General features: G+C 50.2%; 6 protein-coding genes across 6 annotated transcripts; all 6 read right to left on the bottom strand.

The window, feature by feature from the left end:
* Nucleotides 1-18,195: 18,195 nt before the first annotated feature.
* LOC126321789 (nuclear pore complex protein Nup98-Nup96-like) lies at nt 18,196-19,026 on the bottom strand. The gene has a single exon (XM_049994222.1). The coding sequence runs from the start codon at nt 19,024-19,026 to the stop codon at nt 18,196-18,198; it is 831 nt and encodes a 276-aa protein (XP_049850179.1).
* Nucleotides 19,027-19,191: 165 nt separating this feature from the next.
* LOC126321788 (uncharacterized) lies at nt 19,192-22,229 on the bottom strand. The gene is made up of 2 exons (XM_049994221.1): nt 21,945-22,229; nt 19,192-19,971 (listed from the first exon to the last, which is right to left on the bottom strand). The coding sequence occupies exons 1-2, from the start codon at nt 22,227-22,229 to the stop codon at nt 19,192-19,194; spliced, it is 1,065 nt and encodes a 354-aa protein (XP_049850178.1).
* Nucleotides 22,230-29,759: 7,530 nt separating this feature from the next.
* LOC126321787 (synapsin-1-like) lies at nt 29,760-30,764 on the bottom strand. Its single transcript, XM_049994220.1, has one exon. The coding sequence runs from the start codon at nt 30,762-30,764 to the stop codon at nt 29,760-29,762; it is 1,005 nt and encodes a 334-aa protein (XP_049850177.1).
* A 3,613-nt stretch (nt 30,765-34,377) lies between these two features.
* Nucleotides 34,378-34,992, bottom strand: LOC126321786 (uncharacterized). The gene has a single exon (XM_049994219.1). It carries the CDS (start codon nt 34,990-34,992, stop codon nt 34,378-34,380), a length of 615 nt encoding a protein of 204 aa, XP_049850176.1.
* A 1,261-nt stretch (nt 34,993-36,253) lies between these two features.
* Nucleotides 36,254-37,699, bottom strand: LOC126321785 (polysialoglycoprotein-like). Its single transcript, XM_049994218.1, has one exon. It carries the CDS (start codon nt 37,697-37,699, stop codon nt 36,254-36,256), a length of 1,446 nt encoding a protein of 481 aa, XP_049850175.1.
* An 8,039-nt stretch (nt 37,700-45,738) lies between these two features.
* On the bottom strand, nt 45,739-61,369 carry LOC126321784 (fibrous sheath CABYR-binding protein-like). The gene is made up of 2 exons (XM_049994217.1): nt 61,261-61,369; nt 45,739-46,424 (listed from the first exon to the last, which is right to left on the bottom strand). Exons 1-2 carry the CDS (start codon nt 61,367-61,369, stop codon nt 45,739-45,741), a joined length of 795 nt encoding a protein of 264 aa, XP_049850174.1.
* Between the last annotated feature and the right edge of the window lie 10,272 nt (nt 61,370-71,641).

Here is a 71,641-nt window from a genome sequence, read left to right as displayed (position 1 = left end):
TTACCAAACACTGCAACACAATTAACTGCTGAAAAATAGAATTCAGTCACTTAACACACAGTACAAACACAAATTTTCATAATTTAAGAGCCACAAAAATTTAGCCTGCAGGTTAGCATATCAGATATGTGCCAATGCATCAAAAGAACACACCAGAAGGGGACTTCACAAACTGGATTTAACTGATGTAGTCAAAAATGAGCTTGAAAGATTACCAGCCTGGCTCCTGCCTCATGCGTTTATTCTTCTTGGTAAGGCATAAGTCCATAGTCTCTCCACTGAAATCTCTACAATTCTGAATCTTATACAATAATGGGCGCAACACAATTGTCTTATAGTTTCAGTTGGCCACACTTTCATAACCCCCCCCCAGGCAAGGGACCTTGAGCTAATGTGGCTCTCCTTCCTTTCCGGGCTGCAGACCTTCCTTTTCCGCATCCTTCCTAATCCTCCATCTTGTCCCCCCCCCTTCACCATTGCCTCTTTCTTTCACTTTCTCTCCCTCTGGGAGTATGTTTTTGTGCCTACATCTGGAGAGGGATGCTCGAAAATGTAAAACAGTCTCTCTTCTTTGCTTTCTCTGCTGGCAAGTCTTTGTCCTTACCTTGTCGTTCTCTTTTCCTTACCTCTTCTCTTTACCCTTTTCTCCACTGCAGTGTTTGGGACCTCTCTTCTTTCCCTTCCCTTTCTTTGTATTTCCTTTCCTCTTTTCTCCTCCCTGTGTGTGTCTGAAGGCTGACCCACACATTCCCATGCATAACCAGTGACGGGGTAACACATAATTTCCTGACCCGGATAGACAGGTAGGGCACGAACATACCCTCTGTAACGGCCATGCCCAGGGAGGGGTGATTACCCAAGCTGATACCTTCCAAGTGTGCCGATAGGTCTCTGAATCCATTTCTCAGCAGGTGTGACCTCAGCTGTGAACAATCACCTAAGGCGGGAGTGCCCTCAGCAAGGGCCCCCACAAGGAAGTAGCACACCATCAGAGATGCTGATAATCATGGGGGATATTTCCGCAATGCTTTCCTCATCATCTACTATGTCTGCTCACAAGCATAAGTTCAATGAGTCTCAGCCACTGACTATTCTGCCATCGTTGCTGCAGTTTCTTGTTGTTTCTCGGTCTGACCAAGGTCATGACTTCTCCACGGTCAACCCTTTCATTAATCAGAAAGGTGTCGATGCAATCGTAGGTCCTGTAAATTCTTGTTCCAGATTACGAAATGGCACCTTGTTGTTAAAAACAGTCAATGCCCTCCAGGCACAAATATTGCTGCACACTTCACTGCTACAAACATTCCCTGTCTAGGTGGAACTGCACCGCACTTCAACAATTCCTCACATGGGGTCGTTTATACACCCTCCCTCGGTTGATTGTAAGACAAGGAAATTCTACACTTCCTGTCTGAATAGGGTGTCATCGCTGTTCATCGAGTCACAAAAAGGGTTTACAAGTACATCGTTCCAACCCAAACTGTCTTGTTGACATCTGACAGAGTTCAACTCCCATCCAACATAAAAGTGAGCTATGAGATAATTTCCATTCGCCCTTACCTCCTGAGCCCTACATATTGCTATCGGAGTCAGTGGTTCAATCATACCAGCCACTCCTGCTCCAATCTGGCCTAATGCGTTGTGTGGCAATGATGTCCACGAGGGTGCTTCAAAACCTCCATCCCCTCATTGCATCAACTGTATGGGTGACCATGCTGCTTCCTCTAGAGATTGCCCTATTTTGTTAGATGAACGGCTCATTCAGGAAATCAGAGTGAAGGAAAAAGTGTCGACCTTTCCTGCTCGAAAGTTATTCACCAATCAAAAGCCCACTGTGCCTCACACAGGTAAATACAGCACTGTCCTTGCCTCTCCGTGGCCAACAAAGGAGGCAGCCACTCAGACTTGTGATCTCACCTTTAGTGCCATGGTCATCAGATCCCACAGCACAAAGATCACCCATTCAACCTCCCCACTCTCACCTGCTCACTCTATGGCTCACTCTTCATCGGGTTCTGCTCAATCTCGAGCCCCAAAATCAGACACCCGGACTTCCAAAAAAGAGCCTAGTCTTGAAGATATTTTACGAACCCCAATTTCACAACCATTGATTCCTCCTTCATCTAATCATCCTGTTTCCAAGAAGGCTAATAAGAAACCCATTTCCTCTCCTTCTCTGCCACAGCATGTCTCATCTACAGCACCACCTGGCGGTAACTGCCTTCGGCCGTCTTCTGTGTCGCCGAGGCACACTGCTGCCGGCCAATCAACCAGCTGATCGCTGGTGGCAGGAGCTGCTCCCGAACAACCTATGGATCAAGATCTTCAGCCTTCGGCTGAAAGCCATTTCACGCTGTCTGTAGCAAGCTCTGAGTAGTCGTTGAGTTGAGGGCAATCTTGGTCACATTCTTCCATTTTCTGTCCACCCTATGTCCATTATCCATTGGAATATTTGTGGCATTCGACCCAATCGGGATGAATTGTCAATCCTCTTATGATCCTACTCGCCGGTCATCTTCTGTCTTCAGGAAACAAAAATGCATCCCCATGACCACTTTGTTATCCCCCATTTTCAGCAAGTCCAATTTGATCATCCCTCTGTTGAAGGCACTCCAGCACATGGAGGACTCACAATTCTTCTCCATGATACTGTCCATTATTACCCAATCCCCTTAAACTCCTCCTGCCAAGCTGTCACTGTCCGTCTTTCACTTTCTGGATACAACTTTTCTCTTTGTACTGTCTACATTCCATCATCGACATCAATGGCACGAGGCCCCGTCTCCCAAGTTCCTTCCTCTTCTTGGACAACTTCCGCCCCTCTATTTGCTGGTTGGGGACTTCAATGCCCACCACCCTCTTCGGGGATCTTCGCATCCTAGTCCGCACGGATCACTATTGATAGACGCCTTCCACCAAGCGGATCTTGTTTGCCTCAACAATGGGGACCCTACCTTTATGTCTGCCTCACGACAAATTTTTCTCATTTCCACCTTTCGGTCGGAATAGTTCCGCTAGCCCGATGCTTCAAATGGTTCGGTCATGTTGATACACACTTGAGTGACCACTTTCCATGTGTCCTTCGATTGAAACCACAACTGCCATATATGTTCCTGAGACACTGGAAGTTTGCCCAAGCCAATTGTACACTTTTTTCGTATCTAGCAACATTCGATGACCATCACTTTGCTAGTGTCGACAATGAGGTCACTCGTATTTCAGAAGTTATTCTTACTGCTGTGGAATGTTCAATACCTTGGACCTCTGAAATGCCCCAGTGCCCCCCAGTTCCTTGGTGGAATGAGGCATGCCATAACGCAATACATGAGCGGCTACATGCTCTTTGCATTTCCAGACACCATCGTACTTTGGCCAACTGTATCCACTAGAAGCAGTTCCGTGCGTGATGTCGTTGCATCATCCGCGATAGCAAGAAGGCAAGCTGGGTCTTCTTTACTAGCTTTTTTTACATGTTCACTTCCTCCTTGGAAGTTTGTAGTCAGATTCGGCGGTTATCTGGATCTCCTAGTTTCTCCCCGGTCTCTAGCTCAATGTCATGCATTATAAATTAGTGGACCCTGTCGCAATTTCTAATTCATTGGGTCAACACTTCGCTGAGTTTTCGAGCTCTTCAAATTACCCACCAGCATTTCTCCCGAAGAAACGTGCAGTGGAAGTGCAACCTCTTGCCTTCTCCTCTCAAAATTGGGAAATCTACAATACTGTTTCCTCCACGCAGGAACTGCAACATGCAGTCTCTTATTCTTGCTGTTCCACCCCAGGACCGGATGGTATCCACATCCAAATGTTTCTGCATTTATGATACAATAGTCTCCGCTACCTCCTTCACCTTTATAATCGAATTTGGACCGACAGTACTTTTCCCAGAGGATGGCTGGAAGCTATCATTGTTCCTGTTCTGAAACCTGGAAAGTACAAATATCTCCCCTCTAGCTATTGCCCCATTTCGCTCACAAGGAGTGTATGTAAGGTTTTAGAGTGTATGGTGAATTGCCGTTTAGCCTGGTGGCTGGAGTCCCACAGTCTTTTAACACCTGCCCACCTGCATCATTCTGCAGTTGACCATTTGTTGCTCTCTCCACGTATATCATGAACAATTTTCTCTGGAAACGCCAAACAGTAGCTGTATTTTTTGATCTGGAGAGAGCATACGATACCTGTTGGAGGACGGGTATCCTCCGCACACTGTTCTCTTTGGGCTTTCGAGGTCGGCTGCCCCTTTTTGTTTGCGAATTTATGGCAGAGCACACATTTAGAGTGCGGGTGAACACTACTCTCTCCCAAGAAAACGGGTTACCCAGGGCTCTGTGCTAAGTGTTTTACTGTTTGCCATTGGCATAATTCCAATTATGGACTGTCTCCTTCCTGATGTCTCGGGCTCCCTCTTTGTGGACGATTTTGCAATCTACTACAGCTCTCAACCAACCAGCCTTCTTGAACGACGTCTTCAAGAATGTCTCGATTGCCTCCACTCTTGGAGCATCAAAACAGGCTTCCGCTTTTCTCCCAGTAAGACCATTTGTGTTAATTTTTGGCATCATATGGAGTTTCTTCTACCTTCCTTACATCTAGGACCTGTCAACCTTCCGTTTTTGGATGTCACTAAATTCTTGGGTCTTACGTTTGACAGAAAGCTGTGCTGGTCCTCCCACATTTCCTATCTTTCGGCTCGCTGTCTGTGACCCTCAACACCCTCCATGTCCTGAATTGCCCTCCTGGGGAGCGGACCAAGTGGTCCTTCTCTGCCTTGTTGGCAACACCTCAAATCAATTTCGGCTTCCTAACCAGTGTTCAGATTATACTGTGGAGCTTTATGCTGTTCTCCAGGCTGTCCAATACTTCCATCGCTATCAGCGGATACAGTCTGTTATGTGCTCAGACTCCCTCAGTCTCCAAGCTCTCAACCCTGTCCACCCTCTGGTCTACCAAATTCTGGACTGCCTCCACTTGCTCCACTTGGGGGGCTTCTCTGTGGCATTCCTCTGTATCCCAGGATATGTTGGTATCTGCGGAAATAAGGCAGCCAATATAGCGGCCAAAGGATGCAGTCTCTCTTCATTGGCCAGCTATTTGCATGATTCACTTAACCGATCTACAGAGTGCTTTATGTCATCATGCTGCTCTTTCATGGCACCCGCATTGGTCGACATTTCCAATAATAAATTGCTGGACGAGATAGCTCTTCCTTGTGCTTGGACCTCTTCCTCCTGAACTCATCATCGGGAGTTTTGTGCCCTAAAACCATAACAAAAGAAAACTTTCAGTAACTTTAAATAGACAGTTTGGATGACGACTAGTCACCTAACACTTGTACACTGAAATGCCAAAGAAATTGGTTTAGGCATGTGTATTCAAATACGGAGATACATAAACAGGAGAATATGGTGCTGCAGTCGGCAATGCCTATGTAAGACAAGAAGTGTCTGGCACAGTTTCTAGATCAGTTACTGCTATTACAATGGCACATTTTCAAGATCTGAGTGAGTTTGAATCTGGTGTTCTAGTTGGTGCACAAATGATGGAACATAGTATCTCCAAGGTAGCAATGAAGTGCAATTTTCCCATACGGCCACTTCTGAGTGTACTGTGAATATTAAGAATCTGCTAAAACATCAGTTCTGTGGCTTGAAAAAAATTCTGGAAAAACAGGGCTAATGACACCTGAAGAGAATCTTTCAACATGACAGAAATATGACCCTTCCAGAAATTGCTGCAGATTTCAATGCTGGGCCATCAAGTGTCAGCTTGTGAAACATTCCTCAAAACATCATCAGTATGGGCTTTTGGAGCCAAAGGCCCACTCATGTACCACTGATGAATGCACAACACAAAGGCTTACACAATGCCTGGGGTTGTCAACACTGACATTGGACTGTTGATGACTGGAGACATCGTGCCTGGTCAGACGAGCCTGAGTTCAAATTTTATCAAGCCGCTGGACATGTACGGGTATGGATGTAACCTCATGAATCCATTGACTGTGCATGTCATGAAGGGACTCTTCAAGCTGATGGGGGCTCTGTAATGGTGTGTGGTGGGTGATGTTGGAGTGATTTGGGACCCCTGATATGTCCAGATATGATCTGGACAGCACTGCAGGATTCATGGTGTCAATTCCCTTGCGTTGAGTCCATGCCATGTTGTGTTGTGGTATTTGTGCATGCTTGCATGAGGCCCTAAATGGTATAATGGTATTAGGCAGGTGTATCAGTTTGTCTCTTCAGTGCATTTGTAGATCAAAAGAACCAGGCTGGACCACCCAGCCAGTGACAGTTTCAGTGACAGCATAAGTCGCCTCATAATTTACTTTGTATAGAAAAACTAAGTTGAACACTGTTCATTACTACAGTTACTATAAATATTTAATGTTGCACTAATTCTCAAAACACATCCACTAATTGTAAGTAGGTAAACACTGTTTATGTTCTCACAGATACATCATAAGACATTTTGTTGGCCAGAAAAATGACACTGGAATATTCAATTGTGCCAAAAATTGTAGTGGTCAGTGTTTTATATTCTTTTTGCCTAAATTGATCTGTTAGAACAGAAACTTGAATCAACATCTTAATTGTGTACTCTCTAGGTATGAATGTTACTATATAACAACATATACTCACAAAATGACTGGAGACTCAATACATAGATGTTGCAAGTGTTACTGATGATGGCACACTGAAGATTATTTTTTTTTTAGGAAAGACATATTTATAAACTCACGTAAAGATATTTTGTGTAATTATGTATTTGTTTATAAAATAACTAGGTTAAAATTTGTGGAATTTGAGGGTTTATATGTTTAGGCAATGATTAAGTTTATGTAATGAATGCATAGTTAGCAAAGTAATAAGGTTTATGTAACTATTTTGTACATGTAAACTGTGAATTATCTGTGTACAAGTTCCTTAATTTGGGTTTAATTAGAACAGAAAATAAAGTTTTCAGTGGGAATTGTCTAAATACTGCACTACAACTGCAAAAATCTCAAGTTCATGATTTTCAGATCATCTTATATCAGTGTTTTGCAATGATGAAAATTCTCTACCAAAACTCTTCCTTAAATTTAAATCTAAACTGTGTTCATAATCACAGCAGGATCAGGGACTATTTGGAAACACTGAATATTTTTAATAATATTTGCATTTAAAATATGTGTGGAGGTGAATTGGAACACATTAAACACATCTAACAGCATTTTACTAAGAAAAATACATTTATATTAATTCATCTGTTAGCCAATTACTGTTTTTTATTCCCAAAATGCTTTATTAATATTCAACCTCTGAATGTATTAATGCTTTATTAATACAGTACGATGTTCCTCAAAACAAATCTCGATACTCGTTATTGAATACCATATGTTAGTTCATGAGGTGTCAGTGCCTTAGAGCTTTAAATATCATCCTTACTCATCTAAAAACATCTTCTTTCAACTTCATTGTAGGCTTTTTTGGTTTGGATGTATCTATGATTCTGTGTAAGTATTTACATGTGCTCTTGACCAACACTATGACATTGCCTAGGTCATCGGTGAAGTTGGCCATGGGACTCAGTGGAACACCTCTTACAGTCCCCTCCAAATATTTGAAATAGTCTGCCATAACATCTCTGTTCACTTCAGCTTTCCATTTTGACTCTAATGTACAGAAAGGTCATTGTTACTTGACAGCAGATTTTTTTTACCGTCTCCTATCTAGGGCTATCGTCTACTGACCTCTCCTCTAATTTACCACTTTGGTTTAAGTAACACTTCACAATGCCCTTAACTTCACCATTTGTAATTAGCTGATATCATTCTGCACTTTTAAATAAGCCACTGATTTTTACCACAAAGCCAGTTTGTCCCTATATTTTCAAAGGATTTGTATTATATAACCTCCTTGTTAGTGTACAATTGGGTATTCCATGTAGTTCAGATGCATTCCTTAGAGAGATTTTACATGCCTTGACTTAATTAACTGCCTTCTGGGGATTTCCCCACTGTATCGTTGATAGCCAGCAGTCCAGATCTTATCCTAATACTATGATATTATCATCTATTGTCTTCATAATACAGTAAATTTTAGAAATTCTAAACTGTAGAAGCTAGAGTTGGTCATCATACCTCATTACAAAAGTGTGTGACAATTTCATATAATGCTTTATCTGTCTATATAAAACAGTTGTTGAACAAACAAATTGATATTCGTATCATGAATCTAACAGAGGTTCACTGGGCATAGGTTTAGATTCAAACTTGGCACATTGTTCAGTATATGATAAGCTTTATAACTTAAACACACAATGTTCTATCCAGATTTAGAATGCACACTCTGATTTGGACTTTGAACATTGATATCCCCCTCACCCCCCCCCCCCCCCCCCCCTTTAAAAAAATCACTCCTCACTCCTCACTCTCTTTCTCTCTCTACTAGTGTCCAGTAGTCAAGGTTGCATGTCTGCCTATCTCCCAAACACTTTTGTCTGAGTCTATGGTTGTAATAAATTACAGTTTCAACTTATGGTAAATTTAAAAAATGCTCTATATCAGCAAAACATAATGTACTCTTAACACAATATAAATTTATACTCCTCATTGATGGAATATTGGAATGGGAGCTATTCCTGAACTTTACTTTATTACTAAAGAACACATTCTTTTTGTTCTTCTTGATGGAATACTAAACATTTAATTCATTTGTTTGAAGTGATGAGTAATTAATTGCTTTTTGATGTTGGGTACTTGTGTCTTAACTGCATAAATAATTTGAGCATTACAATACTTTTAAAACAGTATGTGCAAGCAACAATATAAGTTTTATTACCTGTTCAGTGAGTTATAATTTCGTTATATCTTTCACTTACACTACCACAAATAACATATACTACTCAAGTTACATTGGTGTTACATGTCAACAAACAACATAGTTGCTTATATGTAGTTTTTTGTCAGCTACTTAATCAAATTCTTTCCATACAACCTTGTTGACTGTAGCAGTGCATCTGCAAAAGAAATAACTGCAAAGATGGGTTTCTAAACATCACAACTTCATGTTACACTTCTCCTAATCCACATTATTAATTTTTGTACTACAGATTCATTTTACTCCAGTGCTTCAAACTACTCACTACATTTCGATGATTGTGATGCACAGACTCATTTAAAAAAGGCTAGTATCACCCCACATACACAAAAAATACAATTATTAACACATCTATCTTATCATAAACATGACAAACATAACCTAATGTACTTCAGTGCTCTAGCAAGAATATTGTTTTACTTTAAACCACATATTTTTCTCTAGTTTCTCTGACAGGAGTATCACATCACAAGTATACCTCTTCATTGACATCATTAAAGGCATCAGTATTTAAATTCCTTTTCCTCCCTTAACTCCAGCCTGAACAGCAATATGATAAAACCTTTTAACGGAACTGTACATTACAGGTGCCATTAAAAACCCTGCCACTGCAGCTGATGTACCAACTGCTCCAAATGTCTGCACAAATTGTGGGCCCAGTCCACTGCCTGACTGTTCCAACATACTACCACATCTCATGGGCCTGGCCAACTGCGCCCCCTCACTGCTGTACTGATGTAACTGGCTGACTGCTCACCTCACAGCTCAACCTCGCATCCTCACTGCCGCACCTGATGTGAGTGGATTTATGCTGCAGTCCTCATTCAAAATTTCAGCTAAGTAGTGAAAAAAAACTAGTAGAAACTCATAAATTTCCCTCAAGAAATGTACCAATAATTTAGAAGAGAAAGTAATTGTTTTTTCTTTCTGTGTGTTGCATAGTCATCACTCATTCTTATGAAACCTGCACAATGGTGAAGGAGTCACCAAATTGCATCATATCCTTCAATCATTACTCAAGGAAAAGAAACAGTCTGCTGACTGTACACTCTGCAGACTGCCGTGAATCAAATTTGTCACTCTGATACCAACTGAAACACAAGTTTGAAGCTTCTATACTCCACGAATCTGTATGCAAACCCATTAACTGATGAAGTCCTGTATACACCAAGGTAGTGAGTAGATTGATTGTTGCTTGCTCTGAAGATGACAGGTTAAGCTAGAGACACACACAACTAAACCACACTTGCACAAAAGCTTTCAGGGAAAGAAACAGAGATTTTTAAACCTTAGCTAGCATCTGTCTTTGTTGTGCATATGTGTAACATAACATGTCATCTTAATGGTAAGTAGCAAACTATCTTACCCATTACATTGTTGATTATATATATAATATTAAAAACAAAGATTTCAAGACTTACCAAGCGGGAAAGTGCCAGTAGACAGGCAAAATAAATAAGACACACACACACACACACACACACACACACACACACACACACACACACACACACACACAGAGAGAATTTCTAGCTTTCGCAACCGACAGTTGCATCTTCAAGAAAGAGGGAAAGACAAAAACCCGGACGGTGTAACACTGTGCCAAGATGTGCTGGCTGTGCACCAAGGCATGTTTAGCCACAGGGTGATCCTCATTACCAACAAACACTGTCTGCCTGTGTCCATTCATGCAAATGGACAGTTTGTCGCTCATCATTCCCACATAGAAAGCGTAACAGTGTAGGCAGATCAGTTGGTAAATCACGTGGGTGCTTTCACACGTGGCTCTGCTTTTGATCGTGTACATCTTCCGGGTTACAGGACTGGAGTAGGTGGTGGTGGGAGGGTGCATAGGACAGGTTTTACACTGGGTGCGGTTACAAGGGTAGGAGCCAGAGGGTAGGGAAGGTGGTTTGGGAACTTCATAGGGATGAACAAAGAGGTTACGAAGGTTAGGTGGACGGCGGAAAGACACTTTTTGTGGAGTGGGGGGGATTTCGTGAAGGATGGATCTCATTTCGGGGCAGGATATTAGGAAGTCGTATCCCTGCTGGAGAGCCACATTCAGAGTCTGATCCAATCCCGGGATGTATCTGTGTCACAAGTGGGGCACTTTCAGGGTTTTTCTGTAAGAGGTTCCGGGTTTGAGGGGATGAGGAAGTGGCTCTGGTTATTTGCTTCTGTACCATGTCGGGAGGGTAGTTGTGGGATGCGAAAGCCGTTTTCAGGTTGTTGGTGTAATGATTCAGGGATTCAGGACAGCAGCAGATTCGTTTGCCATGAAGGCGTAGGCTGTAGGGAAGGGACCGTTTGATATGGAATGGGTGGCAGCTGCCATAATGGAGGTACTGTTGCTTGTTGGTGGGGTTCATGTGGACGGAATGACCCTCACCAAACTGTCCATTCGCATGAATGGACACAGGCAGACAGTGTTTGTTGGTAATGAGGATCACCCTGTGGCTAAACATGCCTTGGTGCATGGCCAGCACATCTTGGCACAGTGTTACACCGTCTGGGTTATCTGGATACTTTCCACTAACACCAACCTATCCAAACTCCGGAGATGGGAACTTGCCCTTCAATATATCCTCTCTTCCCATTATCCACCAGGCCTCAATCTCTGCTAATTTCAAGTTGCCGCCACTCATACCTCACCTGTCATTCAACGTCATCTTTGCCTCTGCACTTCCGCGTCGACTGACATCTCTGCCCAAACTCTTTGCTTGAAATATGTCTGTTTGTGTCTGTATATATGTGTGTGCGTGTCTGCGAGTGTATACCTATCCTTTTTTTTCTCCTAAGGTAAGTCTTTCCGCACCAAGGATTGGAAGGACTCCTTACCCTCTCCCTTAAAACCAACATCCTTTCATCTTTCCTTTTCCTTCCCTCTTTCCTGACGAAGCAGCCGCCGGTTGCAGAAGCTCGAAATTTTGTGTGTATGTGTGTGTTTGTGTGTTATTTTATTTTATTGTGTCTGTCTACCAGCTCTTTCCTGATTGCTAAGTCTTGGAATCTTTGTTTTTATTATATACAATATCAGTGGAGTTCATTAGAGTAAATTCAGTTGACAATAATGAACTTAGCTGATTTACAAAGATGTCTTGCAAGGATATTGTGACATGTAAATAATCAATGTCCTTCAATACCTACAATTTCCATTGAAGCACATAATACAGTTGCCAAGTCATGGCTCATCTTCTAGTGTGACAGCAGTTATTTGAAGTGGTGCTTAAATTCTCTTCATATTGGGGACACACCTGTTGTCGTATAATCCTAGTAAGCATACTAATGGCTACCGCCGTCATGCAGCCTTCTCTGCTGTTACATTCTAGGCCAAACGGTTGTTGCTTGAAGTTACACTGGAAAACAGACGACCTTTAATCACACCAGTGTTCGATAAAAACTAATAAGTGAACCACTTTACTCAATTCTGAGGCTACTCTTCATGCAGCATTGGAAACTTATGTTGAGGTGGTCAAAAACATAACAAAAAAAGTGCTTTGAGACGAACATATGGTGAAGCTCAAGTGGAAATCATCCGTATATCATTCGTGAACTATAAAAAACAGATTCAACCAGTTTAAAGAAAGGGCTTTTTGATAGAAATTCAATTTTTTTTACAGGCTCAATGGGCCTGGCCGACCGCACCACATTGCTGCCGCACCTGATGTGCCTGGCCGACCGAACCGCCTAGCAGCCACACCCTTTGGTCATGGAAAACCGCACCGCCTCGCCGCCACACCCGGTGGGCCTGGCCGCCACACCCGGTGGTCCTGCTCTATTGCACCCCATGGTCCTCGTCTGCTGCACCTGATGGACTGGGCTGGCAGCACAGCCTCACAACACCACGAGATAGGCCTGGACATCGGCATGTCCTCACGACTGCACTTGATGGGCCCCGAAGAACACACTGCCTCAATGCCTCACATGATGGGCTTGGGAGAACGCACTGCTTCATTTCCCCAACCGAAAATGTTGGGCCTGCAAGACTGCAGTGCCTCGTCGCCGCAAACCTGATGAGCCTGGCCTATCGCACCCTCAGGGCCTGGCTTGGCAGCACGGCCTCACAACTGCATATATGGGCTTGGACATATGCAATACCTCACGACCGCACCTAATGGGCCTATCCAAAGTGCTGGCCTTGCTATCCTCACATGATGGGCCATGCCAACAGCGCTGACTTCTGACCAAATCAGGTGGGCCTGTCTTACCTCGCTGCCGCACCTGATCCTCCTGGCTGACCGGAGTACCTCACTGACTCACACCTGATGGGCTTTCCTGATTGCAGTGCATCGCCAACTCACCAGAGGCACCTGGCTGACCGCAGTGGAACGCCGCTGGGCCTGGCCGACGGCAGTGACTCATGACCGCACCCGATGGGCCTGGCCGACGGCAGTGCCTCATGACCGCACCCGATGGGCCTGGCCGACACACTGCCTCAGAAACGAAACTGATGTACCTGGCTGACCGCACTTCCTCGCTATCGCACTTGACGGGCCTGGCCGAGACCAGCTGATGGACCTGGCCTACTTAACTGCCAGACTACCACACCCATTGTGCTTGCCCTACCGCACAGCCTTACGAGCACTCCTGATGACTCTAGACCAACACACGGCCTTACGACTGTACCTGATGTGCCTTGCCGACAGCTCTTCCTCACAGGCCTGAGCGACATCTTTGCCTTACGACCCCACTTAATGGGCCTGGCCAACCTCACTGCCTGACAACCACACCCCATGGGCTTGGCTGACCGCATTACCTCAACCACACCTGATGAGTCTAGCCAATCGCACTGCGTCCTGACCGCAACCGATGGGGATGGCCGAACGTACTAAAAGAAGACCACACCCGAGGGAACTGGCCGAACGCACTAACAGAAGACCACACCCGAGGGAACTGGCTAACATCACTGCCTTATGACCGCACCTGATGGCAGACAGCACTGCCTCACGATCGCACATGTTGGGCGTGGCTGACAGCACTGCCTCACGATCTCACATGATGGGCGTGGCTGACAGCACTGCCTCACGATCGCACATGATGGGCGTGGCTGACAGCACAGCCTCATAACCGCAACCGATGAGCCAGGCCTACTTATTGTGACACAACTGCATGTGGTGGTCCTGGCCGACTGCAATGCTTCACGAACGCACCTAATGGCCTGTCCGAAAGCACTGTCACACAACTGCACCTCATGCGACTGTCGGACAGTAATGCCTCAAGACCGCACCTGATGGGCTTGGATGGAACCACTTCATTACAAACACACCTCATTGGCCTTGACGAAAACACTGACTCGCCTGATGGGCCCTTCTGACTGTACCTGATGGGCTTTGCCGCTCCAACCACATGACTACATCAGATGGGCGTGGCCAACTCCACTGCATCACTATCGGATCTGATGGACCTGGCCAAAAGCATTGCTTCACGACTGCACTTGACGGGCCTGCCGACCACACTTCTTTACAACCGCACTTGATGGGCCTGGCCAACTGCACTGATTCACGGCAGCACCCCATGAGCCTCAGCGACCTCACTGTGTGATGAGAGCACACAAAGGGGCTAGCCAACCACACTGCCTGATGACAGCACACAATGGGCCTGGCAGACTGCACGACCTGATGACAGCACACGATGGGCCTAGCCGACCACACTGAGTCATGACAGCACCTCATGGGTCTGGCAGACAGCACTGCCCCATGACTGCACCTGATGGGCCTTGTCGACAGCACTGCCCCATGACTGCACCTGATGGGCCTTGCCGACAGCACTGCCTCACGATTGCACCTCATGCGGCTGGCCGACAGTACTGCCTCAAGGCCACACCTGATGGGCTTGGATGACCCCACTTCATTACGACCACACCTCATTTGCCTGGACAACCACACGGAATCGTCCGATTTGCCTTTCTGACTGTACCTGATGGGGATGGCCGATCCAACCACACGACTACACATTATGGGCCTGGCCAACTCCACTGTGTCACTACCGGATCTGATTGTACTGGAAGAAAGAATTGCCTCATGACTGGACTTGATGGCCTGGCCGACCACACTGCCTCACAACGGCACTTGATGGGCCTGGCGGACCAAACTGCCTGATGGCAGCACACGATGGGCCTGGCCGACCACATTGCCTCATGTCCGCCCATGATGTGCTTGGCCAACAGCTCTGCTTCACGATTGAATGTGTTGGGCCAGGGCGACAGCACTGCCTTGCCGACAGCACTGCCTCACAACTGAACCTGATGGTCCTTGCCGACAGCACTGCCTCACGACTGCACCTGATGGTCCTTGCCAAAATCACTGCCTCGAGACAGCACTTGATTGGCCTTGCTGACAGCACTGCCTCACTACTGCACCTGATGGGCCTTGCTGACAGCACTGCCTCACTACTGCACCTGATGGGCCTTGCTGACAGCACTGCCTCACTAGTGCACCTGATGGGCCTTGCTGACAGCACTGCCTCACTACTGCACCTGATGGGCCTTGCTGACAGCACTGCCTCACTACTGCACCTGATAGGCCTGGCCGACTGCACTGCCTCTCGACCGCACCTGATAAGGATTGGCTTACCGCTACTTTACGACCCCACCCAATTCGCCTGGATGACCACACTTCCTCACAACCACACCAGATGAGCCTCTCCGAACGCACTGCCTCTTGACTGCACATGATGGTCCTTGCCGAACGCACTGCCTCTTGACTGCACATGATGGGCCTGGCCAAACGCACTGCCTCTCGAGTGCACTTCATGCGCCTGGTAGAACGCACTGGCACTCGACTGCACTTGATGGGCCTGGCCAACTGCACTGATTCACGGCAGCACCCGATGGGCCTGAGCGACCTCACTGCCTGATGAGAGCACACGATGGGCCTAGCCGACCGCACTGACTCATAATCACACCTCATGGATCAGGCTGACAGCACTGCCTCACGATTGAATCAAATGGGCCAGGGTGAAAGCACTGCCTCACGATTGAATCTCTTGGGTTAGGGTGACAGCACTGGCTCACGACCTCATTCCTATCGTCTACACCTGATGGGCTTTGCCGATATCACTGCCTTATGTCTGCACCTGATGAGCCTAGCCGACAGCACTGATTCATGACTGCACTTGATGGGCCTGGCCGAACGCAGTGCCTTCGACTGCACTTGATGGGCCTGGCCGAACGCAGTGCCTTCGACTGCACTTGATGGGCCTGGCCGAACGCACTGCCTCTTGACTGCACTTGATGGGCCAGGCCGAACGCACTGCCTCTCCTCTGCACTTGATGGGCCAGGCCGAACGCACTGCCTCTCCTCTGCACTTGATGGGACTCGACCAACGCACTGCCCCTCGTCTGAACTTGATGGGCCTGTCCGAACGCACTGCCTCACGTCTGCACCTGATGGGCCTTGCCGACAGCACTGAATCACGTCTGCACCTGATGGGAATCGCCGACTGCACTGCCTCACGTCTGCACCTGATGGGAATCGCCGACAGCACTGCCTCACGTCTGCACCTGATGTGCTTTGCCGGCAGCACTGCCTAACGTCTGCACTTGATGGGCCTTGCCGGCAGCACTGCCTAACGACTGCACCTGATGGGCCTTGCCGACAGCACTGCCTCACGACTGGACCTGATGGGCCTTGCCGGCAGCCCTGCCTAATGACTGCACCTGATGGGCCTTGACGACAGCACTGCCTCACGACTGCACCTGATGGGCCATGCTGACAGCCCTGCCACACGACTGAACCTCATGCGGCTGGCGGACCGTATTTCCTCAAGGCCACACCTGTTGGGCTAAGATGACCCCACTTCATTACGACCACATATCATAGGCCTGGATGACTACACGGAATCGCCTGATTGGCCTTTCTGATTGTAACTGATGGGGCTGGCTTGTCCAACCACAGGACTACATCTAATGAGCCTGGCCAACTCTACTCTGTCACTACCAGATCTGATGGACCTCGCCGAAAGCAGTGCCTCATGACTGCACTTGATGGGCATGGCCGACCACACAGCCCCACAACTGCACTTGATGGGCCTGGCCGAACGCACTGATCGCGACTGCACTTGATGGGCCTGGCCGAACGCACAGCCTCTCGTGTGCACTTGATGGGCCTGGCCGAACGCACAGCCTCTCGTGTGCACTTGATGGGCCTGGCCGAACGCACAGCCTCTCGTGTGCACTTGATGGGCCTGGCCGAACGCACAGCCTCTCGTGTGCACTTGATGGGCCTGGCCGAACGCACAGCCTCTCGTGTGCACTTGATGGGCCTGGCCGAACGCACAGCCTCTCGTGTGCACTTGATGGGCCTGGCCGAATGCACAGCCTCTCGTGTGCACTTGATGGGCCTGGCCGACCGCACTGCCTCTCGTCTGCACTTGATGGGCCTGGCCCAATGCACTGCCTCTCGTCTGCACTCGATGGGCCTGGCCGAACGCACTGCCTCTCGTCTGCACTCGATGGGCCTGGCCGAACGCACTGCCTCTCGTCTGCACCCGATGGGCCTGGCCGAACGCACTGCCTCTCGTCTGCACTCGATGGGCCTGGCCGAACGCACTGCCTCTCGTCTGCACTCGATGGGCCTGGCCGAACGCACTGCCTCTCGTCTGCACTCGAAGGGCCTGGCCGAACGCACTGCCTCTCGTCTGCACTCGATGGGCCTCGCCCAACGCACTGCCTCTCGTCTGCACTTGATGGGCCTGTCTGAACGCACTGCCTCTCATCTGCACTTGATGGGCCTGTCCGAACGCACTGATCGCGACTGCACTTGATGGGCCTGGCCTAACGCACTGATCGCGACTGCACTTGATGGGCCTGGCTGAACGCATTGATCGGGACTGCACTTGATGGGCTTGGCCGAACGCACTGAACGCGACTGCACTTGATGGGCTTGGCCGAACACACTGCCTCTCGTCTGCACTTGATGGGCCTGGCAGACAGCACTGCCTCTCGTCTGCAATTGATGGGCCTGTCTGAACGCAGTGCCTCTCGTCTGCACTTGATGGGCCTAGCCGAACGCAGTGCCTCTCGTCTGCACTTGATGGGCCTAGCCGAACGCAGTGCCTCTCGTCTGCACTTGATGAGCCTGGCCAAACGCACTGATCACGACTGCACTTGATAGGCCTGGCCGAACGCACTGCCTCTCGTGTGCACTTGATGGGGCTGGCCGAGTGCACTGCCTCTCTTCTGCACTTGATGGGACTCGACCAACGCACTGCCCCTCGTCTGCACTTGATGGGCCTGTCCGAACGCACTGCCTCACGTCTGCACCTGATGGGCCTTGCCGACAGCACTGCCTAACGTCTGCACCTGATAGGCCTTGCCGACAGCACTGCCTCACGTCTGCACCTGATGGGCCTTGCCGACAGCACTGCCCCACGAACGCACCTGATGGGCCCGGCCGAACGCACTGCCCCACGACAGCACTTGATGGGCCCAGCCGAAAACACTGCCCCACGACAGCACTTGATGTGCCCGGCCGAACGTACTGCCCCACGACAGCACTTGATGGGCCTGGCCGAACGCACTGCCTCTCGTCTGCACTTGATGGGCCCGGCCAAACGCACTGCGTCTCGTCTGCACTTGACGGGCCCGGCCGAACGCTCTACCTCTCGTCTGCACTTGATGGGCCCGGCCGAACGCACTGCCTCTCGTCTGAACTTGATGGGACCGGCCGAACGCACTGCCTTTCGTCTGCACTTGATGGGCGCGGCCGAATGCACTGCCTCTCGTCTGCACTTGATGGGCCTGGCCGAACGCACTGCCTCTCTTGTGCACTTGATGGGCCTGTCCGAACGCACTGCCTCTCGTCTGCACTTGATGCGCCTCGCCCAACGCACTGCCTCTCGTCTGCACTTGATGGGCCTGTCCGAACGCACTGTCTCTCGTCTGCACTTGATGTGCCTCTCCGACCGCACTGCCTCTCGTCTGCACTTGATGGGCCCGGCCGAACGCACTGCCTCTCGTATGAACTTGATGGGACCGGCCGAACGCACTGCCTTTCGTCTGCACTTGATGGGCGCGGCCGAATGCACTGCCTCTCGTCTGCACTTGATGGGCCTGGACGAACGCACTGCCTCTCGTCTGCACTTGATGGGCCTGGACGAACGCACTGCCTCTCGTCTGCACATGATTGGCCTGGCCAAACGCACTGCCTCTCGTCTGCATTTCATGGGCCCGGCCGAAAACACTGCCCCACGACAGCACTTGATGTGCCCGGCCGAAAACACTGCCCCACGACAGCACTTGATGTGCCCGGCCGAACGCACTGCCCCACGACAGCACTTGATGGGCCCGGCCGAACGCACTGCCTCTCGTCTGAACTTGATGGGACTAGCCGAACGCACTGCCTTTCGTCTGCACTTGATGGGCGCGGCCGAACGCACTGCCTCTCGTCTGCACTTGATGGGCCTGGCCGAACGCACTGCCTCTCGTCTGCACTTGATGGGCGTGACCGAACGCACTGCCCCTCGTCTGCACTTGATTGGCCTGGCCGAACGCACTGCCTCTAGTCAGCACTTGATTGTCCTGGCCGAACGCACTGCCTCTAGTCAGCACTTGATTGTCCTGGCCGAACGCACTGCCTCTCGTCTGCACTTGATTGTCCTGGCCGAACGCACTGCCTCTCGTCTGCACTAGATGAGCCTGGCCGTTCGCACTGCCTCTCGTCTGCACTAGATGGGCCTGGCTGAACGCACTGCCTCTCGTTTGCACTTGATGGGCCTGGCCGAACGCACTGCCTCTCGTCTGTACTTGATGGGCCTGGCTGAACGCACTGCCTCTCGTCTGCACTTGATGGGCCTGGCCGTACGCACTGCCTCTCGTCTGCACTAGATGGGCCTGGCTGAACGCACTGCCTCTCGTCTGCACTTGATGGGCCTGGCCGACCGCACTGCCTCTCGTCTGCACTTGATGGGCCTGGCCGAACGCACTGCCTCTCGTCTGTACTTGATGGGCCTGGCCGAACGCACTGCCTCTCGTCTGCACTTGATGGGCCTGGCCGATCGCACTGCCTCTCGTCTGCACTTGATGGGCCTGGCCGAACGCACTGCCTCTCGTCTGCACTTGATGGGCCTGGCCGAACGCACTACCTCTCGTCTGCACTTGATGGGCCTGGCGAACGCACTGCCTCTCGTATGCACTTGACAGTGCTGGCCGAACGCACTGCCTCTCGTATGCACTTGACAGTGCTGGCCGAACGCACTGCCTCTCGTATGCACTTGACAGGGCTGGCCGAATGCACTACCTCTCGTCTGCACTTGATGGGCCCGGCCGAACGAACTGCCCCACGACTGCACTTGATGGGCCTGGCTGAACGCACTGCCTCTCGTCAGCACTTGATGGGCCTGGCCCAACGCACTGCCTCTCGTCTGCACTTGATGGGTGTGGTCGAACGCACTGCTACTCGTCTGCAATTGATGGGCCTGGCTGAACGCACTGCCTCTTTCACTTGGTTGGCCGGGCCGAATGCACTGCCTCTTTCACTTGGTTGGCCTGGCCGAACGCACTGCCTCTTTCACTTGGTTGGCATGGCCGAACGCACTGCCTCTTTCACTTGGTGGGACTGGCCGAACGCACTGGTTCTTCTCTGCACTTGATGGGCCTGGCCGAACGCACTACCTCTCGTCAGCACTTGATGGGCCTGGCCGAACGAACTACCTCTCGTCTGCACTTGATGGGCCTGGCCGTACGCACTGCCTCTCGTATGACCTTGATAGGGCTGGCCAAACGCACTGCCTCTCGTCCACACTTGATGGGTCTCGCCGAACGAACTGCCTCTCGTCTGCACTTGATTTGCCTGGCCGAACGCACTGCCTCTCGTCTACAATTGATGGGCCTAGCCGAACGCACTGCTACTCGTCTGCAATTGATGGGCCTGGCTGAATGCACTGCCTCTTTCACTTGGTTGGCCTGGCCGAACGCACTGCCTCTTTCACTTGGTGGGCCTGTCCGAACGCACTGCCTCTCGTCTGCAGTTGATGGGCTCGGCCGAACGCACTGCCTCTCGTCTGCAGTTGATGGGCCTATCCGAACGCACTGCCTCTCGTCTGCAGTTGATGGGCCTGGCCGAACGCACTGCCTCTCGTCTGCACCAGATGGGCCTGGCCGAACGCACTGCTACTCTTCTGCAATTGATGGGCCTGGCTGAATGCAATGCCTCTTTCACTTGGTGGGCCTGTCCGAACGCACTGCCTCTTTCACTTGGTGGGCCTGTCTTAACGCACTGCCTCTTTCACTTGGTGGGCCTGTTTGAACGCACTGCCTCTCATCTGCACTTGATAGGTCCTGGCCGAACGCACTGCCTCTCGTCTGCATTTGACGGGCCAGGCCGAACGCACTGCCTCTCGTCTGAACTTCATGGGCCTTGCTGACAGCACTGCCTCACGTCTGAACCTGATGTGCCTTGCTGACAGCACTGAATCACGTCTCAACCTGATGTGCCTTGCCGACAGCACTGCCTCACATTTACACCTGACGTGCCTTGCTGACAGCACTGCCCCACGTTTCCACCTGATGGGCCTGGCCGAACGCACTGCCTCTTTCACTTGGTTGGCATGGCCGAACGCACTGCCTCTTGTCTGCACTTGACGGGCCAGGCCGAACGCACTGCCTCTTCACTTGGTTGGCATGGCCGAACGCACTGCCCCATTCACTTGGTTGGCATGGCCGAACGCACTGCCTCTCGTCTGCACTTGGTGGGCCTGGCCGAACGCACTGCTTCTCGTCTGCACTTGGTGGGCCTGGCCGAACGCACTACCTCTCGTCTGAACTTGATGGGTCTGGCCGAACTCACTGCCTCTCGTCTACACATGATGGGCCTGGCCGAACGTACTGCCTCTCGTCTGCAATTGATGGGCCTAGCCGAACGCACTGCTACTCGTCTGCAATTGATGGGCCTGGCTGAATGCACTGCCTCTTTCACTTGGTGGGCCTGTCCGAACGCACTGCCTCTTTCACTTGGTGGGCCTGTCCGAACGCACTGCCTCTCTCACTTGGTGGGCCTGTCCGAACGCACTGCCTCTTTCACTTGGTGGGCCTGTCCGAACGCACTGCCTCTTTCACTTGGGGGGCCTGTCCGAACGCACTGCCTCTTTCACTTGGTGGGCCTGTCCGAACGCACTGCCTCTCGTCCGCAGTTGATGGGCCTGGCCGAACGCACTGCCTCTCATCTGCACTTCATGGTCCTGGCCGAACGCACTGCCTCTCATCTGCACTTGATGGGCCTGGCCGAACGCACTGCCTCTCATCTGCACTTGATGGGCCTGGCAGATTGCACTGCCTCTCATCTGCACTTGATGGGCCTGGCAGATTGCACTGCCTCTCGTCTGCACTGGATGGGCCTGGCCGAACGCACTGCCTCTCGTCTGCATTTGATGGGCTTGGCCGAACGCACTGCCTCTCGTCTGAACTTCATGGGCCTTTCTGACAGCACTGCCTCACGTCTGAAACTGATGTGCCTTGCCGACAGCACAGCCTCACGTCTGAACCTGATGTGCCTTGCTGACAGCACTGCCTCACATTTACACATGATGTGCCTTGCCGACAGCACTGCCTCACGTTTCCACCTGATGGGCCTGGCCGTCCGCACTGCCTCTCGTCTGCACCTGATGGGCATGGCCGAACGCACTGCCTCTCGTCTGCACCTGATGGGCATGGCCGAACGCACTGCCTCTCATCTGCACCTGATGGGCCTGGCCGAACGCACTGCCTCTCATCTGCACTTGATGGGCCTGGCCGATTGCACTGCTTCTCGTATGCACTTCATAGGGCTGGCCGAACGCACTGTATCTCGTATGCACTTGATAGGGCTGGCCGAACGCACAGCGTCTCGTATGCACTTGATAGGGCTGGCCGAACGCACTGCCTCTCGTCTCCACTTGATAGGTCCTGGCCGAACGCACTGCCTCTCGTCTGCACTTGATGGTCCTTGCCGAACACACTGCCGCACGACTGCACTTGATGGGCCAGACCGAACGCACTGCCTCTCGTCTGCACTTGATGGGCTTGGCCGAACGCACTGCCTATCGTCTGAACTTCATGGGCCTTGCTGACAGCACTGCCTCACTTCTGAACCTGATGTGCCTTGACGACAGCACTGCCTCACGTTTACACCTGATGTGCCTTGCCGACAGCACTGCCTCACGTTTACACCTGATGGGCCTGGCCGAACGCACTGCCTCTCGTCTGCACCTGATGGGCATGGCCGAACGCACTGCCTGTCGTCTGCACTTGACGGGCCAGGCCGAACGCACTGCCTCTTTCACTTGGTTGGCATGGCCGAACGCACTGCCCCTTTCACTTGGTTGGCATGGCCGAACGCACTGCCCCTTTCACTTGGTTGGCTTTGCCGAACGCACTGCCTCTCGTCTGTACTTGGTTGGCCTGGCCGAACGCACTGCCTCTCGTCTGCACTTGGTGGGCCTGGCCGAACGCACTACCTCTCGTCTGAACTTGATGGGTCTGGCCGAACTCACTGCCTCTCGTCTGCACTTGATGGGCCTTGCAAATCGCACTGCATCTCGTCTGCAATTGGTGGGCCTGGCTGAACGCACTGCCTCTCGTCTGCACTTGGTGGGCCTGTCCGAACGCACTGCCTCTCGTCTGCACTTGGTGGGCCTGTCCGAACGCACTACCTCTCGTCGCACATGGTGTCCCTGGCCTGCCTCTCGTCTGCACTTGGTGGGCATGGCCGAACGCACTGCCTCTCGTCTGCACTTGGTGGGCCTGTCCGAACGCACTGCCTCTCGTCCGCACATGGTGTGCCTTGCCTGCCTCTCGTCTGCACTTGGTGGCCATGGCCGAACGCACTGACTCTCGTCTGCACTCGGTGGGCCTGGCCGAACGCACTGCCTCTCGTCTGTACTTGGTGGGCCTGGCCGAACGCACTGCTTCTCGTCAGCACTTGGTGGGCCTGGCCGAACGCACTGCCTCACGTCTGCACTTGGTGGGCCTGGACGAACGCACTGCCTCCCGTCTGCACTTGGTGGGCCTGGCCGAACGCACTGCCTCTCGTCTGCACTTGGTGGGCCCAGCCGAACGCACTGCCTCTCATCTGCACTTGGTGGGCCAAGCCGAACGCACTGCCTCTCGTCTGCACTTGGTGGGCCCGGCCGAACGCACTGCCTCTCGTCTGCACTTGGTGGGCCTGGCCGAACGCACTATCTCTCGTCTGCACTTGGTGGGCCTGGCCGATCGCACTGCCTCTCGTCTGCACTTGGTGGGCCTGGCCGATCGCACTGCCTCTCGTCTGCACTTGGTGGGCCTGGGTGAAAGCACTGCCTCTCGTCTGCACCTGATGGGCCTGGCCGAACGCACTGCCTCTCGTCTGAACCTTATGTGCCTTGCTGACAGCTCTGCCTCACGTCTGAACCTTATGTGCCTTGCCGACAGCACTGCCTCACGTTTCCACCTGAAGGGCCTGGACGGAAGCACTGCCTCTTGTCTGCACCTGATGGGCCTGGCCGAACGCACTGCCTCTCGTCTGCACCTGACGGGCCTGGCCGAACGCACTGCCTCTTTCACTTGGTTGGCATGGCAGAACGCACTGCATCTCATCTTTACTTGATTGGAAAGGCCGAACGCACTGCCTTTCGTCTGCACTTGATGTGCCTGGCCGAACGCACTGCCTTTCGTCTGCAATTGATGTGCCTGGATGAACGCGCTGCCTCTCGTATGCACTTCATAGGGCTAGCCGAACGCGCTGCCTATCGTCTGCACTTGAGGGGCCTGACCGAACGCGCTGTCTCTCGTCTGCACCTCATGGGCCTCGACGAACGCACTGCCTCTCGTCTGCACCTGATGGGCTTGGCCGAACGCACTGCCTCTCGTCTGCACCTGATGGGCCTGGCCGAATGCACTGCCTCTCGTCTGCACCTGATGGGCCTGGCCGAACGCATTGCCTCTTTCACTTGGTTGGCTTGGTTGTACGCACTGCCTCTTTCACTTGGTTGGCATGGCCGACGCACTGCCTCTCGTCTGCACTTGGTGGGCCTGGTCGAACGCACTGCCTCTCGTCTGCACTTGGTGGGCCTGGTCGAACGCACTGCCTCTCGTCTGCACTTGGTGGGCCTGGTCGAACCCACTGCCTCTCGTATGCACTTGACAGGGCTGGCCGAACGCACTGCCTCTCGTATGCACTTGACAGTGCTGGCCGAACGCACTGCCTCTCGTATGCACTTGACAGGGCTGGCCGAATGCACTACCTCTCGTCTGCACTTGATGGGCCCGGCCGAACGAACTGCCCCACGACTGCACTTGATGGGCCTGGCTGAACGCACTGCCTCTCGTCAGCACTTGATGGGCCTGGCCCAACGCACTGCCTCTCGTCTGCACTTGATGGGTGTGGTCGAACGCACTGCTACTCGTCTGCAATTGATGGGCCTGGCTGAACGCACTGCCTCTTTCACTTGGTTGGCCGGGCCGAATGCACTGCCTCTTTCACTTGGTTGGCCTGGCCGAACGCACTGCCTCTTTCACTTGGTTGGCATGGCCGAACGCACTGCCTCTTTCACTTGGTGGGACTGGCCGAACGCACTGGTTCTTCTCTGCACTTGATGGGCCTGGCCGAACGCACTACCTCTCGTCAGCACTTGATGGGCCTGGCCGAACGAACTACCTCTCGTCTGCACTTGATGGGCCTGGCCGTACGCACTGCCTCTCGTATGACCTTGATAGGGCTGGCCAAACGCACTGCCTCTCGTCCACACTTGATGGGTCTCGCCGAACGAACTGCCTCTCGTCTGCACTTGATTTGCCTGGCCGAACGCACTGCCTCTCGTCTACAATTGATGGGCCTAGCCGAACGCACTGCTACTCGTCTGCAATTGATGGGCCTGGCTGAATGCACTGCCTCTTTCACTTGGTTGGCCTGGCCGAACGCACTGCCTCTTTCACTTGGTGGGCCTGTCCGAACGCACTGCCTCTCGTCTGCAGTTGATGGGCTCGGCCGAACGCACTGCCTCTCGTCTGCAGTTGATGGGCCTATCCGAACGCACTGCCTCTTGTCTGCAGTTGATGGGCCTGGCCGAACGCACTGCCTCTCGTCTGCACCAGATGGGCCTGGCCGAACGCACTGCTACTCTTCTGCAATTGATGGGCCTGGCTGAATGCAATGCCTCTTTCACTTGGTGGGCCTGTCCGAACGCACTGCCTCTTTCACTTGGTGGGCCTGTCTTAACGCACTGCCTCTTTCACTTGGTGGGCCTGTTTGAACGCACTGCCTCTCATCTGCACTTGATAGGTCCTGGCCGAACGCACTGCCTCTCGTCTGCATTTGACGGGCCAGGCCGAACGCACTGCCTCTCGTCTGAACTTCATGGGCCTTGCTGACAGCACTGCCTCACGTCTGAACCTGATGTGCCTTGCTGACAGCACTGAATCACGTCTCAACCTGATGTGCCTTGCCGACAGCACTGCCTCACATTTACACCTGACGTGCCTTGCTGACAGCACTGCCCCACGTTTCCACCTGATGGGCCTGGCCGAACGCACTGCCTCTTTCACTTGGTTGGCATGGCCGAACGCACTGCCTCTTGTCTGCACTTGACGGGCCAGGCCGAACGCACTGCCTCTTCACTTGGTTGGCATGGCCGAACGCACTGCCCCATTCACTTGGTTGGCATGGCCGAACGCACTGCCTCTCGTCTGCACTTGGTGGGCCTGGCCGAACGCACTGCTTCTCGTCTGCACTTGGTGGGCCTGGCCGAACGCACTACCTCTCGTCTGAACTTGATGGGTCTGGCCGAACTCACTGCCTCTCGTCTACACATGATGGGCCTGGCCGAACGTACTGCCTCTCGTCTGCAATTGATGGGCCTAGCCGAACGCACTGCTACTCGTCTGCAATTGATGGGCCTGGCTGAATGCACTGCCTCTTTCACTTGGTGGGCCTGTCCGAACGCACTGCCTCTTTCACTTGGTGGGCCTGTCCGAACGCACTGCCTCTCTCACTTGGTGGGCCTGTCCGAACGCACTGCCTCTTTCACTTGGTGGGCCTGTCCGAACGCACTGCCTCTTTCACTTGGGGGGCCTGTCCGAACGCACTGCCTCTTTCACTTGGTGGGCCTGTCCGAACGCACTGCCTCTCGTCCGCAGTTGATGGGCCTGGCCGAACGCACTGCCTCTCATCTGCACTTTATGGTCCTGGCCGAACGCACTGCCTCTCATCTGCACTTGATGGGCCTGGCCGAACGCACTGCCTCTCATCTGCACTTGATGGGCCTGGCAGATTGCACTGCCTCTCATCTGCACTTGATGGGCCTGGCAGATTGCACTGCCTCTCGTCTGCACTGGATGGGCCTGGCCGAACGCACTGCCTCTCGTCTGCATTTGATGGGCTTGGCCGAACGCACTGCCTCTCGTCTGAACTTCATGGGCCTTTCTGACAGCACTGCCTCACGTCTGAAACTGATGTGCCTTGCCGACAGCACAGCCTCACGTCTGAACCTGATGTGCCTTGCTGACAGCACTGCCTCACATTTACACATGATGTGCCTTGCCGACAGCACTGCCTCACGTTTCCACCTGATGGGCCTGGCCGTCCGCACTGCCTCTCGTCTGCACCTGATGGGCATGGCCGAACGCACTGCCTCTCGTCTGCACCTGATGGGCATGGCCGAACGCACTGCCTCTCATCTGCACCTGATGGGCCTGGCCGAACGCACTGCCTCTCATCTGCACTTGATGGGCCTGGCCGATTGCACTGCTTCTCGTATGCACTTCATAGGGCTGGCCGAACGCACTGTATCTCGTATGCACTTGATAGGGCTGGCCGAACGCACAGCGTCTCGTATGCACTTGATAGGGCTGGCCGAACGCACTGCCTCTCGTCTCCACTTGATAGGTCCTGGCCGAACGCACTGCCTCTCGTCTGCACTTGATGGTCCTTGCCGAACACACTGCCGCACGACTGCACTTGATGGGCCAGACCGAACGCACTGCCTCTCGTCTGCACTTGATGGGCTTGGCCGAACGCACTGCCTATCGTCTGAACTTCATGGGCCTTGCTGACAGCACTGCCTCACTTCTGAACCTGATGTGCCTTGACGACAGCACTGCCTCACGTTTACACCTGATGTGCCTTGCCGACAGCACTGCCTCACGTTTACACCTGATGGGCCTGGCCGAACGCACTGCCTCTCGTCTGCACCTGATGGGCATGGCCGAACGCACTGCCTGTCGTCTGCACTTGACGGGCCAGGCCGAACGCACTGCCTCTTTCACTTGGTTGGCATGGCCGAACGCACTGCCCCTTTCACTTGGTTGGCATGGCCGAACGCACTGCCCCTTTCACTTGGTTGGCTTTGCCGAACGCACTGCCTCTCGTCTGTACTTGGTTGGCCTGGCCGAACGCACTGCCTCTCGTCTGCACTTGGTGGGCCTGGCCGAACGCACTACCTCTCGTCTGAACTTGATGGGTCTGGCCGAACTCACTGCCTCTCGTCTGCACTTGATGGGCCTTGCAAATCGCACTGCATCTCGTCTGCAATTGGTGGGCCTGGCTGAACGCACTGCCTCTCGTCTGCACTTGGTGGGCCTGTCCGAACGCACTGCCTCTCGTCTGCACTTGGTGGGCCTGTCCGAACGCACTACCTCTCGTCGCACATGGTGTCCCTGGCCTGCCTCTCGTCTGCACTTGGTGGGCATGGCCGAACGCACTGCCTCTCGTCTGCACTTGGTGGGCCTGTCCGAACGCACTGCCTCTCGTCCGCACATGGTGTGCCTTGCCTGCCTCTCGTCTGCACTTGGTGGCCATGGCCGAACGCACTGACTCTCGTCTGCACTCGGTGGGCCTGGCCGAACGCACTGCCTCTCGTCTGTACTTGGTGGGCCTGGCCGAACGCACTGCCTCTCGTCTGTACTTGGTGGGCCTGGCCGAACGCACTGCTTCTCGTCAGCACTTGGTGGGCCTGGCCGAACGCACTGCCTCACGTCTGCACTTGGTGGGCCTGGACGAACGCACTGCCTCCCGTCTGCACTTGGTGGGCCTGGCCGAACGCACTGCCTCTCGTCTGCACTTGGTGGGCCCAGCCGAACGCACTGCCTCTCATCTGCACTTGGTGGGCCAAGCCGAACGCACTGCCTCTCGTCTGCACTTGGTGGGCCCGGCCGAACGCACTGCCTCTCGTCTGCACTTGGTGGGCCTGGCCGAACGCACTATCTCTCGTCTGCACTTGGTGGGCCTGGCCGATCGCACTGCCTCTCGTCTGCACTTGGTGGGCCTGGCCGATCGCACTGCCTCTCGTCTGCACTTGGTGGGCCTGGGTGAAAGCACTGCCTCTCGTCTGCACCTGATGGGCCTGGCCGAACGCACTGCCTCTCGTCTGAACCTTATGTGCCTTGCTGACAGCTCTGCCTCACGTCTGAACCTTATGTGCCTTGCCGACAGCACTGCCTCACGTTTCCACCTGAAGGGCCTGGACGGAAGCACTGCCTCTTGTCTGCACCTGATGGGCCTGGCCGAACGCACTGCCTCTCGTCTGCACCTGACGGGCCTGGCCGAACGCACTGCCTCTTTCACTTGGTTGGCATGGCAGAACGCACTGCATCTCATCTTTACTTGATTGGAAAGGCCGAACGCACTGCCTTTCGTCTGCACTTGATGTGCCTGGCCGAACGCACTGCCTTTCGTCTGCAATTGATGTGCCTGGATGAACGCGCTGCCTCTCGTATGCACTTCATAGGGCTAGCCGAACGCGCTGCCTATCGTCTGCACTTGAGGGGCCTGACCGAACGCGCTGTCTCTCGTCTGCACCTCATGGGCCTCGACGAACGCACTGCCTCTCGTCTGCACCTGATGGGCTTGGCCGAACGCACTGCCTCTCGTCTGCACCTGATGGGCCTGGCCGAATGCACTGCCTCTCGTCTGCACCTGATGGGCCTGGCCGAACGCATTGCCTCTTTCACTTGGTTGGCTTGGTTGTACGCACTGCCTCTTTCACTTGGTTGGCATGGCCGACGCACTGCCTCTCGTCTGCACTTGGTGGGCCTGGTCGAACGCACTGCCTCTCGTCTGCACTTGGTGGGCCTGGTCGAACGCACTGCCTCTCGTCTGCACTTGGTGGGCCTGGTCGAACCCACTGCCTCTCGTCTGCACTTGGTGGGCCTGGCCCAACGCACTGCCTCTCGTCTGTACTTGGTGGGCCTGGCCGAACGCACTGCTTCTCGTCTGCACTTGGTGGGCCTAGCCGAACGCACCGCCTCTCGTCTGCACTTGGTGGGTCTGGCCGAACGGACTGCCTCTCGTCTGCACTTGGTGGACCTGGCCGAACGCGCTGCCTCTCGTCTGCACTTGGTGGGCCTGGCCGAACGCGCTGCCTCTCGTCTGCACTTGGTGGGCCTGGCCGAACGCACTGCCTCTCTTCTGCACTTGGTGGGCCTGACCGAACGCACTGCCTCTTTTCTGCACTTGGTGGGCCTGGCCCAACACACTGCCTCTCGTCTGCACTTGGTGCACCTGGCCCAACGCACTGCCTCTCGTCTGCACTTAGTGGGCCTGGAGCTACGCACTGCCTCTCGTCTGCACTTGGTGAGCCTGGCCGAACGCGCTGCCTCTGTCTGCAGTTAGTAAGCCTGACCGATCGCACTGCCTCTCGTCTGCACTCGATGGGCCTGGCCGAACGCACTGCCTCACGTCTGCACTCGATGGGCCTGGCCGAACGCACTCCTCTCGTCTGCACTCGATGGTCCCGGCCGAACGCACTGCCTCTCTTCTGCACTTGATGTGCTTGGCCGAACGCACTGCCTCTTGTCTGCACTTGATGGGCCCTGCCGAACGCACTGCCTCTCGCCTGCACTTGATGGGATTGGCCGAACGCACTGCCTCTCGTCTGCACTTGATGGGCCCGGCCGAACGCACTGCCTCTCGTCTGCACTTGATGGGCCTGGCCGAACACACTGCCTCTCATCTGCACTTGATGGGCCTGGCCGAACGCACTGCCTCTCGTCTGCACTCGATGGGCCTGGCCGAACGCACTACCTCACGTCTGCACTTGATGGGCCCGGCCGAACGCACTGCCTCTCGTCTGCACTCGATGTGCTTGGCCGAACGCACTGCCTCACGTCTGCACTTGATGTGCTTGGCCGAATGCACTGCCTCTCGTCTGCACTTGGTGGTTCTGACCGAACGCACTGCCTCTCGTCTGCACTTGGTGGTTCTGACCGAACGCATTGCCTCTCGTCTGCACTTGGTGGTTCTGACCGAACGCACTGCCTCTCGTCTGCACTTGGTGGTTCTGACCGAACGCACTGCCTCTCGTCTGCACTTGGTGGTTCTGACCGAACGCACTGCCTCTCGTCTGCACTTGGTGGTTCTGACCGATTGCACTGAATCTCGTCTGCACTTGGTGGGCCTGGCCCAAAGCACTGCCTCTCGTCTGCACTTGGTGGGCCTGGCCCAATGCATTGCCTTTCGTCTGCACTTGGTGGGCCTGGAACAACGCACTGCCTCACGACTGCACCTTGATGGGCTTTAGTGACAGCACTGCCCCACGACTGTACCTGATGTGCCCGTTCGAACGCACTGCCCCACGACTGTATTTGATGGGCCCGGCCGAACGCACTGCCACACGACTGCACTTGATGCGCCCGGCCGAACGCACTGCCCCATGACTGCACCTGATGGGCCCGGCCGAACACACTGCCTCTCGTCTTCACTTGATGGGAACGGAAGAACGCACAACCTCTCGAATGCAATTGATGGGCCTGGCCGAACGCACTACCTCTCGTCTGCACTTGATGGGCCTGGCCAAACGCACTGCCTCTCCTCTGCACTTGATGGTCCTGGCCGAACGCACTGCATCTCGTATGCACTTGATAGGGCTGGCCGAACGCGCTGCCTCTCGTCAGCACTTGATAGGGCTGACCGAACGCGCTGCCTCTCATCTGCACCTGATGGGCCTTGCTGAATGCGCTGCGTCTCGTCTGCACTTGATGGGATTGGCCGAACGCACTGCCTCTCGTCTGCACTCGATGGGCCTGGCCGAACGCACTGCCTCTCGTCTGCACTCGATGGTCCTGGCCGAACGCACTGCCTCTCGTCTGCACTCGATGGTCCTGGCCGAACGCACTGCCTCTCGTCTCCACTCGATGGGCCTGGTCGAACGCACTGCCTCTCGTCTGCAGTCGATGTGCCTGGTCGAACGCACTGCCTCTAGTCTGCACTTGGTGGGCCTGTCCAAACACACTGCCTCTCGTCTGCACTTGGTGGGCCTGTCCAAACGCACTGCCTCTCGTCTGCACTTGGTGGCCCTGTCCAAATGCACTGCCTCTCGTCTGCACTTGGTGGGCCTGGCCGAACGCACTGCCTCCCGACTGCACTTGGTTTGCATGGCCGAACGCACTTCCTCACGTCTGCACTTGGTGGAGCTGGCCGAACGCACTGCCTCTCGTCTGCACTTGGTGGGCTTGGCCGAACGCACTGCCTCTCGTCTGCGCTTGGTGCGACTGGGTGAACGCACTGCCTCTCGTCTGCACTTGGTGGGGATGGCCGAACGCACTGCCTCTCGTCTGCACCTGATGGGCCTGGCCGAACGCAATGCCTTTCGTCTGCACTTGATGTGCCTGGATGAACGCGCTGCCTCTCGTATGCACTTGATAGGGCTGGCCGAACGCGCTGCCTCTCGTCTGCACTTGATAATGCTGGCCGAACGCGCTGCCTCTCGTCTGCACTTGATAGGGCTGGCCGAACGAGCTGCCTCTCGTCTGCACTTGATAGGGCTGGCCGAACGGGGTGCCTCTCGTCTGCACTTGATAGGGCTGGCCGAACGGGCTGCCTCTCGTCTGCACTTGATAGTTCTGTCCGAACGCGCTGCCTCTAGTCTGCACTTGAGGGGCCTAACCGAACGCGCTGACTCTCGTCTGCACCTGATGGGCTTGGCCAAACACACTGCCTCACGACTGCACCTGATGGGCTTTGCCGACAGCACTGCCTCACGACTATACCTGATGTGCCCGACTGAACGCACTGTCCCAAGACTGCACTTGATGTGCCTGGCCGAACGCACTGCCTCTTGTCTGCACTCGATGGGCCTGGCCAGAACGCACTGCCTCTCGTCAAGTGCACTGGCTTCGAGTGCACTTGATCCGACTTGCTGACAGCACTGCCTCACGTCTGAAACTTATGTGCCTTGCTGACAGCACTGCTTCACGTCTGAGCCTGATGTGCCTTGCCGACAGCACCGCCTCACGTCTGAACTTGATGTGCATTGCCGACAGCACTGCCTCGCGTCTGAACCTGAGGTGCCTTGCCGACATCACTGCCTCACGTCTGAACCTGATGTGCCTTGCCGACTGCACTGCCTCACGTTTACACCTGATGGGCCTGGCCGAAAGCACTGCCTCTCCTCTGCACCTGATGGGCCTTTCCAAATTCACTGCCTCTCGTCTGCACCTGATGGGCCTGGCCGAACGCACTGCCTCTCGTCTGCACCTGATGGGCCTGGCGGAACGCACTGCCTCTCGTCTGCACCTGATGGACCTGGCCGAACGCACTGCCTCTTTCACTTGGTTGGCTTGGCCGTATGCACTGCCTCTTTCACTTGGTTGGCATGGCCGAACGCGCTGCCTCTCGTCTTCACTTGATGGGAACGGCAGAACGCACTGCCTCTCGTCTGCACCTGATGGGCCTGGCCGAACGCAATGCCTTTCGTTTGCACTTGATGTGCCTGGATGAACGCGCTGCCTCTCGTATGCACTTGATAGGGCTGGCCGAACGCGCTGCCTCTCGTCTGCACTTGATAATGCTGGCCGAACGCACTGCCTCTCGTCTGCACTTGAGGGGCCTGACCGAACGCACTGCCTCACGTCTGGACCTGATGGGCCTGGCCGAACGCACTGCCTCGCGTCTGGACCTGATGGGCCTGGCCGAACGCACTGCCTCTCGTCTGAACCTGATGGGCCTGGCCGAACGCACTGCCTCTCGTCTGCACTTGGTGGACCTGGCCGAACGCACTGTTTCAGTCTGCAGTTGGTAAGCCTGGCCAATCAGACTGCATCTCGTCTGCACTTGCTGGGCCTGGCCGAACGCACTGCTTCTCGTCTGCACTTGGTGGGCCTGGCCGAACGCATTGAAACTCGTCTGCACTTGAACGCACTGCCTCACGACTGCAACTTGATGGGCTTTTAGTGACAGCACTGCCCCACGACTGTACAAGATGTGCCCGGCCGATCGCACTGACCCACGTCTGAACTTGATGGGCCCGGCCGAACGCACTGCACCATGACTGCACTTGATGGTCCCGGCCGAACGCACCACCCCACAACTGCACTTGATGGGCCCGGCCGAACGCACTGCCCCATGACTGCACCTGATGGGCCTGGCCGAACGCACTGCCTCTCGTATGCACTTGATAGGCCTGACCGAACGCGCTGCCTCTCGTCTGCACTTGAGGGGCCTGACCGAACGCGCTGCCTCTCGTCTGCACTTGAGGGGCCTGACCGAACGCGCTGCCTCTCTTCTGCACATGGTGGGCCTGTCCAAACGCACTGCCTCTCGTCTGCACTTGGTGGGCCTGGCCGAACTCACTGCCTCCCGACTGCACTTGGTGGGCATTGCCGAACGCACTTCCTCACGTCTGCACTTGGTGGAGCTGGCCGAACGCACTGCCTCTCGTCTGCACTTGGTGGGCCTGGCCGAACGCACTGCCTCTCATCTGCGCTTGTTGCGACTGGGTGAACGCACTGCCTCTCGTCTGCACTTGGTGGGGACGGCCGAACGCACTGCCTCTCGTCTGCACTTGGTGGGCCCTGCCGAACGCACTGCCTCTCGTCTGCACTTGGTGGGACCGGCCGAACGCACTGCCTTTCGTCTGCACTTGGTGGTCCCGGCCAAACGCACTGCCACTCGTCTGCACTTGGTGGGCCTGGCCGAACGCACTGTCTCTCGTCTGCACTTGGTGGGCCTGGCCGATCGCACTGCCTCTCGTCTGCAATTGTTGGGCCTGGGTGAACGCACTGCTTCATGTCTGCACTAGATGGGCCTGGCCGAACGCACTGGCTTTGAGTGCACTTGATCCGACATGCTGACAGCACTGCCTCACGTCTGAACCTTATGTGCCTTGCCGACAGCACTGCCTCACGTCTGAACCTGTTGTGCCTTGACGACAGCACCGCCTTACGTCTGAACTTGATGTGCATTGCCGACAGCACTGCCTTGCGTCTGAACCTGAGGTGCCTTGCCGACTGCACTGCCTCACGTTTACACCTGATGGGCCTGGCCGAAAGCACTGCCTCTCGTCTGCACCTGATGGGACTTTCCAAGTGCACTGCCTCTCGTCTGCACCTGATGGGCCTGGCCGAACGCACTGCCTCTCGTCTGCACCTGATGGGCCTGGCCGATCGCACTGCCTCTCATCTCTACTTGATGTGCCTGGATGAACGCGCTGCCTCTCGTATGAACTTGATAGGGCTGGCCGAACGCGCCGCCTCTCGTCTGCACTTGATACTGCTGGCCGAACGCACTGCCTCTCGTCTGCACTTGAGGGGCCTGACCGAACGCGCTGCCTCTCGTCTGGACCTGATGGGCCTGGCCGAACGCAATGCCTCTCGTCTGAACCTGATGGGCCTGGCCGAACGCACTGCCTATCATCTGCACCTGATGGGCCTGGCCAAACGCACTGCCTCTCGTCTGCACTTGGTGGGCCTGGCCGAACGCACTGCCTATCGTCTGCACCTGATGGGCCTGGCCGAACGCACTGCCTCTCGTCTGCACTCAGTGGGCCTGGCCGAACGCACTGCCACTCGTCTGCACTTGGTGGGCCTGGCCGAACGCACTGCCTCACGACTGCACCTTGATGGGCTTTAGTGACAGCACTGCCCCACGACTGTACAAGATGTGCCCGTCCGATCGCACTGACCCACGACTGCACTTGATGGGCCCGGCCGAACGCACTGCACCATGACTGCACTTGATGGTCCCGGCCGAACGCACTGACCCACGACTGCACTTGATGGACCCGGCCGAACTCACCACCCCACGACTGCACTTGATGGGCCCGGCCGAACGCACTGCCCCACAACTGCACCTGATGGGCCCGGCCGAACACACTGCCTCTCATCTTCACTTGATGGGAACGGAAGAACGCACTATCACTCGTCTGCACTTGATGGGCCTGGCCGAACTCACTGCTTCTCGTCTACACTTGATGGGCCTGGCCGAATGCGCTGCCTCTCGTCTGCACTTGATAGGGCTGGCCGAACGCGCTGCCTCTCGTCTGCACTTGATAGGGCTGGCCGAACGCGCTGCCTCTCGTCTGCACTTGATAGGGCTGGCCGAACGCTCTGCCTCTCGTCTGCACTTGATAGGGCTGGCCGAACGAGCTGCCTCTAGTCTGCACTTGAGGGGCCTAACCGAACGCGCTCACTCTCGTCTGCACCTGATGGGCCTAACCGAACGCGCTCACTCTCGTCTGCACCTGATGGGCCTTGCTGAATGCGCTGCGTCTCGTCTGCACCTGATGGGCTTGGCCAAACACACTAACTCACGAATGCACCTGATGGGCTTTGCCGACAGCACTGCCTCACGACAATACCTGATGTGCCCGACCGAACGCACTGCCCAACACTGCACTTGATGTGCCTGGCCGAACGCACTGCCTCTCGTCTGCACTCGATGGGCCTGGCCGAACGCACTGCCTCTCGTCTGCACTCGATGGGAATGGCCGAACGCACTGCCTCTCGTCTGCCCTCGATGGGCCTGGTCGAATGCACTGCCTCTATTCTGCACTCGATGGGCCTGGTCGAACGTACTGCCTCTCGTCAGCACTTGATGGGCCTGTCCAAACGCACTGCCTCTCGTCTGCACTTGGTGGGACTGGCCGAACGCACTGCCTCCCGACTGCACTTGGTGGGCCTGGCCGAGCGCACTGCCTCCCGACTGCACTTGGTGGGCATGCCAAACGCACTGCCTCACGTCTGCACTTGGTGGGCCTGGACGAACGCACTGACTCTCGTCTGCACTTGGTGGGCCTGGCCGAACGCACTGCTTCTCGTCTGCACTTGGTGTGCCTGGCCGAACGCACTGCATCTCGTCTGCACTTGGTGGACCTGGTCGAAAGCACTGCCTCTCGTCAGCACTTGATGGGCCTGTCCAAACGCACTGCCTCTCGTCTGCACTTGGTGGGCCTGGCCGAACGCACTGCCTCCCGACTGCACTTGGTGGGCCTGGCCGAACGCACTGCCTCTCGACTGCACTTGGTGGGCATGGCCAAACGCACTGCCTCACGTCTGCACTTGGTGGGCCTGGACGAACGCACTGACTCTCGTCTGCACTTGGTGGGCCTGGCCGAACGCACTGCTTCTCATCTGCACTTGGTGTGCCTGGCCGAACGCACTGCTTCTCGTCTGCACTTGGTGGGCCTGGCCGAACGCACTGCCTCACGTCTGCACTTGCTGGGAATGGACGAACGCACTGCCTCCCGTCTGCACTTGGTGGGAATGGACGAACGCACTGCCTCCCGTCTGCACTTGGTGGGCCTGGCCTAATGCACTGCCTCTCGTCTGCACTTATTGGGCCCGGCCGAACGCACTGCCTCTCGTCTGCACTTGGTGTGCCCGGCCGAACGCACTGTCTCTCGTCTGCACTTGGTAGGCCTGGCCGATCGCACTGCCTCTCGTCTGCACTTGATGGGCCTTGGTGAATGCACTGCCTCTCGTCTTCACTTGATGGGCCTTTGTGAACGCACTGCCTCTCGTCAGCACTTGATGGGCCTGTCCAAACGCACTGCCTCTCGTCTGCACTTGGTGGGCATGGCCGAACGCACTGCCTCTCGTCTGCACTTTGTGGGCCCGGCCGAACGCACTGCATCTCGGCCGCACATGATGGGCCCAGCCGAACACACTGCATCTCGGCCGCTCCTGATGGGCCCGGCCGAACGCACCGCCTTCCGGCCGCACTTTATGTGCATGGCCGACAGCACAGCCTAACGGGCTGGCTGACATCGTTGCCCTACAACCGCACCTGATGGGCTAAGTGGACAGTAATGTGTTATGACTGCACCAGATGTGCTTGGTGGACCCCACTGCATTACAACTGAACCTGTCCCCCTGCAGATTCGGTGGTAAGTATAGACCCACAGTATTTCTGCCTGTCGTAAGATTCGAATAAAAGGAGTCTCACCTGTTTTAGCTTTTAATGTGATGGTTCCCATTGTGGTTTGACCTCCATTTTTCCAAATTCAGCAGAACTTCATGTCTTTTGGGGAAGGACACCTCACGTGGTGCACCTTGAGTCCTCTGTGCCCCAAGACCTTGGCACACTTTATTGTCTTGGTGTCGTCGCTGCACGCTCCATCCTTCATTTTGGACATACACACCTGTTGGATTGTACGTAACGCCCTTAGTGTGTCACCATCTGCACCCACAATCATTATGGACTACCCATGGCATCCAAAATCTAGCACGGTAACCAGCCTGTTTTGGTGTGTTCGTCATGTACCCTCTAAGTTGTAGCCCCCTAACATCATACTGACGATGCCTTAGCTGACACCTCCCCACGTAACCCAAAGGGTAGATGCTCGTCTCCCTTGGGCATCAGTACTCCCTACTCCCGGCAACGGCCATCCTGCCAGGTGGCCTTTGCTGTGGCTGGATGACGCAAATGGAGAGAGCCCCTGGTCGCAGTGGGTGGCATCAGTGCGGATGCCCCTCAATGAAGAGGGTGAAGTTTCAGTCCGCTGGGCGAATGACCGCCAACATCTCTAAACGTTGTAAGACAGAATTTAATGCTGTGACATATAACCCCAAATCGTTAGATTCCCTATCCACGCCATGGGAGATATACAGGGCTGCGGACAGACATTAGCCAGATTCACCGCAATACCTTGTGTCCAGCAGAACCAATGGGGGTTCGTTTTTGGGGACTAAGCCTCTCACCCCGTGTGGGTTCGGGGGTAAGTATAGGCCCGCGGTATTCCTGCCTGTCGTAAGAGGCGACTGAAAGGAGTCTCAAAAGTTTCGGCCCTATGTGATGGTCTGCTCTCGGGTTTGACCTCCAATTTTCAAAATTTCCGTTGTTAGTGCGTGCCATTTGGGAAGGACGCCTTACGTGGAGTTTTTCTATTGGTCCATCGTGCAACACAATCTTGCATGCTATCTATTGTTGTGTGGTGGGATTTACACCCAGTGTCTTCTGGGTTGCCTCCTTCTCGTCTTGTGCGCAATCCCCTTCTTAGCGCCCATGACAACTGTGGACCATTTCAACACCTAAAATCCAGCACGGTAGTTAGTCCGTTGTGGTGGGGTCGTCATGTACCCTCTTGGTGGTAGCCCCCTGAGCACGCAGGGATCGCACTGCAGATGCCAGAGCCATTTCCTCTCCATGCATGCCAAGGAGTATGTGCCCATTTTGTCAGGGGCACGGGGACTCCAGTCAATGGGATATCGGCCAGGTACCCGTTGCTTTGGCTGGGTGGCGTCCTTGGGGAGAGCCCTTGTTCGGAGTAGGTGGCGTCTGGGCGGATGTGGCGTAATGAAGCGCAATAAATCACACTAAGCAGGTGGTCGCACGGTCACCAGCGTCTCTAAGCGATACAGAGTTGACTTTGATGCTGCACAATACGACCCTCAGTCGTTCCCCTCATTGGCTACGCCGTGGGAGGGACGCAGATCTAGTGCCAAGCCGGAGCCTTACGTACCACAATACCTTGTGTGCAGCAGGACTGATGGAGACTCCTTTCTTATGACAAAGCCTCTGTTTTTTGTGGAACATGTGGAGGATAAGTTGGGGAAAGTGGTGGGGTTGTCTAAAATGAGGAATGGGTCCATCCTGCTCAAGACGTCCTCCTCAGCCCAGTCACGGGCGTTGCTCTTGTGTGATAAGCTGGGTTACGTCCCTGTTACCGTCAGTCCCCACAGTAGCTTAAATATGGTCCAAGGGATTATTTACCATCGTGACCTATTGTTACAATCCGACGACGAGCTGAGAGCAGACTCGGAATGACGTGGTGTGCATTTTGTCCGTCGTGTACATAGAGGACCCAAGACTAACAGGGTGGCTACCGGTGCCTTTATCTTGGCCTTCGAGGGTGCTGTATTGCCAGAGAAAGTCAAGGTAATGGTTTACCGTTGTGACGTCAAGCCAAACGTCCCTCCCGCGATGTGGTGCTTCCAGTGCTTGAAGTTTGGGCATATGTCCTCCCGTTGCCCATCCAGCGCCACATGTCGAGATTGACGCCCCTCTCGTCCAGATTCTCCATGTGTGCCTCCGCCTGTATGTGCCAACTGTGGGGAACACCACTCTCCATGCTCGGTGGACTGCCCTGTTCTTCATAAGGTGCGGAAAATAATGGAATTTAAGACCCTGGACCGGCTTACTTGGGGGGAGTCAAAACTGAAATTTGAAAGGTTGCATACTGTGCCTCTTCGAACTTCTCATGCTGCAGCCACATTATCGTCGCCCTCGCGGGCGGCTGTTGTCGCTTCTCCTGTGCTGCCTTCAGTGGGCACTTCTGGCCGTGCATCTCTGTGTGCGCCCCCCCCCCCCCCCCCCAGTGTCTGTGGGCAAGCCTTCCTCTGTTGCCCCCTTAGCAGTTGGGGCAAACCATCTTCTGTCACTGCCCCTGCACATACTTCAGGAGTGACATCTGCTCAAAAACCGGGGGGCTCGATCCCTCCCCCGACTTCTCCGAAGGCGTTGCCTCTGCTGGTTCCTCTCTCGCGGAAGGGGTCCTTCGGGGCTCTCCCTTCCTTCGCTTCTTCTCCTACCCAGCCGGATGTCAGCCAGTGGCTGAAGGTTTCGGCACCTGCTGGTCGTAGGGCTTCTGTGTCGTCGTCAGCCTCCGCCGCTCCTTCAGAGAAGCTCTCCCATCCTTCTAACCCAAAGGACAGATACGAGAAGAAGGAACGGAATGTGTACAAGAAGAAGGACGTTCTGGTGGTTTCAATACTGCCTGCTGTACATAGTTCTGGCTCTGGGGATGAGGTGGAGATCCTCGCCTGTGCCGCAGATCTCGCCCTCACAGAACCGTCTGGGGCCTTTCCTATGGACGCAGCTGACGCTCCCCCAGTGGCAGCCGTTGGCTCTGAGGCGCCGTCTGCCTCTTAGTCGCCTTCACGCCCTCCCAGTCCCTTCCTGCTTCCATTCTCCAGTGGAATTGCGGCGGTAATTTCCGCCACCTGCCTGAGCTCCGGATGCTTCTAAGTGTTTCCCCTGTTCTCTGCATTGCCGTGCAGGAAACTTGGTTTCCAGCAATGCGGACCCCCGCCCTTCGCAGTGTCGGGGATACTATAAAACTGCGTGGCCTGTCTTAGAGGCAGTCGCTGTCAGGGTAGAGATGTCGCCAGCTATTACCGTTTGCTCTGTTTTCATTCCTCTGGATGGGGAGCTCCCACAACATGGCTCAACTCCCAGCCACCATTGCTGCTTCTGGGCGATTTCAATGCCCACAAGCCTCCATGGGGTGGGACTGTCTCCGATGACCGCGGTCGTACCGTGGAGAATGTGTTGGCTCAGCTCGACCTTAGCCTCTTGAACACTGGTGCTCCCAGGCATTTCAGTATGGCCCGTGGCTCATTCTCGGCCATCGATCTCTCTCTTTGCAGCCCCAGACTTATCCCATCCCTCCACTGGGGAGTGCATCCTGACCTGTGTGGTAGTGACCATTTTCCCATCTATTTGTCACTGCCCCAGTGTCATTCTTCTGGGTGCATGCCCCACTGGGCTCTCAACAGGGCTGACTGGCTGGCTTTCACTTCCACTGCCACCATTTCTTCTCCCCCACATGGTGACATTGACGAGGTGGTCCGTGTCTTGACCACTTCAATCATTTCTGTGGCTGAGGCTGCCATCCCCCGCTCTTCTGGACTCCTTCTGAGGATGGCTGTCCCGCGATGGTCGCCGGAGATTGCTGACGCTAATCGCGACCGTAGGCAGGCTCTCCAGCGTCATAAGCGGCACCCGTCTCTGGAGGCCCTCATCGCATTTAAGAGGCTACGTGCCTTGGCCCGTCGTCTTATTGCCCGGTGTAAGCAGGAGTGCTGGGAGAGGTATCTCTCATCCTTGGGCTCCTGTGTTTCCCCCTCGCTCGTGTGGTCCTGCATCCGGCCGATTTATGGCTACCAGACCCCTCTGGGTGTCAATGGAATCTCCCTGGACGGCGCTGTCTGCACGAACGCTGCCGCCATTGCTGACCACCTTGCCGCACACTTTGCTACCAGCTCTGCGACTGCAACTTACCTCCTTGCCTTTCGCTCATAAAGGAGCGAGCCAAGCGAACGCCATTATCCTTCTGCGCCCATCGTTCTGAAAAATAAAATGCTCCTTTCAGCGAGAGGGAATTCCTCGCTGCCCTCAACGATTGCCCTGATACAGCACCAGGACCAGATCGCATCTACGCGCAGATGCTGAAGCATCTCTCCAGGGACTGCCAGAGACACATCCTCACCATCTTTAACCGCATTTGGAGCGAGGGCGTGTTTCCATCGCAATGGCGAGAGGGTGTTATTGTCCCCATCTTGAAGCCCGGTGCGGACCCTCTGGCGGTGGACAGCTTTTGTCCCATTACCCTCACCAACCTTTTGTGCAAATTTCTCGAACGTATGGTGGGGCAGCGTTTCTGTTGGGTCATTGAGTCATGCGGTCTCCTCACTCCATCCCAGGATGTCTTCCGTCGGGGCCGTTCTGCTGCAGACAATTTGGTGCAGCTGCAATCTGCTATCCGTATGGCCTTTGCCCGCCGTCAGCATCTCACTGCTGTATTTTTTTATCAGCGGAAGGCATATGACACCACATGGAGGCATCACATCCTTGATACATTGCATGAGTGGGGTCTTCGTGGTCAGCTCCCAGCTTTTCTTCAAAACTTTTTATTGCGCCACTCTTTCCGGGTGCGAGTCAGTGCCGCCTCTAGTTCATCTTATATACAGGAAAATGGGTTCCATGGGTCCCGCAGGGCTCGGTGTTGAGTGTCTCCGTATTTCTAGTGTCTATTAATGGTCTGGCTGCAGCCGTGGGGTCGTCAGTGTCTCCTACTTTGTATGCCAATTACTTCTGCATCTCATTTAGTACAACGACTACAGGAGTCGCCGAACGCGGGCTCCAAGTAGCCGTTCGCAAGGCAGCATCATGGGCTCTGACTCATGGTTTTCAGTTCTCAGCAAACAAGACTAGAGTTATGCACTACTGCAGTCGTCGGTCGGTCCACCCTCCTCCTGAACTTTACCTCGATGGCCACCTGTTTGAAGTGGTGGACACTAGCCGCTTCTTAGGACTCGTCTTTGATGCCTCGCTCACACGGGTTCCTCATATTAATCAGCTGAAGCAAAAGTGCTGGCGGCACCTCAACGCCCTCCGCTGCCTGAGCCACGTAACTTGGGGTGCAGATTGCTGCACACTATTGCGATTGTACAGACCCTTTGAGCAGTCCAGGCTTGATTATGGGAGCCTGATCCATGGGTCTGCATCATCCTCAGTGTTGACGTTGTTTGACCCCATACACCACTGTGGGGTTCGGCTTGCAACTGGCGCTTTCCGTATGAGCCCAGTGGATAGTCTACTGGTGGAGGCTGGGGTTCCCCCGCTGCGTATTTGCCGCCACCAAATGCTCGCCGACTATGCTGTCCACGTGAATTGCTCGCCGGGCCATCCCAATCATTGCCTGCTTTTCACTACCATGGTCCTTCCTCTGCCCGAATGGCGACCTAGGTCTGGGCTTTCCATTGCTGTTAGCGTCCAGTCCATGCTCTCAGAACTGGGGTCATTCTCTCTTCTGCCTCCCTTCCGGGTCCATGCACCCACGCCTCCCTGGTGTATGCCCCTGCCGTCCGTCCGCCTGGACTTGGCAGGAGGACCCAAGGACTCGGTCCCGCCTGTGGCCCTCCGTCGCCATTTTCTTGCGCTCCTCGCCTCATTTTCAGGCCGAGAGACTGTCTACTCTGATGGTTCCCTGGTTGATGGTCGTACTGCCTACGCTTTTGCTCACGCTGCCCATGTTGAACAGCGCTCCTTGCCAGCTGGCTGCAGTATTTTTACTGCAGAGCTGGTTTCCATTGGCGCGCTCTTGAGCATATGCGTTCATGCTCAGGTACGTCCATTGTCATCTGCAGTGACACTCTGAGCAGCCTCCAGACTATCGACTGCTGCTATACCTCTTCTCCTCTGGTATCCTTTATTCAGGAGTCTGTTTTTGCTATTACCCACTCTGGTCGCTCGGTGGTCTTTGTTTGGACGCCAGGTCACGTTGGCACCCCGGGCAATGAATGTGTCGACAGGCTGGCTAAAAGGGGGATCGACGCCCCTGCTTTTGAGATCGGCCTCCCAGCTCCTGATCTGCAGCTGTTGTTGCGCCGTAAGGTGGTCGGGATGTGGCATGATGAGTGGCGTAGCCTGACGTCGCCGAATAAATTGCATTCTTTTAAGGAGACGACCGATGTGTGGCGGTCCTCCCTGTGGGCTTTTCGCAGGGACTCTGTCGTCCTGTGTCGGCTCCGCATTGGACATACCTACCTGATGCACGGCTATCTTTTGCGTGAGGAGCATCCCCCCCCCCCGTGTCGGTGTGGGTCCTGGCTGACGGTCGCCCACATCTTCTTGGAGTGTCCCCGATTTCGTACCCTCCAGCAGTCTTTTAATCTCCCAGGCACTTTGCCTTTGGTTTTATGCGACGATGCCTCCATGGCTGACGATGTTTTAAATTTTATCCATGGTAGTCCTTTCTATGGTTCCATTTAGGGAGGTTTTGCACCTTTCCATTTCTGTGTCTCTTGTCCTCGAGTCACTCATCGTTGCTTGCAGACTTTAGTGTAGGGTCGGATGGTTGACTCTCTCCCTTTGTTTTGTTCTCGTGGTCAGTCAACCAGTCTCCAGCCCTCTTCTTTTCTTCTGTTTCTTACTGTGTGGTGTTCATCTGTCCTCTTTGTGTCTGTAGTGTTCTTTGCGGCATTTGTGATCTTTCAGTTATGGGGGGGGGGGGGGGGGGTCTCCTATCCTTTGGGGTTTTACCTGCTCTGCACGTTTTCGTCTCGCCTGTTTTTGGAATGGGGGACTGATGACCTTAGCTGTTTAGTCCCCCTTAAACATCCCAACAACAACCACCACCACCACCAAATCTAGGCCTCTCTTCTTTGTTCACCACCTTGAAGATAAGTTTGGGGAAGTGGCATCTTTTTCCAATAAGAGGAACGGGACTATTCTGATACAAGACGTTTAATCTGCACAGTCAGAGGCGTTACTTGCCTGTGAGAAGCTCGGTGACATCCCCATTAACGTCACTCCCCATAAGTCCTTAAGTTTGGCCTAGGGGATTACCTTTCATAGACATCTTCTGCTACATTCTGATGATGAGCTGCGGGAGAATTTGGCACGACGAGGTGTGCACTTTGCCCGTAGTGTCTTTAGGGGGCCCAAGGATAATAGGGTGCCTTCACCCTGGCCTTTTAGGGTGACTGCTTGCCTGAGAAGGTCAAGGTCATGATTTACCGGTGCGATGTCAAGCCCTATGTCCCGCCCCCTATGCGATCCTTCTAGTGCTGGAAGTTAGGACATATGTCCTCCAGATGCACTGCCTGCCACACGTGTCGTGATTGTTTACGATCTTCACATCCTAATGCTCCATGTGCTCCGCCTCCCACCTGCATTAACTGTGAGAACCATCATACTCACTACTCGCCAGACTGTGCAGCCTACCAAAGAGAGCCGAAGATACAAGAAATTAAGACCCTGGAACATTTAACTTACCAAGAGGCAAGGAAGAAGCTAGAACGGCTCAACCCCACATCTCTGTTGAGAAGTTATGCTGCTGCAACTCTACCGCCACCAGTTACTGCAAGACTCCCTTCTCAGTTGGCCCACAGAACAGTAAAGTTACACCTGCCCCACTGCTGGTAGGGGCAACACTCTCTTCCACTGCTCCCAAAACACCCGATTTGCGAGCAGCGGACCCCGAACAACTATGGACATCCATCCACACCTCTCAGCCAGAGAGGCACCAGCCCCTCTGGCTGCTCGACTGGAGAGGCACCAGCATCCTCTGGCTGCTCGGCTGGAGAGGCAACAGCCTCCTCTGGCTGCTCAGCTGGAGAGGCAACAGCCTCCTCTGGCTGCTCGGCTGGAGAGGCAACAGCCTCCTCTGGCTGCTCGGCTGGAGAGGCAACAGCCTCCTCTGGCTGCTCGGCTGGAGAGGCACCAGCCTCCTCTGGCTGCTCGGCTGGAGAGGCACCAGCCTCCTCTGGCTGCTCGCCTGGAGAGGCACCAGCCTCCTCTGGCTGCTCGGCTGGAGAGGCACCAGCCTCCTCTGGCTGCTCGGCTGGAGAGGCACCAGCCTCCTCTGGCTGCTCGGCTGGAGAGGCACCAGCCTCCTCTGGCTGCTCGGCTGGAGAGGCACCAGCCTCCTCTGGCTGCTCGGCTGGAGAGGCACCAGCCTCCTCTGGCTGCTCGGCTGGAGAGGCACCAACCTCCTCTGGCTGCTCGGCTGGAGAGGCACCAGCCTCCTCTGGCTGCTCGGCTGGAGAGGCACCAGCCTCCTCTGGCTGCTCGGCTGGAGAGGCACCAGCCTCCTCTGGCTGCTCGGCTGGAGAGGCACCAGCCTCCTCTGGCTGCTCGGCTGGAGAGGCACCAGCCTGCTCTGTCTGTCCGGCTGGAGAGGCAACAGCCTGCTCAGGCCTCACTCGTTCGGAAGTGGTCCCTTGGGTGAGTCCCTTCCAAGGATTTTACCAGTGTCTCGCAAGACGCTACCCAGTGGCTGAGGAAGCCACCAGCAGCTGGTCGAAGGGCTTCACGCTCTTCCTCTGTTCCTGACAATGCATCAGGAAAGTCCTCCCAGCATCGAATCCTCCTGCCAAAGACAAGAGAGAGAACAGGAATCTCTCTAAGAAGCCTAAGGACCCAGTGGTTCCCGCTCCACTGCTTCCTGCCACCTCAGCCTCTGAGAATAAGGTCGAGCTCTTTGCGTCCCGTGATGATCTCTACCTCGCCGTCTCAGAAACGGTGGCAGTTGCGACGTCAGTCACTTAGTCGGAGGCAACATGTGACTCTGTGAAGTAATTTGCGTTTTCTGTGCCTTCATGCCCCTACAGCACACGCTTTGTACAATCCTCCAGTGGAATTGTGGCGGTTACTTTACCCATCTCCCTGAGCTACGGCAGCTTCTAAGCATGACACCTGCATTCTGCATTACCCTCAAGGAAACCTGGTTCCCAGCAATCCTCGTGGATAAAGGGGTTATTACTGCAATCATAGCACTTACAGTTGTGTGTCAGGTGGAGCCTGCGTGTACGTCCTTACCTGTGTATATAGGAAGCTGTGGCCGTCCACGTAAGGACGCCCCAGGACATAACCGTCTACAGTGTCTATCTCCCTTCAGATGGTACAGTCTCCCTGACCGAATTGGCTGCACTTGTCGACCAACTCCCCACGCCTTTTCTTCTCCTGGGGGATTTTAATGCCCACAATCGCCTTTGGGGTGGAACAAAGGTTACTGGCCGAGGCAGAGAGGTTGAGAATCTCATCTCCCAACTCGATCTCTGCATCTTAAATACTGGCGCCGCCACACATTTCAGTGTGGCGCATGGGATGTTCTTGGCCATAGACCTGTCTTTGTGCAGCCCAGGGCTTGTACCATCGGTCCTCTGGAGAGTCCATGACGACTTGTGTGGTAGTGACCATTTTCCCATCTCCCTTCCACTACCCCAGCATCGCTCCCATGAACGCCTGCCTAGATGGGTATTTAGCAAGGCAAACTGGGACACGTTCTCCTCTACTGCCGCTGTTGAATCTCTCCCCCAGGGTACCATCGATGTGGCGCTTGGGGCACTGACTGCAGCGATTGCGATTGGTTCCACTGTGGAACGTGTCATTCCTCGCTCGTTAGGGTGCCCCCGGCGAAAGTCAGTGCCTTCGTGGCCTCCGGGGGTCGCTGCAGCCATTACAGAACGTCGGCAGGCTCTTCAGCGAAATAAGTGGTACCCGTCTTTGGAGAACCTCATTTTATTCAAACTTCTCCGTGCTCAGGCCTGGCGGCTGATCAAAAGGCCTCCCAGGTGTGGATGAAGATCCGATGCATCTTTGGATTGCAGCACTCTACAGGTGTCCCAGGGCTTACAATCAACGGGCGCTATCCACTGATGCCAATGCAATCGCCGAGCATTTTGCACAGCACTATTTTTGGGCCTCTGCATCGGGGCATTACCCACCTACATTTCACGCGCTAAAACGCCGCACGATAGAAAAACTGCTTTCTTTTGCTTCTCGCCGCCCTGAGGCGTATAACGCCCCATTTACTTTGTGGGAACTCCACAGCGCCCTGGCACAGTGCCACAATACAGCCTATGGGCCAGGTGGCATCCACAATCAGATGCTCAAACACCTATCCCCAGACTGTCAGCGATGTGTTCTTGCCATCTTCAACCACATATGGGGCGACGGTGTCTTTCCGTCGTAGTAGCGAGAAAGTACCATCATTCCGGTGCTGAAGCTTGGTAAGTGACCGCTTGATGTGAATGGCTATCGGCCCATCAGCTTGACAAATACTCTGCACAAGCTACTGGAATGTATGGTGAGTCAACAGCTGTGTTGGCTGCTCGAGTCTTGGGGTCTTCTGGCTCCATGCCAGAGCGGCTTCCGTCAGGGCCGTTCCACCGCCGATACTTTAGTCTCCCTTGAGTCTGCAATCCGCACTGTTTTTTCCAGGCGCCAACACCTCGTCTCCGTCTTTTTCGACCTCTCCAGAGCATATGACACGATGTGGCGGCACCATATTCTATCCATGTTGCACGGGTGGGGTCTCCGGGGCACCCTCCCCATTTTTATTCAGAACTTTTTATCTGTTTGGAGATTCCGCGTTTTAAATGGCACATCCCATAGTTCACTTAATATCCAGGATAATGGCGTTCCACAGGACTCTGTATTGAGCGTGTCCCTTTTACTTGTGGCCATTAATGGCCTTGCAGCAGCAGCAGCAGCAGCAGCAGGGTCGTCAGTCTCAACCACGTTATATGCTGACGATATCTGCACCTTTTTCAGCTCCTCCACTGTTAGTGTTGCAGAACGTACGTTGCAGGGAGCCAAACGCAAGGCGCAGGAGTAGGCCCTAGCCCATGGGTTTTAATTTTCTCCTACAAAGACTTGTGTTATGCACTTTTGTCGGCGTCGAACTGTCCATCCCCACCCAGAGCTTTATCTTCAGGATGCCATGCTCAGGGTTCTTGACTCTTACAATTTTCTGGGATTGCTGTTTGATGCCCGGCTTACATGGCTCCCACATATTTGTCAGCTCAAGCGTCAGTGCTGGCAGCATCTGAATGCCCTCCGCTGCCTCAGCAATGCAACTTGGGGTGCAGATCGTTACACGCTGCTGCAGCTCTACAAAGCCCTTGTGTTGTCCCGACTGGATTATGGGAGTGTGGAGTTTAGCTCAGTGTCTCCCTCAGCGTTGCAACTGCTGGACCACATTCACCACTGTGGGGTTCGGCAGGCTACAGGAGCATTCCGCACGAGTCCTCCTTGCTGAGGCTGGGGTTCCTCCGCTCCACATAGGGCGTCAACAACTGCTAACCAACCATGCTGCCCACATCCATTGTTCACCCCATCACTCTAACTACCGTCTCCTTTTCGATAATGTGACAGTCAATATCCCACACCGGCGGCTGCGATCAGGCCATATCATTGGAACCCCTGTTACTTATCAGGTCCACCCACATACACCACCTTGGTGTATTCATTGGCTGCAGCTTCAGTTGGAACTTTCCCGATGGACAAAAAATTCAGTTCCTCCTGCAGTCTTGCCCTGCCAATTTCTTGCTCTCCTCGACGCATGCCATAACTCGGAGGTTATTTATAAAGATGGCTCGATGTTTGATAACCGTGTGGGGTATGCTTATGCTCATGAAGAGACTGCCCGCCGGGCCTGGCTGACCGCACTGCATCAGGACACGGCCCGACGGGCCTCGCCGACCGCACTGCGTCAGGACACGGCCCAACGGGCCTCGCCGACCGCACTGCGTCAGGACACGGCCCGACGGGCCTCGCCGACCGCACTGCGTCAGGACACGGCCCGACGGGCCTCGCCGACCACACAGCCTCCCACCTCATGGGATCTGACTGTCTGAACGTTTTGCCATACGGCATTACCTGATGGACCTTGCATACCACACTGCTGCACCTCCTCATGAGTGCACCTGTTGGGCCTGGCTGACTATTCTGCTTCCTGACAGCAACTGTTGGGCCTGGCTGACTATTCTGCTTCCTGACAGCAACTGTTGGGCCTGGCTGACCGCCATGTCTCCCAATCGTACTTGATTGGCCAGGCTGACTGGTCTGGATTGTGACAACATTTGATGAGCCTGGCTGACCACAATGCCTCTCGATTGGACTGGCTGACTGCTCTGTCTCTCTGCCTCACCTGATGGGCATGGCTGATCTCTGTTACTTGCGACCACTCCTGATGGTCCTGTAGGAGTGATCTGCCTCGGCGCACCTCCGGTTTTCCCTCGTTCACAGCAGCACATAAAGACAACACCTGATGGGCCTTTCACACCGCTCTGCTGCTACACCTCAAGACCACAAATGATGGGTCTGACCGATTGCACTGCAGCACTGACTCACTGCCCCACCTGATGGGTCTGGCCAAGCACACTGTGTCACCAGCTTACGACCACTCTTGATGGGTCTCCTGACTGCACTGCCATTCCACGTAACCACCCTATTTAATGGGCTGTGCTGACCACCCTGCCTCACGCCCACCCCCCCTCCCCCTCCCTGGTGGGCTTGGCCAAATGCACGTCCTCGCAACCCCACCTGATGGTCTTTGCCGAACACTTTTCCTAGCGGCCACATCTCCTTTGCCTGGCCAACCGTTATGCCTAGTTCCCCCACTGGACTTGCCTGGCCCACTACTCTGCCACAGTACTGCACAGGGTTTGCCTTGCCAACCACTCAGTCGCACAACCCTACCTGATGGGCCTGGCCAACCACTGTGCCTCATGTCGCAATTCATGTGCCTGCAGACCACACTGCCGTACTGCCCCACAACCATACAAGTTCAGCGATGCTGACTGCTCTGCCTCGTGTCCACACCTGATATGCCATGCCAACTCTTCACCTCATGACCCCACATGATTGGCCCAGCCGTCCACACTGCCAGACCACATGACGGGCCCAACTGATGGGCCTAGATGAGTGCAGAGCTGCACCGCCTCATGACATCAACTTATATACTTGTTTGATTGCAGTGCCGCACTGCCGCATGATGCCAATTGATGGGGCCTGCTGGTCGCACTGCGTCACAACCCTTCCAGATGTGCCTCACCGAACACACTGCCTCTTGTCCCTACCTGATTTGCCTGACAGACCGTGCCACCTCACGACCCCACCTAATGGGCCTGGATGACTGCACCTCGTCATGACCGCACCTGATGGACCTGGCCAATTGTGCATCATCATGTCCATACCTGATGGGCCTCACCAAATGCCCCCCTCACAACCTCAATTTATGGGCTTGGCAGAGCCCACTGCTTCACAACCACACTGCTCCACATTCTCACTTAATGGGCCATGTTGGCTTCACCGCCTTAGCCTCCACCAGATGGGCCATGCTGACTGCATTTACACCACATGATGCGCTGTGCCGAGTGCACCATCTCACTGTGCTCCCCCACATGGGCCTAGCCTGACCACATGACCACACTGCCTCACGACCCCACATGATGGGGCTGGTCGACTGCATCATCTCCCAACCACACCTGATGGGCCTGGCTGATCACACTGCCTCATGACCACACCTGAAGGGACTGGCGGACTCCACTGCCTCACAACCACACCTGAAGGGCACTGCCTTTGACCCCACCCCATTGTCTGGGCTGACCACACTGCCACAACCGCACTGGAAGGCCTTTTGACTGCACAGCCTCACGACCCACCCTGAATGTCCTGGCTGCCTGCACTACGTCTCCACTGAATCTCTTGTGTCTAGCCGAGTACACTGCCTCACAACCACACCTGATGGTTCTGGCCAACTGCACTGCCTTGGGAGCGCAGTACCTCATGAGCACTGTGCCTTGTGAACACAGGTCCTTGCGAGTGAAATGCCTTGCACCCAGCCAATTGCACGTGTTAGTGGCGGCTGCAGTCCTCATACATCAGCCCACGAAGTACTATATTCCCGATGGTCTTTGTTGTTGTTTGTCAGGCAGTGGTGTCCCTTTTCCATCACCAATGGTGCTCGCTTCATGGGAACACTGTTCAGTTTATGAAGCCTTTCCCAGCATCATGGATGGTGTTTTCTCACCATCTCACCAGTGGGGGTGAGATTATTGTAATTCAGCAGCATATCGTTAATGCCTTTTTAGCCATCGTTGTTTGCGGGCTGTAACTGCCTTTTACGTTTTATCTGCAAAGCAATAAGTTGAAGACCATTTAATTTTTAGTTTATGACATACATTTCTGTATGGTGTTTTTTTAGCCTTTTTTACATGTCCATTTCTAGTGGTCTCTTATTCTGACCATTTGGGGCTGACATATAGTTGTTTAACTCCTCTCTTTGTCTGTTTTTTGTAGTTCTGACTTGGATTAATATGACCCCAGTAGTTTTTTGCACCCGAGTGGCCTGGCCGACCGCACCTGGTATGGCTGACCCCGCAGCTTTGCCACCATACCCACCAGACCTTACCTGTGGCGTGACTGTGGCACCCGATGATAACTTGTAGTGCATGGACATCTGTTGTTTAAGCTACATGTTATCTTAGGTAAGTTTGTCATTCCCTTTGGATCTAGTTTTTTGTGTTCCTCTATTTCATAGCAATGTTTTACATGTAGCTAAAAATAGCTTTGTTCCAGTGGAGTTCACTGGCATCATAAATGTGTGTGTGTGTGTGTGTGTGTGTGTGTGTGTGTGTGTGTGTGTGTGTGTGTGTGTGTGTGTGTCATGCTTCGAAACAGGCAGAATCGTACCTCATTTTGTACAAACACATTTGTGTAATATACACTTTATTTGTTTGAATCTGTTAGTTTTATATCCACAACCTGAAACAAAACAATTTATTATGTTGTGTTAAAATAGTATGTTGCCAACAGTGATACACAGAATTCAGTGTTATATATTACCCTACTATGTATAGTGTGCCAGTCACAAAAAAGGGAGTTCATTTATTGTAAATGTTAATGTACTATAATTTTTGTTATATATGTGTTTCAATTTGGATCAGTTTGAGAGAATCCTTTGTAAATGCTGTATAGAGTGATGACACTATGAACACCATCAGGCAACTTTCACTAACAGCACACTGTCTGGCTTATTCCTGAAATGGTGTGACTGGTGAGGATTCAGGTGATGAAACTATTGCAGATTTAGATAATTTTCAAGGGAAACAATTGAGAACTGGTAAAGAAGATCGAGTAACTGAATGTGTTAAAAGAGAACAACTAGTTATCGAATGTGAACACACTGAGAATGAACAGAGCAAGAGGAGAAATGGTAAGTGCAAGGGAAAGCATACAGAATGAAAATGGTGGTACTGGGAGAAAGGTAACTTTGCTGAGTTTAATTAAGATTGGTGTCAACAATATTATGTTTCCAACAATTCAAGACCTTTTCAAATGATCTGGTCATTTTTTAATAATGACTGTTACAGTCACATACCAATATGTTTCCAGTTTATTAGACTTAGTGATGTGACTTCAATTGAAATTAGGTCATTTATTGAAGTAATTTCAGTTAGCAGTTATACTGAAGAATTGCGGCAGAACATGTTGCTGCAACTTTTTTCCCATTGCGGATTCAGAATCATAATAACTAATGTAGACTTATTACTTACGTGACAGTGATGATCTAAATAAGCCAAACAGGCTGACTAACATGAGGCAGTTATTTCACTTGCTTGTCAAATGATTCCAAAACAATCAATACACTCCATGAAGGAAATCACAGCACTGATAAAAGAATGTTGACATTTTTCAGTAAAAATTGGTGCAGGCAATTCATTGTAGAAAAAAAATATAGTGTGGCTACAAAACTTGGACTGAAGCTGCGGGGACTTGATACTTTAAAAATATGTATCCTTGCGCAAATTAAAGTACCAACATACTGCAGTACTACAAACAATTGGGCTTAAGAGCAAGTATCATTCGTCAGTATTATTCAGTGTTACTGAGTTTGGGGAAATACTATTTTCCCCTGGTTTTGACAATTGCATCACATCATTTTCCTTCCTTATTAAATTATATGATAAAGGAATCCAAGATGCATGGACAATTGAATGGAAGCTGATATCAGATGCCCCTACTGAACAAGAAGAAGATGAAGATATCAGCTCGGGAAACAATTAATTTCAAGAGTCACAAGCCAAGCAGTATAGTAGTTACCAGATGAAATTGCAATCGCGTGGTCACAATTTTTCCAGCTCCACAACAGTTAAACCACTTCACATAGTGAAAAATATTTTTGAAGAGTGAAAAGAAAAAGTAATGATCTAACAACCTCAAATGATTTATCTTTGCTATGAAAATGCAGGAGGAGTTAATTGTGCTGATCATAACATCAGCCTGTACAGAACATTTGTCAGAGGGGAAAAAATGATACTTCACTTTAATATAGAAGAGGCCATACCTGTGCAGTTTGAAACAACTGTAATTCCACCAACCTCTCCCTCTGAAATCAGTAAAATAATAAACTCACTGAAAAGTAAAAGCTCTTACGGAATTGATGGCATTTTCAGCAAAGTACTTAAAGCTTGTTCCCCACAGATAAGTAGGATTCTCAGCCACGTATGTAATAGCTCTTTGGAGCAGGGTGTTTTCCCTGATAGACTGAAATATGCCATTGTAAAACCATTGCATAAAAAGGGGGATACGTCGGATGTCAACAACTACCGCCCAATCTCTCTTCTGACAGCTCTGTCAAAAATTTTTGAGAAAGTAATGTATTCAACAGTAGCCTCCTATATTTGTAAAAATAAAGTACTAACAAAATGTCAGTTTGGTTTTCAGAAAGGCTTTTCAACAGAAAATGCTATATATGCTTTCACTGATAAAATATTAAATGCTCTGAATAACCGGACATCACCCATTGGTATTTTTTTTTATCTCTCAAAGGCCGTTGATTGTGTAAATCATGGAATTCTTATAGATAAGCTAAATCATTATGGTTTGAGTGGGGCAGTGCACAAATGGTTTAATTCATACTTAACTGGAAGAATGCAGAAAGTTGAAATAAGTGGTTCGTGTAATGTTAAAACAACAGCTGATTCCTAAAACTGGGGTGCTATCAAGCACGGGGTCCCACAGGATTCGGTCTTAGGTCCTTTACTGTTCTTGATATTCATTAATGACTTACCATTCCACATTGATGAAGATGCAAAGTTAGTTCTTTTTGCTGATGATACAAGTATAGTAATAACATCCAAAAACCAAAAACTAAGTGATGTAATTGTAAATGATGTTTTTCACAAAATTATTAAGTGGTTCTCAGCAAACAGACTCTCTTTAAATTTTGATAAAACACAGTATATACAGTTCCGTACAGTAAATGGCACAACTCCAGTAATAAATATAGAATTTTAACAGAAGTCTGCTGCTAAGGTAGAATATTCAAAATTTTTAGGTGTGTCCATTGATGAGAGGTTAAACTGGAAGCAACACATTGATGGTCTGCTGAAACGTCTGAGTTCAGCTACGTATGCTATTAGGGTTATTCCAAATTTTGGTGATAAGAATCTCAGTAAATTAGCTTACTATGCCTACTTTCATTCACTGCCTTCGTATGGCATCATATTCTGGGGTAATTAATCGTTGAGTAGAAAAGTATTCATTGCACAAAAACGTGTAATCAGAATAATTGCTGGAGCCCACCCACGGTCATCCTGCAGACATCTATTTAAGGATCTAGGGATCTTCACAGTAACCTCACAGTATATATATTCCCTTATGAAATTTGTTGATAATAATCCAACCCAATTCAAAAGTAATAGCAGTGTGCATACCTATAACACCGGGAGAAAGGATGATCTTCACATTGCCGGGTTAAATCTGACTTTGGCACAGAAAGGGGTAAATTATGCTGCCACAAAAGTCTTTGTGCACCTACCAAACAGCATCAAAAGCCTGACAGATAGCCAACTAACATTTAAAAATAAATTAAAAGAATTTCTAGATGACAACTCCTTCTACTCATTGGCTGAATTTTTAGATATAAACTAAGTAAAAAAAAAAAAAAAAAAAAAAAAAAAAAAAAAAAAAAAAACTTAATCATTAGTGCCATGCAATATTTTGTGTAATGTAATTTCTTGTACAGACATCTTTTATTAACCTGACACATTCCACATCATTACGAAGTGTCGTATTCATGATCTATGGAACAAGTATTAATCTAATCTAATCTAATCTACTGCAATCACACAGCTGAACAAAATGCGTGACATGTGCATAGATAATGAGAAACTGGTGCATCTTGAATTTTGATGCCATATTGTAACTTCCTCCCTGGAAACAAATGCCTAAATATGCATGTGTAAAAGGAAGCCATCAAAGACAGAGCATCAAGACTCCAGACTTCACAGAAGAAATCACTGTGTGATGGTCCAAGAGAAACAGTCTGACTGCAACCTTTCCCATGCAAAAACCAAAAGATGTGTAAAGTGAAACGTGGTGTACATGTAAACGTGTTCATTATGTATAATACTATGTGATTGCTGAAATGTTTGTTTGATGTAGCACTAACTTCTATTAACTTTTAAATGTCATCAATTTCCCTATAAATGTGTCCCACAAATGTAATTATGATATACGACAGACATCCTACATACAGGACACCCTCTTAATCACATAATTAGTTGTTAAGCATTAAACTCGTTGTGACAGGTCATATGATACCTATGTAACACATTTCTGTAAGGAATACAGAAACATAAACTTCACAAAGGAAGAGAAAACAAATTAAAAACTGTGATAGGTACATCACACCCTCGCTGTTATGGCATGAAGAAACAAATATTGTCCACTTGAAAATCATTTCAGTCCATAATATCCACTAATTTAATGTATGAGACTGCCGCAAGGGACTGAGAGTTTTGGATGGAGACAAACTAACATAAGAATAATAAACCTCCCTCAGAAAATTATACAATATAGAAACCCTACAAAGGTATTGATGACCTCAGAAACTTGGTACAACTACCCAACGCCATAACACCACATGAAAAACTACACTATTCCAATATAGTACTTAAATATATTAAGTTCACCTACATACTTAGTAAAAATTATTCTATTCTCTATCTGCAGCAAAATATATTTGTATTGATGTCTTTAACTTACCTGCATAGCTACTTCCAAAAACTTTGGGGAAAGGTGTATTATGGAAAAAGAAATAAAAAATGTAATGTTTACACATTTCAAAAAACTGTTGTTTTTGAGTTACTAACGAAATTTTTGCAGCAAAATAGAGACTTATAATAAATGCTTAAAATATCATCTGCTTCTTTCTGAACATGTATGTACTCATCAAATAGTGAACTGTTGCACAATTTCAAATAGTTTTGAATGCTTTTGTGGGCTTCTGTGTCACATTGATGTATCATTTGTACATTGTGATCAGATGGATGAACCAGTTTTTAAGCTATCCCCAGAGATAATACTGCAAAAGATTAAAGTTTGAAGAACGTGCCGGCCACAGAACTGGTTCTCTCCACCTGTCCATCCATTCAGTACAATCAGAACTCTGAGACTGGAATGTAATGGTGCTCCATCAGACATAAGTCACATGTTCCTCATTAGCCGGGGCCTGTCGTAAAGTAGGCAGCAACTGTAAGCTGTAGTAGGAAAACATACGGTCCTACCAGAACTAAGATTCCAGTCCACACATTAAACTGATATTGATGTCTAGTCTTCACTGCAGTATACCTATGAATGTTAATTTTGGAGGATGTAAGACAACACAGTGGATACTGGAAACTTCATCTTTGCTTTTGAAGTCGATTTGTTGCCTAATAAAGTTGATGGTGTATCAGTGCAGTGACAAGGTGCTACAAATGTTTGTAATTTGAACAAATGTTTTTGTGTTGCAGTGGCAGTTCCATTTATACTGATCGTCGATGTAAGTTAGATTCGAGCACACTTTGTGCTATCACTGTGGCTGTGTCAGTTATAGGGAGCATGATTCCCTTTGTTCACTGGGCTCTACATTTGTCCAGTGGGAAAAGAAAATTCCAGAATACCAGCCCCTAGATTGACTTGCAAACGGACAAGATGCCAAGAACAAATATGGTGCTATACATCCTACATGTAAGACTGTGATTAGCTTGTAGGCTAGGGCTATAACTTCATCCTCTGTTATGCCCATACTCTCACTCTCCATGTCTTCTACTTCACCATGTGGCTCGAGGTCCTCCTCCTACAGCTGCCCACACAAAGTTTGGGAGTGCTGACTTCCTACCCACTGTGAACACCAGTCTCCAACCCTTGGCTGGGTAAACAACACTCTCCTCCAGCATTCCCTGTAAGGGAGGGATCTCTTTGGATGCTCCCTTCCCAGGACTCTCCTGACCTGCAACTAGAAGCCAGTCAGTGGTTGAAGGAGCCACATGTTGCAGGTTGTAGGACTTTGTGTTCCTCATCTATCCCATAAACTGGGGCATACAAGCCCTTGAAGAAGGCAAAACATTCGGAGGATGAGGAGGATGAGTAACATGAGTACCATGAGGAGGATTAGGAGGGTGAGGACAAGGACAAGGACAATAAATAGTGGACATCCAGGTGGCTACCATGGAGCCAGACTGTGCATGTTCATAGCGTCCATGGTGGACTATGTGTTTCAGGACACCTCTACAAACCATGATTCAAAACAAATGTGTATTGATGACATATCCTCGCAACCAGAGGGAGCAGGCAGCCCTGCAACATGACCTGTCTCCTTGGTTCCTTCATGCCTCCATGGAACACTGATAGCATAGTACTCCAGTAGAAGTGTAGCACTTTTCTGCCACCTGTCTGAACTACAAACTCTCTTATGCATCTCCTCTGTCTTTTTCATTGCCCTCCTGGAGACATTTTTCTTGGCAATGTGGCTCAATTCCATGTGCAGCTATCAGAGCTATTTTAACTATTGCACTGACTACAAAAGAATGTTTGGTGTTGTTTGCACATATAATCTCGACTTGTGAGGTGGAACTATGATCACTGTCTATGGTAAAGCTGTTGAAAACTTCACTGTAGAGCTCAACCATTCCCTCTTGATTACTGGTGTTCCCACTCAATTTATTGTGGCATGTGGGCCTTAATCAACCTTTGATGGTTTCACTTCCTTCTCCCGTCCATCCACTGAAGAGACCATTAAGACTAATGTAACCAGCTGTTTTCTGACCTCCTTCACCCTACCACAGGGTCACACACCTGAGTGTCCACCCATACAGGCTCTCTCCAAAGCTTACTGTGATTCTTTCACCACTGCCATCGCTCTTCTCACCTTGCATTATTGCTGCAATTATGTATTACATAAAACATCAACAAAAGCAGTTGTTGTTATATTTCTCACAAAATGGAACCCCAAGAGCACTCACTATACAGTCATTACAGTACTATTCAGTCTGTTATTGCTGTCTGGAAAGTGCCTTTAGATGAAGTTTTTTTTGGCTTTCAGCAAAGTGCTAATGTCATGCACTGTAATGATGAATCACAAGAGTCGGTTCTTTTGGCATTATACGTTTTCTGTAATCAGAGCTGCATGTACGGGGAAGTGGAGGGTGGGGAGCAGGTGGAATGGGGTATCTGCCACATGCAGCAATTTCAGGGTGCAACATATTCATATTGTTGAAGGTAAAAAACCTTGTTTCACAAGGTTGACAGGGTGAGTGGCTATCAGCATTGTTATAATTATTAGCAGAATCCATAGGACCAGATTACCAGAGTGGGAACAAATGCCTAACAGGTAGGAAAGATTACATACAATATATACACAAATAATCCGCACCCTCGAATAATCTTCATACTCCAATTTTGAGGAAGAGTAAAAAAAATTATTTTTTGCTTTAGTTTGTTTCATTTACAAGGAAAAAATTTGTTCCAAGTTTACAATGTGTTCAAAAGTGTGTAAAATAACTACTGGTTTGAAGCAACACTGCTGTACAGGTTGATACATCGTTAAAATGCAGCTGGCCAGCCGGCAGGCGGGAGACAAGCAGAGTGTAGCTGGCCGGCTGGCCCATTGGATGAGCGGGTGGCCAGGGAATATGATCACTGCCAGCCAGGACTCTACGCATACCTACAATAGAAAAAAAAGATGAATTATCTTGTTTAAGAATTTGTTAATAAGGTATGTGCAATAACTTATTTTAGTCAATACCAGTACGTTTCTTCTCTTACCACACAATTCATCACTTTCATCGTCATCACTAGTGAGAGAACCATTGTCATCTTCACCATCTTCCCATAGAGTGTCTTCATCTGTTCCATCCAGTGAATTTGAGATTCCACATTTTTTGAAGGATTTTTCCACCCGTAGTTGCGAATGGAGCCCCATGCACTTTTCACCCATTCACAAATCTGGGACAAATCCGGCCATTTGAATTTTCCACTAGGCGTGAGTTTATGGTTTTCATCAGCCATCCATTGTGTATATCACTGTTCAAGTGTAGCTTTGAATGGCCTGTTTATACACACATCTAGTGATTGTAGGATTGATGATAGGCCTCCTGGGATAATGGCCAAGTAAGTTTTCAATTTTTGTAATGTATCTTGCACTTCCTTAGTTGTATGTCCGCAGAAGCTGTCCAGGACCAACACGTTGTGTAAATTCCGTAATGCACCAGAACGACATTGCCAAACATGTGTTACCCAGTCAATTATAAGTTCGTTGTCCATCCACTGTTTTGGATTCACTCTCACTTATACCAGTATGCCTTTTATTGATATTTTTGGAATATTTTTCCTTACAAATATCACGCAAGTGGTAGCTTTTGTCCATTGTCAGTTACACACATCACTGTACCTCTTTGTTTCCCACTGCCGCCAGTTTGTATTATGATGCTGGATTCTCCTTTTCTGTTCACTGTCTTGTTGAGCGGCTATTGGAAATAGACTGGCGTTTGTTCCGCATTACCAATTTGCGATAATATATAGGACTGTTTATGGTCTAGATTTACCACATAACAATGAAAATTCACTTTTTTTTCCTTGTAATCATCTGGAAGCCGCTGAGCAATAGTAGTTTTCATCCAGAATCCTAAACCATTTTGGTTGAAAGAAGTTGATAGCCAGCCCTGGCTCGCTTTGAAACTGGTAATGCCTAGTTCTTTGGGTCAAGACAATGTTTTAAGTTGGTCCATTTCACTCATCGCTGCACATCCGTATTGTCACTTCTGATCTACATAATCGCAGAGCCTTTTCTCAAGGTCCTGATGCTTTGCTTTTTGGCCGCAAAATACCCAGCAATTACTATTAGTTTCTTGAAGCTGTTTTATTTTTTCACCAGTTGCAAATACAACTCTCACTCATGTCGTACTTTCTTCCTGCTGCACGGTTTCCACTATTCTTGGCTTCTTCAATAGCTTTCACTTCTTCTTCAGCAGTGTCTGAGCAATAATGAGAACATGTAGCCATAATTAACAAGTTTGAAGATGTTAATGCTTCACTCCTAACGTGCTACTGATGCATCACAGGCTGAGGCCACAACAATGCAATAGTATCATGGGATGTATTGTTGGATGTGGAGCAGTACGAAAAATGTCTTGAATAATCCGTGCACCCCAGTTTCTCAACCTAAAATTCAGGAAAAACATGCCGAATTTTCGAGTATATATGGTATTATCTTTTCAGTGTATCCAAGAAAATGAAATTTTGGCAGAAAATTTTTGTCAGATCTCTACACTACTAAGAGTGAGTCCCTGGTTAGCAGAAGCTTAAGTTTTATTCTAGAAATAGTATGGAAAACTGGTCACATGATCACGCAATAATGCCTCACCAGAGAATAAAGGCAGGATAACTGAACCTGTGATTCTGTCAGGATTAATGAAGTTAACAGGAGAATAAGTTTTGACAATGGCAGGAATATTTAAGGGATTAGTGATGACACAGTTGGAATGAGGAAGGAGAAGAAACAGGGACATTAAACAAATAATATAGAAGAATAAAAAATTCCAAATTTATACAAAAATTTGATACTTCTACTTTTCAATCTCAAGCATGAGAAACTGGAACATATGAATGAATTGTGAAACTATTTTCTAACATAAAACTTTTTGCTTGTAGTTAGTCTGATAGGTGTTTGATATTGGTATTTTGTGAATTATGGTCCGGTATGCTATTTATATGGTAAAGTATAAATAATGTGACAGACCAATAATTAGATTAGGAAAGGAGATTTGCTATTTGCGATGTGAAATAGCCACACAAATTTTTATCAGTTTCTGGCATACAGAATTTCACAAATACCCTGCGTGAGCATGTTAAATAGCCACATTATATCAAGCATGAATTGAAAATGTAATTTATAAAGTGACATAGCATCAAGAAATATGCTGCATAGATTCTCAGTTATCATTGGAAGGGTGCTGGGAATCATGTGTTGTACTGAAGCACATTCAGAAATTATCTGTAGGTAAATTTCAGTGAAATTAATGGTGTAAAATTAGTTTTGAGTTATTTCAAACAATGGAAAATCCAGGATGGAATAAGAACAATATTATGGAAAGGATAGATTACTACTCACCATGCAGTGGAGATGGTGAGTTGCAGATAGGCATAACAAAGAGATCGTCAAAGCAGAAAGTTTTCAGTCAAAAGACCTTCGTTGGAAACACACACCCTTGTTGACTGAAAACTAGCTTGTTTGACAAACTCCTGCTTGTCTATCTGCAAGTCAGCACCTCCACTATTTGAGTTATTCAGTTTTGCACAAGTAAATAACCAAAATTTTCCTGCACCATAAAGTTCTTTTCATTAATCGAGAGCCAGTGATAATGCAACACATAGTCTACAACAATGCACTAAAGGGAAATGAGACAGTGATAGTGAAAAGATACAGCAGCAGTGGGAAGGAATGAAAGAAATAGCAGTAGTAAGAGAGAGCAAGAGGGATACAGTGACAGCAAGAGAAAACAGTAGTTTTTGGATAGAGTGAAGGAGGCTGTGGTTGTAAGACAGGAGACATTGACATTTAGAGATACACACAGAGATAATAGACAGTGAGTTGGGTTGAATGAGTGAGAGAATGGGCAAGTGGGGGTGGATGGGCATGAGCAACTTGGAACATAGTGAATAGTGTTTTATTTATCTCATAACATACCATTTCTAATCATATAATTAGTGTACAGGAGACACATAAAAAAATGGATAACATAACTTAAAGACTAATTGGTACAAAGAATTTTAATATTAATATAAACTTTTATTTTTCTTTCCTCCCATTTTGAAGGACAGCTACATTTACACACTAAACTATGTGTAAATTTATTCTGCTCAAATGTTCAGTTCATCCTTAATGAACTCCTCAACAGTGTAGTAACAGCATTTGACAAGTATATCATATAGCTTTGTTTTCAGTGTCTCTAGGTTCATACTGAACATTCTTCCCTTTTAGCTTGTTATGAATTTTCATTGCCATATACTGAGGAGACTGCACATATAGGTTTAAGCGATGGGTGGGAAGCATAAAATTGTCTTTTTTTTCTCGTGTTATACATGTGATTGAAACAGTTTTTCTCTAATAACTCTAAATTGCTGTGTAGAAAGATATCATAGATGTATAAGGAGGGAACTGTTAATATCTGTTGTTTTTCAAATAGTTGGTGACATGATGTCCTTGGATGGCCAGTACACATGCTCCTTATTATTCTTTTCTGTAACTTTAGTATGCGCAATATATTGCTTGAATTTTCCCAAAAAATAATACCATACCTTATAACTGATTGAAAGTAGCTGTGGTATGCAATATTCCTTGTATTCATGTCTGTTGCACCAGTTAATATTTGCATAGCAAATGCAAAGCTGAAGGCTCTCATCACTAATAGACCTATATGCAAGGCCTGTCCTATACATCCTCCCACCACCACCTACTCTAATCTGGTCACAAGCATCACATATCCCATCAAAGGCAGGGCTACATGTGAAACCAGTCATGTGATCTACAAGGTAAATAGCAGCCTTTACCTGCAGTCTATGTGGACATGACAACAAGTTGTCTGTTCACAAAAAACTGTGACTAGATATTATCTGGGCCAGCCAGTTGTTGAGTATGCTGTCCAAAACCATGTTCTTAATTTCAGTGGCTGCAATACTTCACTGCCTGTGCCACCTGGATCCCTCCGACCACCACTAGCCTTGCACTTCTATTCACTTCCCTGTTCCAATTCCAGCCCCACACAGCCCTCTATTCCACTAACACGCCCATAGTCTTTATACTTCTACCCTTTCGTGCTGCCGCCACCGTTCCCCCCCCCCCCCCCCCCCCCCACTTACACTCGATACATACACCCACACTTTCCCGCTGTCTAATCTCTTGACACCACCTAGCTGCCCTACTATCTCCTCACCTGGTACCTGAATGTTCCCACAAGCAGCACTTTAACATCCCCCACCACTACCCTGCTATCCCTCCCACCCCCAGCCCCCCCCCCCCCCCCCACCCTTATACACATCACACAGTTTGCTTCTCCCACCATGCACTGTTGTAGTGTGTAGCAACACTCCTATTATAATATTGTCAAACTCTACAATTCGTTGGTCAAGGTAGAAACCAAGAGTGAATTGTAGAAATGGCATCATTCATAATTATTAACATGCAGACAGCATGCAATGTACCAACAATAGCTACTAAGGAATGTGATTGGTCATAATCTGCCTTCAAAGAAAAGCTGCACAGTTGGGCACATGCTTGATGTGGCTTCTGGCTTTGAAACATGGAAAATACTATGGATCTCCATCAAATTTCTGTTCTCTCTCTCTGTATATAATGCTAATGATGAAGAATGTTTATATAAGATTATTTTTCCTTTCGTCTGTGATCAAGTCCCATAATTTGCCAAAAATTTACTTCTCTTCAGTTGTAATAAATATTGAATAATAATAGCACTTCTAGCACTGCATTACATTAATACAAAATATTTGTTGTCAGCAACATTATCCTGCAAGGATTTTGTGTGTGATCTTTCAAACAGTCCCAAAGAGGGCTTCCCACTGTCAAGTTCATAGTCTTTTATTGCTTATTGCTGCAAGTTCAGATCACACTGAACTATTGAGATGTCCAACATAAGGGTGATTGTAGGGGTTCACCCTGTTTGAGCAATAATGAAATGCGAACATTATTACGTATTAATCTTTTATTGGCTATTGATACTGTTGTCATATTTAGTTTGTACCAATATTTTATTTCTCAGAAGCAGCATCTATTAAAATGTGCAGTTCTAATTTAAGCCTATGCACTGTGAATCATGGGTTTGTGATTATGGGATCCACCTTGAATATTTAAATTTTGTTACTGAAAATTCTGTAATTTTTAATTTGGGTCTCTTGCCATTAACATTGGCATCAATCGAATCAGAAAAATTGGATTATAAAAATATATCAACAGATCATGGAATTCACAGCAATTTGTCTATAACTGGCATTACAAAGCTTGATCAAGTTAAACTTCAGATTATTAATACCTGTTAAGATAATTGAGTTTTTGCTAATGTAAATACGTTACTGAAAAGTGTAAAAATAGCTCTTTAATTTTAAATTGGTCTGCACTGTACACTAATGTGATGATGAGATGCACAGCTGTCAATGTGGAACAGTCATTCACAGGCAACCTCAGGGGAACCTGCTGCACTTCACCTGTATAAGGCCTACTTAGGCATTCAAGGTTCTGTCTGAGTTTACCCTTATTTCTCTTGCACCTCGTGGGACAGAAATGGATTTTATGAAGTTTTCATTTCCTCCTCCCCAGTGAAAAGGATGGGCTGCTGGAAGGTACAAACATCCAATGTCACAAGAGGGCTCATGTAGCCAGTACTCCTGACTAAGGCGTTCATTCTGACAGTACAGTATCTAGTTACAGAATGCCTGCTACTCACTAGAATGTGTCCTTAACAGTGAAAAGGAAGGAGGATATGTTTGAGAAGTTTTCAGCTTTCTGGATACAAAATTGTTTCAAGGGAACCTGTTTCTCCTTACAGTTAGTAAACCATTCGTGCAATGCTACAATGCTGGTTGAAACTTCAAACTCCCAGCAAGTCACCAACCTGCAAAGAGCTAAATGCCTTAGGTAGTATGCAATAACCACTGAACAGCACAGCACCTCGAATTATAGCAAAGGTGTTGTGACATGCAGGAATCTAGTTGAGACTCCCGAGGTGAAATTGGAATGTGAGTAGTCTCCAGAAGATATTGTCAATGTGCAAAATGTTCTGAATAGGGTAGATGTTGATCTTACAAATTTGACTCCTTTACCCTGACATTCAGTAGCATGAAACTTCCCAAGCATGTTGAGGCAGGTTTCCTTCATCTCAGCATGCAGGCTTATGTCCCCGACCGAATGCACTGTTTTAAATGCCAGAACTTTGGGCATACTACCCTTTGATGCAAGGGAATTGCCGCTTGTGGCAAAGATGGGAGGGCTGTCCATGAAGGATTCAGTTGTTCATCTCCTATGAAGCATGCTACACAAACAGAGGTGCCTAGTGACAGCACTAGTACCTGCATCTGGTGTTGCACTACTTCTGCTGCAGTTATTTCAAAGCCCACCGCTCCACTGAGGCTGAGGATGCCATTGTTGTGGAGCTCCCTGCCCCTACACAGGTCAGACATGGTCCACCATCCAGTGCTGCTAGTCCCATAGTCACAATTGTGGTTCCAGTGCCCACTCAGAGCAAAAAACCTGAGAAAAAGCTTCAGCCAGTGTCAGAGCCAGGATGTCAGCTGTCCGAGAGTGTGAAACCCATCCTCTCGGGCATACCCCATGGTTATTCATCAGAGCTAACAGAACTCGATATCGGACTGGGGTGATCGTCTCACTACATAGCAGGGCCTCCTCAGACAGTAGGCTTCCCTCTGGGATGGAAAGACAGGGTGAAACTGCAACCTCCATGTTAAATGGCTCCCATTTTCCAGTGGAACTTTAATGGATTCAGGACACACACTGAAGAACTGAAGCTCCTAACAGAGGAATGCCCAGTGTGGATGTGTTTACAAAAACTTTATTTTAAAGTTTCCAGTATCCCTGCTCTATGCGCCATACAGTCTATATCGAGGATGACCTGACTGGGAAAAGGGCCAAGGGAGTCATTTTTGTGTTTGTAAATAATGCACACCTCTCTTTACCCTCTCTCAGGCTACTGACTTGCAGGCAGTTGTGTTCGAAATTGGTACATATCAGTGCATCAAAGTCTGCTTTTTGTATTTGCATCTGTCTGATCCAGTAGATTCTACAGACCCTCACAGATCTTAGGGAACAACTCCCCCACCCTCTCTCCTCTCAGGAGACTTCTATCCTTGTCACATCTTGTGGGGTTTGACCTGTACTAGCCCCCAGGGTCAGCCTTTGGAGGGCCTTGTGACATCCTGAGAGCCTTGCATCCTAAACCCTGGTACTCACACTCATTTCTGTATTGCTACTGGGTCATTCTCAGCCATTCACCTCTGTTCTGCTCTCCAGCCTCTCAAGTCTTTGCAGACTCTGTCCAGTTGTAAGCCATCCAGTTGTAAGCCATAGATGACCTTCATTTCAGTGACCATAGCTATTGCCATCAGTTGCAACATCTTAAAATTGCAGAGGGTAGAGGAGTGTGCTGCAAAGAAGAGCTTTTGGTTGTATTCTGAATTTACCTGACCTACATGTGAGGGACACCATTCTACATTCTAGAGGTCCTCATTTTCGACTCCAAATTGTCATGGTTGCCATACCTTAGAGGTCTGCAAGCTAGAACCCTCAAGGAACTGAACATCATTGAGTGCCTCAGCCAAAGTCTCAGAGAGTGGACAGGACAGATCTCCTCAAGATTTATTTTACTTTCACATGGCCATACTGAGGGTGCGCAGTGTACAGATTCTCTAGTTCTCCTCCTACAAAGATCATGGATGCTGTCCATCATTAGGCATTTTCTGATGTCTTACATGAGGACCAAAAGTATGTAGCTGCCTCTGGGAGTGGATCCAAGCAGGGGGACTTGTTAATTTGGTCATTTGCCCAGATCTGACTAACGTAAGATTTTACTATTTTCAATACAAAATTATATGTGCAATCTTATGCTATCTGGAGCAAATAAGTTCTTCCAGTGCCAAATTTCTTGTCTGTTCCAATTCTCTCAGTGCTCCACACTCTCTACACCATTTGTACACAGCAGATAAGGTAATGCAGAATATCCGGGAATCTGGTATCAACAAAAACTGCTGGGAAAGAGGGATGACTCGCCTGGGTAGCAGGGCATCTGCATATTGTGGGCAGGTCTAGCTGTGAGAGATGTGCTGGTCGTGGTGTGCAGATCACCATGCACAATATTTTATAGGACTGAGTCTTATATTCTTACCAGTGGGCTGCAGCTGATTTGCAGACAGATCTGCCCTCTGTTTAAGTAATATTGAAATGAATGTGATTTAAGATTAAAAGTTTTGTTAATTGTCAAACTTTTTTTTCCAGTTGGCTTTAATCTGTTAACAGGGTGACTGACTCAAACAAGTTCTTTGTATGTGTCAGCCAGTCACATTCCCTTGTGAGTGTCTGTCAGCTCTTCTGTATTTTGTTTTACCTAATTTTTAATTTTGTATGTAACTACTTTCCTTATTTTTAAGCTGCTTTAGAGCATGCAAGATACAGTGACTCTGCGGCCATTGCAAGTGCAAGAGCATGCAAGAGTTTCACAGTTTATCTCCACATGGTTCTGTTTTATTGAGTGAAAGTACCCACTGAGCACCTATAAGATTCTCTTATCTTCAGTTTTTTGTTTCTTCAGAGGAATCCTGAGTCAATCAGGCTGAGTATATGAATGAATATGGAGCATGTTTGCCATTGTGCATCAAAAAATGACAAGAAGTTCTTTGAAGAGCTGTTGTGTTACAGTGCAATCAGATATTGTGCCCTGATCTTCAAATTACACAATTCTTTAATAGCACTGTAAATTGTAATGGGTATGTCTAGAAAACATTTAATCCATATTTAGATCAACTCTCACAAAATGAGTGACTAAATGGATGTATTACCAGGTTATTCCAACAGCACACACTGCTTCTCCGGACACCTCAAGCACTCCAGTCAATGACTGGTAGAGGCAGTGTGATCTCCTGGCCTTCACTGTCACCTGATCTTTTATTCCTGTAAAAAAATTAATGGGTCAGGTGTACTCAAATATCTAAAACAGAATGCCAAATACATAGTAGCTGCTGTTTCTCAGGCAGAGCTGCTTTAATTGACAAACTGTTTGACAATTTGAGCACAGCATTTTATTACCATCAAGTCAATCCTGTGGCTCTTTTACTGTAAGTAAATCCCAGGCTAGTTTCATTTGGCTCAACCTGTAAACTTCTAGATGCAGTAATTCTTGCCAAGACATTGTGTTGCATACTGTCTGTGTCATTGCAGATGTAACAGCTTTTTTTTCACATTCTTGTCAATGTATTTGAAAGCCTCTATTTGTAAGCAATGGTTACCAGTTGGTCTGTTAATTGTGGGACAACTACTAAGTGGCAGACTGTTACTGTTTTGTGTCAAGAAGGTAGTCGAATGTTCCAATGCTGTAGCTGTGATGTACACTAATTTGTTTTTCTGTTTCCCATGCTAACAATTCTTCTTGCCATAAAGGACTATCTGCATCTCTTCTGAGCTTGAAGTGATGTTCTAAGGCATGTTGACAGGCTGAATGGTGTGCACCAACATTTCACGTTTGGAGAAACAGTCAATTCTGTGGAACTGCACTAAGACAGGGCATCTACTTTTACCTCCACTGTGCAGGTTACTCTGCATGTTGATTTATTGTAATTCAGAGGTGCAGGTGTGGTGCAAAACTATTCTGAGCCTTTTTTTTAATATAAATATTTTTACTATTTGGCTCATTTTTTTCGTATCAAAGTATCTTTGTAGCTTCAACTAATAGTTCGTGTTAGGAGTGCAAAACAATGTGTACTGATGGTGGGTTGTCAGCTTATGCTGTTGCAATTTCAACTCTCTTCATTAATTGTAACACTGAATTAAAAGTTGCAACCACTTTGTTTTTGCAGATGTCTTCACAGAACAGCCCGACAAGACATTTACGTCTTGTACACCGCCACTTATTAGCACCACATTTGCAAGCTTATGCAGGAATTGGTGCAGCTCAATCAAATTGGCAAGGTGGTGTGTACAGTCATGCAGAATAACAGGTTCACACAGGAATATGAGTTACCGACTTCACCTTAACTGTGCCAGATTGAAGTGATGATTGCTGATCATAAATTTATGAACTGGTTTCCTAGAGTACAGCAAAAACTGTTTCAGTTCAGTACCTCCTGCATTGTCGAGAAACACACCACTGTAAGTATTGAGTTCTGTAGATTACAGTGTCAAATGTCATGTGGTCATCACATTAAAATTTTTATTTGTGCAGACACATTTATCTACTTGGTATATTTCATCGACACTATTGTCAGTTATGTCAAAGTACCGCATATGAAAATATATGTAACACTTATTTCTTTTTATCACCCTTTATCTTTATTTTATTTTCTGAAATCCCAACAGCAGTATTATTTACAGAAAAAACTGTGTGAATTGGATTTTTTTCTGTTTATGGAAACCAAAGGAATACCCATTAGTTTGTGCCAAACAAATCTCACCTCATTTCTGACACCACAGTTGGGGTCATATCTTATTGAGACATGAAAATCTAATACTTATAAAAAATTGCACTAAGGATTGGACAAAACGTTTTTTTCTAGTGCAGTCTTTGACCACCCCTGTGTGTCACCCCCCCATTCATATCTGTCCCTCTATGTCCTCACAAAAGGTGAGCCACACTCATCCTCCCTTTCTAAACTTCCCCAACCTACCTCTCCTTGTGAATGTAATTAATAAATCCTAAAGCAAGGAATAGTTTTTTCACTTTTAATACTTTGGCAGTATCTGAATGTCAGCTGTAGGTAATTAGTGACAACTGTTCTGTCTCTTTGTAATTTTGTTGTTTTGCTGAATGAGTTTTCCCTTTGATACAATTAATAGTGTTACAATTTCATAGTAATATATTTTATTCAATTGAGCTTGGTACCTCACAACACTAGCTTCCTAAAAACATTTAATTCATTGGTAAAATGTGCTTCCTCTTCTTCACATTATTATTATTATTATTATTATTATTATTATTATTATTATTATTCCTTGCCTGCTTTTTCTGTTGCTTTCTAATTTGCAGCCAGAGATTCCTCCCTTCAGCACTCCTCTTACAAATAATAATTTTAGGTAGGATTGTTTTAGTCATCCCCATATTTTCCTATCTGTATTTGTAAATGTTTCATAAACAAGTATCATATCTAATTAATTGTCCAGTGAGCTTTACTTTGTGTTGGCAACTTTCAGTAGTTCTTTCTTTCCTATGCTTTGTAGAACCATCCCCTTTGCTTTTTTCTCAGTCCAGCAAGTTCTTGTATTTCTCCATATAACAGCAGTGTCACAGCTTTTAAGCAAGCTTTCTTGTGCCTCGGTAATATCCAGGCTGTATGTTGGTACACTCTTTACATAGCTCTTTAGAAATGTTCTCATTGTGTGGAAGCTGTCTAAGTTGCACATTAGTATGCTGCATATTCTGTACAAGAGTCTTTGTACAAACAGAAATTGTGTTGTTATCTCTGTGTTAAGATCATCAAATCTTGTCATGGTTTGTAAGGTTTTAATTTTGGAATGATCAGTGCCTTCCTCACTTGTAGGTGCTA

The sequence above is a fragment of the Schistocerca gregaria genome, unplaced genomic scaffold, assembly GCF_023897955.1.
Source record: "Schistocerca gregaria isolate iqSchGreg1 unplaced genomic scaffold, iqSchGreg1.2 ptg000769l, whole genome shotgun sequence".
Taxonomy (NCBI): Eukaryota; Metazoa; Arthropoda; class Insecta; order Orthoptera; family Acrididae; genus Schistocerca; species Schistocerca gregaria.
The sequence above is the reverse complement of the archived record's forward strand: the minus strand, read 5'-3'. Positions and strand labels throughout refer to the sequence as shown.

Coding starts and splice junctions, on each gene's coding strand:
- LOC126321789 (XM_049994222.1), bottom strand. CDS start 19,026: ATGCAGACGAGAGGCAGTGCGTTTGGCCAGGCCAATCATGTGCAGACG.
- LOC126321786 (XM_049994219.1), bottom strand. CDS start 34,992: ATGCACATCAAGTTCAGACGTAAGGCGGTGCTGTCGTCAAGGCACAAC.
- LOC126321784 (XM_049994217.1), bottom strand. CDS start 61,369: ATGGCTACATGTTCTCATTATTGCTCAGACACTGCTGAAGAAGAAGTG. Junction 46,425..61,260: donor AGGAAGAAAGTACGACATGA/GTGAGAGTTGTA, acceptor TTGCCTCTCCAG/CCGGACAGACAGAGCAGGCT.
- LOC126321787 (XM_049994220.1), bottom strand. CDS start 30,764: ATGAGAGGCAGTGTGTTCGGCCAGGCCCATCAAGTGCAGACGAGAGGC.
- LOC126321788 (XM_049994221.1), bottom strand. CDS start 22,229: ATGCAGACGAGAGGCAGTGCGTTCGGCCAGGCCCATCCAGTGCAGACG. Junction 19,972..21,944: donor CCCACCAAGTGAAAGAGGCA/GTGCGTTCGGAC, acceptor TGCGTTCGCCAG/GCCCATCAAGTGCAGACGAG.
- LOC126321785 (XM_049994218.1), bottom strand. CDS start 37,699: ATGCAGTGTGTTCGGCTGGGCCCATCATGTGCGGCCGAGATGCAGTGC.